Below are 72,089 nucleotides of genomic sequence, written 5' to 3' on the forward strand. Positions count from 1 at the left end.
TCCTTTGGCAGTCTTCAAGTTTTCAAAAAATTTCAGATATATACAATTTAATTTACATAAGTCCCATAAACTATCCCACCATCATTAGAAAAGAAATTATTATTGAAATATAGTTGAACTTAATTATAGATAGATATGTGGAATTGAAATTTATTTGCAGACCTTATATAATTTGGATGAGCAATGAAAAATATTTTGCTTCGGCATGAATAAAGAAAAATGGGTATGTAGTGGTGTATGTCTATCCTTTGTAAAGTATATATTGTTTGTTGTTTTCTTTATACTATATTGTTTATTTATAATTTATTATATTTTTTTAAGGTGGACATTATTGTAATTAGATTTATTTATTTAATCATTCATTTTTTATATTTTTAATAAATAAAATAAAATAATTAATTAAATATACAAATTATTTGAAAAAATATATTTCTAAAAATATTTATTGACTATGTAAATTATTTTCTATTATAATCTTCATGTAGTTGATAATATGCAATAATAATATTTAGACAATTTATTGATAAAAGATTATGTTTTATTTGGATTATGTTCACATAAAGAAAGGTCAATGATCTAGATAGCTTCCTCTTATGTTTAAATAACTTTCTCTTCTCACCGACAATTATAATTAGTTGAGATGTTAATTTTATTGTTGTATTGTACGTACAATATATTATTATGTCATAATGATTTCAAATGATATTCTATGTCATAACATTTGGACTTAGAATTAAAATTGTCACACATGAAATAAAACAATAAAATATTAAGACACCTACTCTCATTTAGCATTTATTTAAAGATTCTTCCTTCATTTTCTGATTAAGATTTATTTTTATAATTTATTATACTATATAACTTTTACTTTTATTTAAGTTTGTTCTAACTAAATTTTTCACTTTTTGTCTTTTATTATTATGATATTATACAATTTTATTAATTGATAATAAAATACCAATAAAATCCTAGAAGGAACAATACAATTCACAACACAAAGATTTTGTCTCAAAGTAACACTAAAACACACAATTTGCAAACAACGTTAACCAAACCAATGTTGCAAGTCAATTGCTATAGTTTTGAACAACTGCAAATCCACTTCATCCTAATAGCAACCCAACTGCAAATCAATTGCAACAACAACTCATGCAAATCACTAAAAGAAAAGAACATAACTAGTTCAAAGAAACAAAGACCTCATTGTCCATACATTATCTTTTATTTGTTCTAACTTAAGTTCATTCTAACTATTTTGCTCTTGATTTGTCTTTTATTTGTAAATATTGTGTTACATTCTAGATTGTCATTCTCAGACATTTTTTTTGTTTTCAAATAGCCTCAACCTTAAGTAACTCTATAACTATCAAAGTTAAAGTTTAGCAAAACGCTGCAATGGCTCCACCACTTAAGGGGCTCAAGAAGATTGTTGGAAAGGTGCTCCACAAGGTACATACTATATACGGTGAAATTTAAAAAATCAAAACTATTGTAAAACCATAAAAGATCCAACCACATAAAACCCTAGTTCTACAATCAAGAATCTACCATACACCAATGAAGAACCTAAAACATGCAAAACATCAACAAAATAAGAAGATTATACCATTCACATGCTTAGTAGGGTTTGATCTCCATTGTTTCCCATCTCCATTGATCTTGTTTGATATGATCTCTTAGATTTTGTATTGTGCACAAGAACTCAACAAAGAATAGATTGTGGTTGTGAAGTTGCTTGATCGCTTGTAGGCTAGATTGCATAAAGTGTTAGGGTTGTGAAAGAATGAAAGGATCCCCTTATATAGAGAACACCTTAAGAAATGGAGGGATAAGATTAAGAGCTAAAAGGATAAATGGTCGGCTAAGATTAAAGGGTAGGTGGGGAAAATAATAAAATATGAAGGGGGTAGTTAGGATAAAATGAAACGATAAATGACAAGTGTCATGGAGGGAAAAATATAATGAATTAATTACATAAATGAAATTCTATTTAATCAATAAATGAAGTGAGACTAATTAAATAAATAAAATATTTATTTAGTTTTAGGGAAAGGATAATTTAAATAAATAAAAATATTTATTTAAATAGGGAAAGGCTAGAAAATGATAAATAAATAAATAAATCTATTTAACTAATAGAAGTCTTAGGATATGGAAAAGCACATGAGGGATCTAGGCTGCAAGGGAATGGCATAGGGCATGGGCCATGACCTTTCAACTGGAAATATGATAAATGCCCCCAGAACTTGGCGTGGTGACCACCACAACGAGCATGGAAAGCTCCGACAAACAATGAGATGAACTCGTGGCTTGAAAGAAAAGCCTTGTCAGACCAATAAGGTGGTTACTCTAAAAATAAATGGGGGTTTGTAGGTTTACTTTTGAATAAGCCGTTTGATTTCAGGAAAATAGAGAAAAAAATTTGGAGACTGAAAAATACAAGGAGATGGCCCTCAGACAGAGAAGGTAAACCCGACTATTAAGAATAGAATGGTGGTCTCTTTAATGATTGGCGGACAAGCTTGGAATAACTTGGTCAATCTATTTAAAGAGAAGGCTTTCTTTATGAAATGGAGCAGACCATGGTCGGCCTCTAGAAGGGTAAGAAACTGGTGTAATGAGCACTAGGGTGAAGCGGTTATATTGAAAACCCTTCCTAATGGCTTTTATCTGGTCATCTATCCGAGTGTGAAAGATAAGGAGTGGATCTTGAATAGTGGACCATTCTTAACGGGGGGTAAGGATTTCTATATTAAAGACTGGATCCCAAATTTTAACCCTAATACTATAGAGATAAAGGAGGTGTTGATTTAGATAAGGTTGTACAATCTGCCTCATGAATATTGGAACCTAGAAACCCTTAAATTGATTGGTAATAGATTAGGGACTTTTGTTAAAGTGGATGAAGCTATAGAAAGTAAAGACTATAACATGTATGCTCGTATTTGTATTCTTTGGTAGACGATTCATCCTCTTCCCAATATGGTAGAGCTAAAATCTGGGAAGGACATTTGGAAGCAAGGGATTGAGGTTCAGAAAATGGTTAAAATGTGCTCCCTTTGCAAAGGTGTTGGTCACCTTGTAGGGGAGTGCACGCGTTTGGAGAAAGGCAAGGGTCTAGCACAAGATTCACTAACAAATTTACTCTTAGCAAAAGAAAATGCTCTTCAGCTAGAGGATACTAGGTTTGTAGAATCCTTATAAAGGAGATGGGAACAACCTATGGAAGCATTGGTGGACTTAGCTTCCACATGTGGTAGATGTGGGTTATGACCTGCAAGGGAGGTTGTTGAAAGCTTGCTTGAATTTATATGGGTTGAAGATATGGTTAAGGACTTGAGTAACCTAGAAGGTTGTGGTTAGTATTGCCTTAAAACAGATAGTGTGGACCAGAGGATGATGGACAAAAGGGAGAAGGTGTGAGTTGATTCTAATCCTAATAAAATCAAGGAGGTGACCATTCTACAATAGGAAACCTTGGGAAACTGCCTAGTTGAAGATATTGTTGGCGATTTTATCAGGGGCATAGGTCTTAAAGATGGGGTAGCTTCGATTGAAGCAGTTCCAACAAATCAAGGAGATGCTCAAGACAAGCTAAATCTTATGGTGAAGGAGAACTTAGGTGTGGATTTGGTGAAGTATATGCTTCGCTCAGTAAAGCCGCTTTCTGACAATCCTTTAGAATTGGGCCATTTGGAAAACCCACAAGAACAATGTGTTGTAGATGACTGTGAGGATGACTTGATCCTCTCTTCAAAGAGATTCAAAATTTGGAAATTTCTTTTGACGAAGCTAGAGATGAGGGGATTTTATTTTAGGATTTGGACTTGGAGACCCCATCCGAGGACGAGGAAGGGGGAGATTAATTAGGCTTAAATGCTGAAATTGGCATTGTGGAAATAAGATCGCTTGAATTGACTATGGAGGAGCAGGTTAAAGTGAAGGTAGGAGAAAAAAAGAAGAGAGGATGAAAGTCTGCAAAAGTGAAACTAGAAATGGCTGGAAGTGCAACTGGACAAAAAAATTAAGATCAGGAAAAGGCTATGCCTTTTTCGGGAGAAATGAGGGTCCTTTCACGGAATGTCAGAGGTGGAAACACCCCTGACAAGATCCGTTTGATCAAATGAGATCGGACATTATCATGTTACAGGAATTAAAACTTAGTGGGAATGATGTGGACTCTTTCTATAGGCAGTTTAGCAGTTGGAAGTGTAGTGTAGTTGAAGTTGTTGGAGCCTCTTAAGGCTTGGGGATTTTATGGAAAGATGTAGTGGTGAAAGTCCAAACCATTAGACTGGAGAAGTCTTGTCAATGGATTAGTGTTGCTTCCAAATAGCTGCATTCAACCTTCTTTATTATTAATGTGTATGGACCGAATAATACAACTAAAATGCAAGAAGTATGGAGAGCCATTTAAGAAGTGCTATCTAGAGAGGAGTAAAGAGGGGAAAATCAAAAGCCTAATGGTTAGTGTATAAACCAAATAAAACACAAAATAATGCATTCAAATACACAAATAAACCATTATACCTTAACTTTTACTCTTCCTCCGATTGAGCTTGATGTAGTAGAGGCGCCCTTGTTGCTCTACTTGATTTGTTCCTTTGATGGTGGATTGTGGATTGCTCTCCACTACAAAAAAAGATTGGATTTAGATTGGACTTGAATGATGATGATGGATGAGAGGGATTTGGCTTAGATGAGGGAATATTTGGGCATTATGATGGCATGATGGAAGATTTTGGATCTCAAATGGACAACATAATATTAGATGAAAAATAGATGATTTGTGAGGAGAGGATACTCCAATTTATATATTGGAAGAGGTCAAAATGAAGGACCAAGATTGATTTGGGATGAAGGGTTGAGATTGATTTGAAATGGAGATGAGGATTGAGAGGACAAGGTGTGGGATTCAAGAGATATGTCATAAAGGCATTTGTTGTCTCCACACCTCTCAAGGTACATGGGGAAGAGCTCCCAAGTACACTGGGAAGAGAAAATAGAATTAAAAATTCCTTGGAAAAAGGGGAGAGGAATTAAAATTTTCAAAATAAAGGATGTGTAGGAAGACTAAACGGATAAAGGAATTAAAAATTCCTTGGGAAGAGGAGGCATGGGGAGATTCAAAGAATTTGAATTTCTTTGAAAGAACAAGGTGATTAGCGATGTACAAATAATTAAGGAGATTGATTAGGTGGCTTAATGAGTGATTAGAGTGCAAGTGGGAAAGTTAGGAGAATGTGACATGAGAAGAGAGAATGAGTGGAAGAAATTTAAAACTGGAGGAATGATGATAATCATGCTTCTAGAAGAATTAATTAGGCTAAGTGAGGATTAAAAGAAACTGATTTGTAGGAATCACTTAATCAAGTTAATTAATTAAAATTAATTAACTAAATGGACTTAGAAGAAATGATGATTGAGATGACTTTAGAAGAATGGGGAATAATTAATTTTGATAAATTAATTATAGTCCACTATAGTGATAAAATTAATTAAATTTGATTTAATTAATTTTAAGAGGAAAAGGATAAACATTATTATATAAATTAACTATGTAGAAAGGCTTAAATTAATTAAATATTAATTTAATTAGTTTTAGGTGTCTACAAGGAGGATAAGTTTTTTCTTCTAGGTGGAGACTTTAACACTATCCTGAGACCATCAGACAAGAAAGGAGGTCTAGATTGGTTGAATCAGAAGCAAGGTGATTTTAGTGACTTTGTGTCTAGTAATGGCTTCTTTGAGGTACAATTTAAGAGTGGTGAATTCACGTGGACAAATAAAAGGAGTAGTTTTTTAAATATTGCTGAAAAATTAGACAAGATTTTTTTGGTTGGGAATTGGGTGGATTATCAATGGGTCTTTCAGTTGGATATCCTCCCTATCACGGGCTTTGATCACTACCCTATTTGTGTGAAACTTTAAGAGGATGCACCTTATCATTGTCCTTTTAAGTTTGAAAAAATGTGCTTAAGAGAGGAAGGTCTCTTGGAAAGGATTGCAGAATGGTGGGCTTGTGCACCACACTGGGAAGGGAATAAAGCTTTTATTTTTTTCAAGAAGTTGCAATTTGTTAAGGAACAAGTGAAGATTTGGAACAGAGAGGTTTTCGAGAATATATTTGCAGAGAAATTCAGACTTGAAGATGAATTGAGCAAGTTGCATTCGAAGGTCATTGTAGGGGGTATGGGTGAAGATGACTTCTTGGAAGAGAAATATTTGCATAAGCAATATGCGAAAATCCTAGCCAGAGAAGAAGTTTTTTGGAGGTAGAAATCTAGGGAGACCTGTCTCAAAGAGGGAGATCCTAACACTAAGTTTTTTCATAACTCAGTTAAAGCTAGAAGGTATAGAATTTATTCAATAAAGAACAAGCACAAAATAATTCTTACAGAGAAAGATGATATCTATAATAAAGTGGTGTGTTTTTTCTCAGAATCCTTTATGTGTAATCAAAATGACTACCCTTAGATGGATGGTATTCTATATGTTATTCCTCCTTGTGTTTCAGAGGCCCAAAATGCTAGTTTAATGAAGGCAATGTCGGTGGAGGAGGTTAAAATTGTACTTTTTAGCATGGGTGGTGACAAAGCTTCTGGACCTGATGGATTCCCGACTCTTTTCTTTTAGAAATTCTGGGACGTTTTTTCTACTGACCTGTGGGAGGTGGTGGAGGAATCTAGAGCTGATGGTTTTGTTTTGAGGGATTTTATTAACACTTTTATAGCTTTAATCCCAAAGAAAGATGAGATCTCTTCTTTAAATGATTTCAGGCCTATTTCACTCTATAATACTATTTATAAAATTATCTCAAAAGTGATGGCTAATATATTGAAAGGTGTTTTAGATGCAGTAATTTCCTCGAAGAAAAGTGGTTTCTCATTGAATTTTTGAAGGTGTTATTGTAGCCCATGAAGCAATACACTCTACTAGATTGGCTCGTACAAATAGAATGTTGGTTAAGTTGGACATCATGAAGGCATATGATGAGGTCAATAGGAGATTTTTGTTGAAAATTCTGAAAAAAATTGGTTTTTGTGATGATTGGATAAACTGGGTGAGTAGTTGTATCAAAACTCCTCGTTTTTCAGTTTTGGTGAATAGAAGCCCGTAGGGTTTTTTTGAGTCCAAGAAAGGGATTAGACAGGGAGATCCATTATCACTGTTCCTATTCATAATCATGGTTGAAGCCCTAGGGAGGTTAATTTAAAAGAGGGGGAGAGATGGGCTTTGGAAAGGCGTTAAAGTGACTGAGGAAGTTGAGTCACTCCCATCTTCAGTTTGCAAATGATACCCTTTTACTAGGGGAAGCCTCATTTAGAGAAGCAAGAGTGATGAAAGAAACACTGGATAAATACAGTAGGGTGTCTAGGCAATGTATCAACTGGAGGAAGTCTGAGATTTTTATTTTTTTTAATACTAACTATAAAAAACAACGGTAAATATGTTCAATTTTGGGTATGAAGGTGGGATCTCTCCCGGGTAAATATTTGGGTATCCCCTTATTTGGGGATCTAATAAGTCTGTTATTTGGAAGGATTTGGTTGATAGTTTCTTAAAGCATATGGATGGTTGGAAAAGTAGGTGGTTGAATTCAACAGGGAGAATTCATATGCTAAAGACTGCTATCTCAGCGATACCAATCTTCTCGATGATGTGTCTCAAGATTCATAAGAAAATTACTAGAGTAATTGGGCAAAGAATGAGAAAGTTCGTCTAGAATGCATGCTTGGTTGAGAAGCTTTTAAATGTATTCTTTTATGTTATACATCCCCCCAAGACATCCTCTTTGGCCATCCCCTTAAGACATCCTCTTTGGACATCCCCTTAAGACATCCCAATAGGTCCTAATTTTAGATCTCCCAATGAACTAAGTATGCTAAATTATATATACATTATTATTTGATTTTTCATGAGTTCACACACATGTAAGTTCCTTTCTTTGTTCCATTAGATTATTAGTAATTATTTATATTACTTGAACTAGATTATTAGTAATTATTTATGTTGCTTGATTAAGAAATTATTGCTAACTTAGGCTATCTAACTTTGTACTAGTTGTGAAAATATGGGGATGGGTTCTGAATGCAATTATGGAATACATCACGGTTGAGGGTCGATTCTCCAGGGCCCACACCTACCACTTCGTTCTCTTAAACCATTTTAGACACGAAAAAAAGGTATCTCTGTCGTACTACCTTTTTAGGTCCCTTTCCAGATCCCTCAATAAACACAGTAAAAATCCTTCTAGCCCGATTCTCCACTGTGGACTTTTGCTACTCATCTATGAGCATTGTAAAACCCTCGCCTTGTTGGAAAACAAGAGGATATTCGCCTCTCTGGGTAAGAGAAAGATGGAGGGAGGAGACTCCAGCAAGGAGAAGGTGTCCTCTAGCAAAAAAAGAAAAAGTGCCCCTGGGATGGAAACAAAGGAAATTGATAAGGAATGTAGCGAAATGGAGACTTTTGACTCCAATGGTGAAGACAACTGGAATGATGAGGAGTTGGGTAATGAGGAAGAAAGTGGTGATAATGAGCCTGGTAATGAAAGCCCTATCCTTAGTGATCGCCCTGGTAAGGACAACAACCATCCTATGGAGGATGTGGATTTCAAGGATAATGAGGAAACTGATGTGAATTCCGAGAAGGAAATGAACAAAGATGCTAAGAAGGACCTAACTAAGGACAGGGTTAGCGAGGATAAGGAAAGTGCGGATAAAGGGTTACTCTTGGATAACCTCAAGAAACTCATTGAGGCGAGAATGTATTATGACAGATGGACCTACGAGCTCCTGAAGAACCTGGAAAAAATGGGGAAAAACACGGATGAGAAGAGGGAGGATGACAACAGAGACCAGATAAATTGGAAGCAGAATATGGAGGATAAGGTTAAATCGTTGGAAGAAGGGAGAGAGGCGATGAAAAATCTGATGGGCGTTATCTCGAGTATCCTATCTGCTGTCACTAAAAACTTGGAGGATATTGCTAAGGTCTTTGATCATACCAGCTCTCCTAAACCGGTAGTGGAACTTGACTTGGATGAAGAGACTATCCAGACTGGTAGTGGTGAAGTTACTCCAATTGGTGGCGCTGCGAAGAGGACCAGGGCTAGTGTCAAGAAAGTTGTGGCTGCTTCTGCAAAGGATCTCCCTAATCTCATGGATAACATCAAAGAGCTGCATGAAATTAGCAACACCCTGGCGAATGCCCTAGAAAAAATCAACTAGTTTCTCTCTTGGAGTCCGACTGGTTTGCTGGCTTTGTGGGGCTTTTTCTGGTTTTCTTTGGTTTTTTATTGGCTTTTCGATGGTCTATTCCTTTTTTTATCTCTTTGCTTTTGTTGTTTAAGTTCTGCTTGTAAAGGGTTTCGGGGCCCCTTCAAAACCTGCTTTTACCTTAATCAAAAACTTAGTACTAGTTGTGAAGAAAAGCAAGCATTTCATACTACTTGTGGTCATCACCATTAAAGTAAGTGTTACAACAAACACAACATGTAATATTGTTAATAATATTTCCACAAACTACTAAAAATGATCCATAAACCTATAAATTAGGTCCCATGGTTCTTGAGGTTAAGTTACAAGCACACAAACTTAACACATTGAATCCCCATTATTTGTCCTTTACTCAAACACAAATGCATAAAATAATACTAATTCTTAAAGATATCAAGGTCTATACACTTCACTCAATTTCTATTTAGAGACTAACTATTTACTAGATAAATATTATCTCATAGTGGTCATATTAAATAATATCAAATTAAATAAACATGTAACTTAGAATTATGAAATTTCTATAAACATGTAACACAACTAAGTAGACAAATTCAATAATAATGAGTTCGAAGAAATTGAATACTAATCTATCATGTATTATGATCCCCTTAAGACAACCTTTTTTGACTAAATTATGCACTAAATAATAAATTATAAATATTAAGGAAAGGTGTTGATGAATTAAGAGAGTGAGAGTGCACCTAATTCAGAGTGAGAGCACATTGTAACACATAAAATAAACATGTACAACACATGAAATGTCTATAAACATGTAACACATGAAATGTCTAGATAAACATGTAACATGTATGAAATGTCCAGGTATAATGTCTAAAATAAGGCTACAAATGCAATTCATGTATAATATCTAAATGTCCACAACATGTATAATAGAAATTGAGTGCATAATAGAAATATAATGTTCACAACATGTATAATAGAAATGTCCACGACATGTATAATAGAAATGTCAGATATACATAATAGAAATGTCAGATACATGCAGAATAAAAGAAGCAAGCATGTATATAACAATAATGAACTATGTTGCACCCTATCATGATCCTCGATCTGATTCGTCGCCTACTCGAGGGGCCTACATTTTGTACAAAATTTCCATGTTAAAAAAATTATATATATAGTGATCTTGATGAATAGGAAAAAAATAAGACACATAAATTTAAATTTAAATTTAAATATAAATTTACCTGTGTATCCTGATGAATAGGATCACCAGGTGCCTGCAAATCTCCATATCTCGCGGTCATCATAATCTCCTATAATATATATTTAAAATTAAAAAAATATGTCAGTTGTAGTGAATACATAGAAACTTTATATATACAACTAAGTTAAAATAAAATTTTGGTTTCTTACCTTATTACTCTCCTCGAATGCATGCCCAATGCCAGATATCTCCGAAGAGTGTAATGACACAGCATCTGGATCAATAAAGTCATCCATAAGAAGAAATGAAAAACCTCATCGCCAAAATCCTGGAGTTTGTGGTGTAGGATGCACTGCAGTATCGAGAGCTATAGGAGGTATTGAAATATCATCATGCCTGGAAATACCAGGCTCCGAATCTCCTCCACCATGGTTGGTACTAGTCAAGGATCTCTGAAGTACTCGTCCAATAAACTCAGGCAATTGTTGATGAGTGATCCCATGTAATGTAGAGAGAGCCTGATAAGCATCCACAAGATCACTCACTAAATAGGAGCTCATATGGCACAGATGATCCTTCAGTAACCGTGTGATCTCTGTAGGCAACGGTAGCTCATAACGAATATATGGGTCATAAAATGGATCTGTCTCATCAACAATAGGGGTAGTACGAGAACGCAACATATATCTCCCCACGCGATCATAATTCATCTCATCAACCTGAGTAGCAATGTTGGCAATGATAGAATACATGTCAACGCATGCCTCCTCAACTGCCATATCACCAGCACCACCTGTGACCAAATCCAAACCTTTCAAAAAAACAGAAAGGTTGTGACCCACCATTGCCCTCTTACTAGGGGGTTGTGTATCATGGTGTCTAAATCTGTCTGCAAATCTGCCCCTACCTTGCCCATCATGTCGTGGAAAGTTTATGTAATCAACATCATATCCTAGATGAAATTCTGCATACAATTGTTTGCAGAAATACTATGGCAGCTCATCCTCCTACGGCTACCTATGATGTGTCGCCAACCATCTAGGATATATGATTGGTGCGACAATAGGATCCTCACATCTAGTGACCCGATATCCTCTAACCACAACCATTTCCATGTAAAATGGGAACATGGATTTCACATTCACTACAGAAACATCTCTATCTATTGTTTTCCATTTAATTGTGCCATAGACAGTGTGAGATAAAGTCCTATAAAAATGCTCAATGTGAGGGTCATCATATGGGTTGTATGATTGAGCAAGCTCAATCATACACATCGGCTCATCTCTAATACGTTCTAATTTATCCCTATTGGCTAGCACAGGAGTGTTATTTAAAGTTCGTTGTAACTGTGCTAGAGAGGACTGCATTCTCAAAATAGTCTGAGTATGAGCAGTCTCTGAATTCTCTGGAGTACTCTCAGGAGTCTAAGACCTACGTGAGGTCTGCTGAAGATTAGGATGCACACTTTGCTCAGAAGAAAAATGTTGTGAACCACTAGAAGCCATATCTAGATGTGATGTGAAATGTATGAATGTGTGTGTGTGTGTGTGTGTGTGTGTGTGTGTGTGTGTGTGTGTGTGTGTGTGTGTGTGTGTGTGAATCTGCATGTATACATTAAATTGAATTAAAAACAAGTTCATATACAATGTATGCCACAAACAAGATGAAACATTGTACAAATATGCTTAAAAAATTTAAACCAAATGAATCAAATGAACTGCGACCTATAGACATTGAAACTTAAAGATTACATTGAAAAACAAATTACATGAACATACACATGAACTTATTTAACATAAAAATTATAATATACATATGCGACTACACCATTATAGATAATGATTATGATCATTTTATTAAACTAGAAAGTTACGCCAAATATCAATAATAATAATCATTCTAGCATAATTGTACTTCAAATATAAAATTCCGTAATAGGTATATAATGTTGGAGTAAAATAGACAATCACCTAATTTATTAATAAATCATTAATTAGGTCTCCTTTTACTTTATCTAGGGTTTTCATTTTGCTTTTATAAGCATTCATTAGTGTACAATGTAATCTAGTTAATCTAGTTTAATTCATATTCATTTCAATATCAAATGTTTTTCTAGATCAAATCTCAAAGTTGGATAGCCTACAATCATAGCTTTTTCTCTCTAGATGTGATTGGTGTTTTTATTGTAAGTGATTCTTGGGAGTTGTGAGGCTCAATATTAACTCCAACATTCAAATAGGGGGTTGTCATGACAACCTCCCACATAGAGGTTGTGTCCTCATGATGCTTGGTAACCAAATAAGGAAACATTACCGAAGAATTAGCTACATCTACTCATGTTGCACTTCACTCAACATACTAGTCCTATTATACCTTATACTAGGAGATCTCACTATTGCACAATGGAATTGATGCATCTCAAGCATGCTCTTGATATTTTTACAAACAAAATAATTTTTGGATCTTAAAATTAAAAATCATGTCATTCAAGAACATATAACTCATGAACATCATGTTTCTTGAAGAGTGATACATGAAATTATATAAAATATAAATTTAAATTAGGGTTAGTGGCGATGTTAACCTATAGGTGACAAGCAAAGTAACTTCTAGATATGATGCTTTCATATCTAACTATATAGTAGTTATTGCACCAAAGGGTTCTAGGATCTCAAAAGGTTCCACAAAGTGAGATGCAAGTTTGGAAGACAAAAAGTAATCAATCTTGTCAGTGGGTAATTTATTAGAAACACTCTCTTCGATACATGACTATTTGACATATTTTTTTGTCATTTATAAATTTTCTAAAAATCCACTACATTTCCTAATTGCTAATCAATCTAAGTTTGGTCTTTCATATTTTCTAGTTCATTTGGATCCACAACTACCATGTCCTATTTGTTAAGCATACAATACTTGCTTACGAACCTCCAATGAAGAAATGAGAAGTGTTTTTATGATTAGTGTTATCATATGAAAACTCAATTAATGGTAAGTAAGTTCCCATCTTTATTATTGAATCCTAGATTCTACATCAATAAAAGGTCCTCAAGAATTTGGTTCACTCTCTTTTTGTTGATCAATCTTAAGGTGATGGATTGATCTATAGTCCAATTTACTTCCCAATTCTGTGTAAGGTTTTCCAAAACCTTGACATTATCCAGGTGTCTCAAATATGATCTTATCAAACTTACCTTTATTAAATATGATATCCTTTGATACTCCATGAAACTAAAAGATCTCCTAAACAAACCACCATTTCAAACCAACAAAGTACTTAAGGTTCTTGAAATAATTTTGTTATGATTAAGGCACCATTGACTATACAAATCTTTATGTACATATGTTATGTATCTCTAAAACTCTTGGAAGGTATACATGGATGCCTAAATGTAATTAGAGAGATTGTTTGTAAAAATTATATTCTCTTATATTATTGGTAATTGCATTCACAAGGGAGATGGATCTCACTATAGTGGTGTTTATATTTAACTTTGGACCCACAAAAGATATATTCTCAATTTTGGCTAGTAGAAAAGAAAATGGAGAATGTTGTCATAAAGGATGAGGGTTACATGATTTGGTTGACTCCAAAACGAAGCATTGTACTTGAGGATCAAATATGCTTTTTTGGTTGTATTTTCCATTTGAGGATACATTGATTGATCCATTTAAAATCATTGATTGTATTTACTATTGTTGAAAGATGCTTTTGAAATCCCTCCAACCTTAATTTTAAAAAATTAAAACAATATATATACATATATTATTAAAACAATTAAAAAATAAAAAATGTATGTATATATATATATATATTATTAAAACAATTAAAAACAAAAAAAAAGAAGAAAAAAAGCCTTTCAGCCCTACCTTGCTCGGTCGAAAGACTTCTTAGCCCCCCTCCCACTCCAGCTATTTCGGACTGTGGAAATGGGGGGCTAAGTGCAGTCGGTGGGTATATGTAGGGCTGAGTCCTACTCGACTGAGTATACCCCGCCACCCATCCTCCACGTAGGCGCCATGTGGCACCAAGCAGACTTGGACGAATAGGATTTTTTTTCCCTCACACTTAGCCTAAAGTGCGACACAACACTATACTTTCACCCACTAGCTCGAAACACCACACAGTAAACATAGAAGAAATCTCCACATTCGTTATGTATTTGTATTATGCTCGCATATATTCTTCACCCAACACTATCTTCTCATGGGTTAGAAAATCCTGGTCTTCAAATAGAAAAACATTCGATAGACGTTCATAAAAAATGGCACCCCAGAAGGCCACCATAGGACGTGACGCCTACAATGAGAAGTTTGGTTCCATGGTTCCACATAACTCTTTGCCACCTTACCGATACAACAAATATGATTTTGTTCGATATTTGTATCATTCATAAAGCTTAACTAGGAAGCCAAGACGACTATCACATTAAAGTTATGATGTGTGCCAAGGTGTAATTGTACATAGATAACTGTGGAAATAAATGTCGGTACTATCCCCATTGGCCACCACCAAGAAGAGTCAAACCTTCTCGCTACCCTGCCCAAGAAAACTTGTTTTGATAACCAAAGATATGGGAAGATATCCTTCCTGCCACTTTGTACTGCTGCCAAAACCAAGCCAACCACCTACCATCAACTCCAATGGGAAAAAGCAACGGTTTTTTGATTTAAATCACTAGATTCATTAATGCATTGATATCCTCATATCTCCAATACTTAAATCCAAAGCTTCATTTGCACACTTGTCTGCTTCCATGTTGCCGCTTTGATAGACATGAGAGATCTTAAAGTCTACGAAGGAAGATATTTTCAACTTGATGTCCTCTATATGCCGATTAACCTTCCAACATTGGGAGACTCCATGAATGATTGCATTTATGATCAATTGGGAATCGCCTTCCAAGTGTAATTTCTCAACACCAATACTCTTCGCCACTTGTATTGCTAGCAAGGATGCCTTCACTTTAGCCTCATTGTTCATCCTGGAAGGAAGGCATTGTCACCTTGCCACACTCGTTGCCCTTGACTATTCTTAGCCACACATCCTACACTTGACGGTCCCAGGTTACCTTTAGATGCCCCATCAAAGTTAACTTTGATCCAACTAGGTTTAGGGGGGCAACCACTCAACATCACGCGAACCTTGATTACTCAGATCAACCTGAACAAGCCCCTTGACGGGTGAGCTTATCTTGTTATTATATATATATTTGCACACCAATCTTTGCACATACAAGATTCAGATCAAATTACATTATTGTAGGACAACTCCCTACCTCTATCTCCATTAGCCTTGGCATGACACTTTGTGAGAAAAAAACATAATCCGCTACACTTTGCTCGTTGTATGTTTGACATGTAATATTCCTTAATCTTAATTATGTTTTCTTTTGTTACATATGATCAAATCATAGAGGCTGCATGCCCCAACAATTCTACTTCATACTATTTGATAGCTTCTTTTTAGTCTTGGCAGACACTGGATCCCATTTTTTATTCCCCATCACCCAGCCATATAGGATTACCTCTCACCCCCTCCTTATTTCTAAGGTAAAGGGCTTGATTATTTTTTAGTTTGTGTCAAAGTCTCCTATTAAAATGATGTCACCTATGGCTCTATAAATTGATATATCATTTTTAAATATTGCATATGGGTCCTTTCTATCTAGGTTCTTATTCTTATATGATTTTGAGCCATGAGGTGCAAATAATATGGGAACATGATAAGTTAAGAATATCTTGTTCATTATATGCATCCATGTGTATAGACTACTTAGGTCTTCCTTTTCTACTTGTATGATTTATCCCCACGATTATTACCAAGACTATCACTACATGCACATTGTCACTTTCTATTGGCTAATTTCAATCCAAAACCTTCTTGTAATCCCTAGAGTTTGGAACTTTCAATCATTGTTCTAATATTGATTGATTCTTTTGTGTCATAAGGATTGTGCTTTGTTTTGATTTTGTTGGGGGCCATTTTGTTGTTGGTTATCTTTTTGCATACATGTTTTACATATACAAGATTATGATCAAATCCCATTTTTGTATAACAACTCCCCACCTCTATCTCAATTACCCTTTTCATAACACTCTGTGAGTAAATAACTTAGTCCACTACACTTTTCCCATCGTATCTTTGACATGTAATGTTCACTAAGCTTGGCTATGTTTTATTTTGTTACATATGATCAAATCATAGAAGTTACATACAACAATCATTTTACTCCATATTGTGTGATATCTTCCTTCAACCATATATGATTGTCTTTCACCCCCTCCCCATTTCCAAGGTAAAGGGCTTGATAATTTTTTATTATTGCATTAAAGTCTCCAATCAAAATGACCTCACGTATGACACTATAAAGTGATATGCACTAAATTAAATGTTGCATATGAGTCCTCTTTATCTAGGTTTCTTTTCTTACATGATTTTGACCATTAAGTTCAAAGTAACATGCAACATGAACAATTAAAAATTCCCCACTCATCATCTTCATCCATTTTTATAGATTACTTGAGGCTTCTTTATTAGTGTAAATAGTGTCATTATCTACCTAGTTAGCTAATCACCCTTCTAGGGTTGAACCTCTTTGATCTCCAATGTTTGGCAGTGTCGATTATATTTCTTTGATATGAGGGATGTATCTTTCCTCCTGACTTGTATCCTTAGAAAGCACCTTCGCCCGTGTGAAATCAAATCTCATTGTACTAAATAATAATAAGTAAATTCACCTTGACCCACCTTCCTGTTTTTCAAAGATCAACATCTGACTGACTGTCAGATTGAAGAGTTGGGTGTGCACTAAATAATGGATTTGGGGGTAGCTATAAACATAAACATAAACAATGATGCAGACACGCATCTGAAAGAAATGAAAGACACCCCTCATTAAGGGTTGCGCGTGTGTTGGGTGGAAGAAAGCGTGCAGTTGGTCAGCATTTTAATGAGCAGACCACAGACCAATGGGTATGCGGTGGCGTACACGTATGTATATTCATTCTTGTTTTCATTCTCCGGATTTGATTTCTTTAATATGTAAATTATTTGAATAGAAATAATTTATTGATATTTTTTTAATTTATTTTTTGATCGGTAAGAGGTCGAGGTTAAGAATTTTATTAATCATTTTTGAAATTATACAATACTCCACTCGTGCGGGCGCTGGTAGGAAAGAGTGGAGGCGAGAAAACCTCCGGCCTTGCCCGGGAACATAGTCCAACAAATCATTTATAATTTATTGATATTTTTATTGATTATAGAAATTCATCTTTAATTATAACCTTCATGTTGTTTAAATTATTCACTAATAAATCATGTATAATTTTGTTTGTATTATGTATATATAAAGAAAGACGAACGTTCAAGATGACTTTTTTCACATGTTTTAATATCTTTCTCTCTCACAAGTAATTGATGTCAATTGAAATGCTAATTTTATCATTGTATTATATGTAAATAAAACATGTCATGATGGTTTGAAATGATATTATTTGTCACAACATTTCAAGTTTGCATTAAGTTGTCATGCATGAAATCAAAAATTAAAATATAAGATACCTACTTTTATTAATATTTCTTTTAGATTCTTTCTTTATTTTCTAATTATTATAGAATGTAATGAAACTTATCATAAACATGCTACATATAGTTCTTTTTAAATCTTTTGTTTAATAATTTATTAAAATTATGTAATTTATTTTATTTTATTGTGACTTAAATGTTGATGTTGTATTGCTCTCCAAAGTAGAAATTTGGCATTTTCTTTGCATTTATTGTGGTGCTTTCTAAGTTGTCATGCTTGTGGGTATTTTTTGCCTCTTTTAAATGGCACCAACCTTCAGTAACTCTAAAATTGCTATTGAAGTTCAAGGTTTAACAATGTAGTATAATGGTTTTGCCACTCAAGCACCTTAAGTTTGTTTGCACGTTGTTTCATGAGGTCTGTCAATTGAAACATCCCTATATATATTCCTTTCCCTTTTTTATTTTGATATTGCATGTCATCGATTACAAAGATTTACTTTCATAAATTATTTTGTGGGAAGGGTCCCCCTTGAAAGCACGCTTAAAGATTGGGTGACCAAGGCTTGGGTTCAACATGAGATTCACATTGATGCCATACAAAACCTTACTATTTTTTTTCTATTTCGCTATGCTAAATCAACCCATGTTGAGGCTATTCACGAGCATGGCCCTTGGTATTTATTTTCTTCCTTGTTAGTATTCTCACTCTAAACTAGAGATTTCATCATCTAAAACAAGCAAGTTCTCTGTATCCCTATTTGGGTAGAACTTCCTAGGTTGCACTTGTTGTACTAGAATTTCACCAAAATAACCTTTCCTTGGGAACTATCATTTGTATTTTACCAAACAAGTTTTTTTTAGCTCAACCCTAAAAAAAGGTTTTTGTTGAATTTGAACTCTCCAAAGATCTTTAGGAGACTATTGATATTTAGCTTGACAAAATGAGGCACACTCAATGTATCCTTTATTCGAACCTATCTAATACTTACTATTGTTACTAATCCTCTAGGAAAATATTTGGGATTACCTTTTAGCCTCTTCCTACACCAAGTTCATTATTCAACCAACTACTAAAACTCCACCTCCAACCAAAAAATAGGATCGATGATCTAATGTGGTCAATCATAAATCTAAATATAATGATAGTAATGGTGTTTCACCTAAGCCTCTAATCATTTTTAGTGGCCATACCTCAAAAAATTAAGGTGCAAGTTTAAAGCCTTAAATCATGGGGAAATATTTTATTTCCTCTCATTGAGAAATATCTCACAAGGTAAATAAGTCAAAATTTACTTATTCACCACTAGCTAGTATAATTTTATCTTCTCACTTGAAGTCATCACTACTTGCCACACTTCCTTACCCCTAATGGTTTAGTGGGGATCCTACAACCCATCTGAGTAGCTAGAAGAAGGAGATTATCTGTTAGAGAAATGATGACATGTCTCATCTTTCATTCAAATGTGTAATTTTAATTCAAACGAGTTTATATAAAATAGCTACTCATCTTTGCATGATTTAGACAACAAGGATATGACCCTTGACAATCATTTGTGATTTTTATGTCCTAGAATGTTCAAGGTCTAATGGACCTCTCCTGAAAGTATGTCATGCATGAACATGATAAATGTTTCTAAGTCTAAACATATTATTTTAAATTGTGCAGCAACCATGAACTAAGTCAAGGTGGTATTGTCATCTTTCTCGATCTCATGTGGCATCAACACTTAGTTGATCAAGGATGTGACCCCACCAATTGTGTTTTGTGGGCTCTTTTCGACATTAATAACCATTTCCTTGGTGTTAGTAATGTTTATGCTTCAAATGATGTGATTGTGAGATCTTCCCTCTCAAAATGGATTTTGAATTCAATATCTACCAACACTTGGGTGTTATGCGATGATTTCAATATGATTGAGAAGGCCTATAATAAATGTGGGGTCTTGCATATATGTTGGATAGTTGTGAAAAGAGAGGCCTAGTATTGCACACATAATAATTTGGGTTTTTTAATTCTAATCTTAGTTGTTTTCATGATCATATGATATGGTACACATGGAGCACCCTCAGGGAAAGGCCTAGCAAAGTTCTTAAGTAGCTTGATTGTGTAATGATATCAAGTAGACCTTTCATCTCCTTTGCTAACTATTTGACCTTACAATTTGAGCCCTTTTAGATGTTGTCCTTGCATACCACCATCTAATATGGGTTTGCATTGAATGGAATATTTTAAAATGAAAAACCACAAAGACTCCTTTTTAATCACATGATTACTTTCTCACAAAGCCACATCAACTCATTCAACATTTTTTAATGTCTATAGTTTCATTTCATGCATGAGACAAGTTAGATTGCTTGGTGGAATGATGTTAAAAAATGAATTTATCATTTCCTAGAATTTATAGGCACTACCTTTCTTTTTTCCAATGCTACTTGCATGATTTTGCCACCTTGAAGCTCTACCAAGTCACCTTCACTTTGGAAACACAAACATTTCATTCATAAACTTAGTTGCACATGTTGTACAGCTTCGTCACTGGAAGAAAATTTCCAATGCACTACACGTGAGGCCCAAATAAAATCTTGGAAAGTCACTAGTTTAAAATTAGAGATTACATCTCCAAGGAATTCTTCTAGACTCCTTGATCTTGTCATACATCTCAAGCCATCAAGAAAATTAAGAACTATTAGCAACTTTTAATAGAGAATCTCGACATCCCGTAAGATTTTTTTTCTAACATTATGAAGATATTTTTACAACTCAAGACCACACTTTTACCCAACACATTGCTATGCAACAACGCCTAAATATGGCGCCTTATTAGATTTTGACATATCAATGCATTATTTCTGATCAACTCCTTATAAAATACATCTTATGCGAGGGTATTTTCTCCATGTTAAACAACAAAACTCTTAGCTTGGATATATTGCCATATGATTTTTATAAATTATTTTGAGATATTGTGGAGGTGGATCTATATAGAGTTTTTTTGGAATATTTCAATGGAATTTCTCTAAGAAACACAATTACCATATTGAATGGCCTTGCATTCTTGACATGCTTTAGGAGTTAGGTTTTTAGCCATATTTTGTGCACTCTAATAATATTATTTTCATGCATTCCTTTTCTTTTTATAACCATTAATGACCAATAATTTAACACTTTTAAGCTATATTAGTCTATCTATTATGGTCGTCCTTTGACCCTTGCACTTCATGGGCTTGCATTTGAAGGTTTTGAATATATCTCGAGTCACGTGCTCTCCTAAAATATAGTTAGGGGAACTACCTTTCCTAATTCATATATAGCTCATTAATGGCCTCCTTGAAGATTGTTATTTTCTTGCTTTGATTAAAGATGAAGATAATCCCAAAAATACCGTTCATGCCAAAGAAACCCTTCATTGCCTTGACACATTCTATCGAGACTCAAGCTCTAATATTCAGTGGAAATAGACTCAATGTTACAAGAAATCATTTCTACTTAAGCTTGGATATTTAGATTCTTTTGTTTGGAAATGGATTCATCATGGGGAGGTATTCAAATTTCTCAGCACTCCTTTTACTTTTACACATCTCATAATTCCTTATGGCAAGTTGTTATTTTTGAAATAAAAAATAAGTTAGGTTACTGGATTACTAAACCTATCTCTTTAGATGAAAAATTTCAAATGTTCTCTAAAATTCTAAGTGTTATTCATGTCCACGACTTCCTTTTGTTGGGCTCCTTCTAAGGCTTCCTACTTAAAGTTGAGAAGTTTCCTAGAGATTTTATTTGGGCCTCTTTTGACGTGCATAGAGGCTTTCATCATGTGGCTTGGGAATTTTGCAATCTCCCTCATGATGTTGGCGGTTTAAGTTTTCTCTCAATATGTTGTCAAGGCATTGCCCTTTGTGCTAAATAGATCCATAGGGACCTAGAAGGTGAGGATGCCTAGATAATTTTTCAATGCTATATCAAGTATTTCTTTTGGAGTACCCTATATGCACCTACCTTAGAAGTATCTTGAGCTTCATACTTTCCTCATTATGAAGGAAATCGGTCAAATCCAAGGAAATTTTGTTATCAAAAGCATTTGGAAGGTTTGAGAGTGAATCACATTGTATATTCTCTAAGCTATGAATGATTGCTTTTCTATTGAGTAGTAGCCTATTTAATGGTCTCTAGTTATATGCTATCAAGATTTTCCTCTAGCCAAAGCCCCTTTGGGTCCATTCTTTAAAGTTTTATAAATGAGGAGTCAAAACTTGTTAGATCTTTCTAATGGAGCTACCAAGAATTTCTTATCCTAGCCCGAGGCTAGGATAAGAAATTCTAAACTAAGATCACGAGACCTATTAGACTATGATTGATGTTATTTCTTCCCACAAGGTTCAAAAAACTGAGGTTAGGACTTTTAATCCCTAAGTGAAAAATTGTAAAAGGTATCTTGAAACACCTTTTCACAATTATAGACCCCATAAGTGATATTTATAACTTACACCTCACATCCCTATGATGCCTCAATTAAATCATCATTAGATCACCAATTCTCTATAGGCATTCAATATTTTAGAATTTAGATTGTTTGGTTGGTAATTCTTAATCTCAAGCTAGCTCATTTTATGTAGTAACATATTTATCAAGATCTTCCACCCTATATGTATCAATTGGGGGTTTGTACTACACGTTATCCATTTCATGGGTAACCTAAGACTCAAGATTTTTTTAATTTTCCACCAAATCTTAGGAGGCTTGGATTTGTATTCATGGTTGTTTTGATCCTTTAGGTCAAGACCCTTTTCATGGCATATGGTTCTTCTAGGAGATTGGTCTTTTCTCCCATTGGATTTTTCCTAGATTTGGCATCACTTTAAGGTGGGAAATTCTCTTTACTATTTAGAAGGACAAAAAAATTGTTCTCTTTATGAGATGTTTTATTGATGTTCAATTTTCATTGTATACAAAAGCTTTGACTTGTTCTAATTTTCTTATGTTTATTTAGGCGCAAGCTAATAAATTTCAACTTGATTTTTTTCATTTCCAAGTGTTCTTATATCACTAGGGTATTACCCTTTATATTGTTGTTAGAGCATCATCACCTTTTTCTTTCCATTAAGATCACTCCTTGGCTTGTGGGTGTAATCATGGTTGTAGACAACTTGCCAAAAGGGATCGTGACTCCCAGTCTCATGGATTTTGTACTAAACAAATGGGGGATCCTACTACTTGTGGTTGGTCTCAACCTTTTTAATTACCTTCTACGTTTTCTTATGGGTGTGGTGCCTTTGAATGAGGTCAAATTATAACAAGCTTCCTTGCTTGTATTTGGCTATTTCTCTTGTTCTTGCTCAAAATCTTATAAATGAATATTAAGAGGAAGAAGGTGTTCTCGTTGGTTGAGAACTAATTGATGAAGGTTCCATCCTCACATATGTTTTTGGTAAAATAGAAGACTATGACCCCTCTCTCAATGGTATTACTTTCACCACTTAATGGCTTTATTATTTTATGATGTCTGCGCTTGGCCTCATTTATATTTTTCTTATTTTTTTGGTTAGACTTGGTCTCATGTAGCATTCAAGGGCATGCCTTCTACCATATACCCTTTTTTTAATGAATAAGTAGACATTATTTTCTTCTTAAATTTTGGAAAGTGATAAAATCTCATTAATTATTGTTGATGTAAATAAAAACTACACAAATTTTATAATTTTTTTTACTCATGATTTCTTTCGATTATTTTTTTGTTGATTTAAAGGTGATTCAATAACTTAAATACAAATAATGTTTATACTATAGCAATAAAAAGTGTATATATTTAGCACTTATACTTCACATTCTTTGTTAAGTATGATTAAGTTTGTATTTAACAATTTAACATGATTATATTTGAATTGATACTTATATCATGGATATCCTTCTTTAGACCTAAAACATCTTTTTGTTCTAGTTTCTACCCTTCTAACACCTTAAACACTAGCACACCGTGCTCTTGTCCTTTTGGCAAGATTGTGCAAAGTCTCATTCCATGCATTTAAATTTAAGTTTTCTCATTTAAGCTCCTATTTTATCTCTCATTCCTTATGCAAACCCTAATCCACCCTCAATGTTAAAATATTCAACTTGATAAATGAGGATTAATAGAAAATTAACCTAGGAAAATAAAAAGAGCACATATGCAATACCCACAAACATAGACTAGTGAAACATGCATAGTAACCATCTCCATGGTTATTGTAACACACACCCATTCTTGTACTTGTGGCTTACAAATATGTTAAGAATACGGAAAAAATTGATTATGAACTATTTAAATTTTATTTTCTTTACTTCACCAAAGTTTAGATTAGATTTTTTTAACAAGAAAATATTGAAAAATTATGTTACTTCAATCTAATTGGCTCATAACTTCTACCCAACATGGGGAAAGAATACAAAAAAAATGATTATGAACTATATGAAATTTATTATTAAGACTGCATTTATTTATAAAATTCAATTGTTTACTATCAAATAACAAAACTATCTCGCTACACAACACAACCTATATGTTCATATTTATTATAAAATTGCACTATTATTTATTTATTTTTTAAATATTGTGGAATGAACTCAACACCATCTAGGTGCCTACCACATGGACTTTGTCATTGAACCAAATATCTTTTGGCACTGTTATTTATTCTTACTTAAATGCTTTTGTTTAAAAATAGATAGGAATAATTCACATTGTCTATGATCAACGATGCACAATTACGAGATAAATTTGCTACTTATGTAATCCAATAAATACTCCAACCTTTACTTAAAATACAATTCAACTTTCATTATGGGTAAAAAAATTAATAATTTTTTTTTAAATATTAAATTTTATATTTACACTAGCAAATACTCAATCTACAAAGATACTCTATCAAAGAAAGAATCACTTGGTCATCCGGAAATAGCTGAGTCATTATCATTTACAATAGCAAATAATAAATCTATAAAGTTGCTCTACTAAAATCCTTGTGTCATTAATAGCTATTCACTTATCTCAATGATACAAATTTACAAGACAAATATTAGCCACTACATGATACTTTTTTTGAAATATAATAATACTCTAAAAAATCAACACTAGAGTCATGATAAATCACTCACTCATATACAAAAATTATTTTTATGGTGTTTTTCTCACACACACATATGTATGTATATATATGTGTGTGTATACATATACACATATATATGTATATACATATATACATACATATATACATATACATATACATATATACATACATATATATACATATACATACATAAATACATATATATACATATACATATATAGATGTGTATATGTATGTGTGTATGTATGTGTGTATATACATGTATATACATATACATATACATATACATATACATATACATATATATGTATATACACACATACATACACACATATACATATATATGTATACACATCTATACATATACATATATATGTATACACACACATATACATACATGTATATATATATATATATATATATACACACACACACACACACATACATACACACATATACATATATGTATACACACACATATACATACATACATATATATATATCTGTGTGTGTGTGTGTGTGTGTGTGTGTGTGTGTGTGTGTGTGTGTGTGTGTGTGTGTGTGTGTGTACGTATGTACATATATGTGTATACACATACATATGTATATATGTACACACATATACATATACATATACATATACACACACACGTGTGTGTACATATATATGTGTATATACATATATATACATATATCATGTACACGTATATTGTATGTATAATATACATATGTGTGTACATATATCTATATAGATATATATGTATATGTATATACATGTATATATGTACATACAGACATACATACACACACACATTTATATACATGTACATGTACACACACATTATTTAACAAAATTTCATTCAATCAAAATAATTCCAAAATAAATGTTACAAGTGTGTACACACACACTTGTAACATTTATTTTGGAATTATTTTGGTTGAATGAATTTATTAAATAATAAATATATAAATGATAAATTTTTAGTTTATAATAAAAAGGGAGTATCTCAGTTTCATTTATTTTTATTCATATTCATATAGAATTTGTAAGTTTTTGTTTGCCTAGGTGAGTATATAATTTGAGTTTTCTATATATTTAATTTTAAAGACGTGACTTAATCTTCATTTAGTTTTATATATTTCTGTATTAAAAAATGACTCTTTAATATTCAAAATTTAAATTCAAATCTCAAGTTAATTTTACTTTTTTTTTTGTATTTAAATGACTAATTTATCTTTCTCGACTCTTGGCTATTAGCCAAAGAGGTTCAGCTTATGGCTCGTGCACCCATATCAAATTACTAAACAAATATGAGTTTTTATAAAACCCTCAAACAAAAAACTGAATTATTTATCATTTGATTACAATTGTCTATATACAATCAAGACATGTTAGACCTCACTCAGATTAAAGTCTTCATTATTGTTTGCACATATGATTAAGGAGCATTTATGAGAGAATGTGTATTATACAACATCTAGAGCATCTTACATTAAGACTATGTAAGGATTTCCTCCTCTCCTACTACCTCCCCTAGTTCTGCCTTCTCACTTGTTAGAGTCTCCTTCACTACTAGAACCCTTACGTTTCCTTTCCTCTCATCCTTTTGAACTATAGGCTTAATCCCTTTTGACTTCTCACTAGAATCCATATGTGCATTTGGCTTCAAAGGTATTTCCCACAATTTTATTTGAATTTACCCTTTAAGGTTCCTTTCAACACCCCTTTCTCACACTTTGTAGCTATGTGGCTGACTTTCTAAAATTTGAAACAATGCACAACAAATTCTTTACCCATGAACCCACTAATAACTTGTGATTTATTGTATGATGATTAGGCTTGGTCAAACAATTCTTGCATAAATTCTAGCATATGAAACCAACTCTTTATTCATTGTAGCCACAAAACTATATAATACCCCCTAAGCAATTGGCAATCACTTTGAATACTTCTTTTGACCACCATTTCATAAATTTTGGATTTGGATCCATAAAATGTCCTTTCACCAACTCCTCAATCAAATCAAAGCTTGGAGAGAATGCATGTAGATATAGACTCAAAATCCTCATAAATCACAATCCTTCCTTCAAATTTTTATCCCTATCATCTTCAGTTTGAAAAGTAGAAATCTTAATGCTAAAAAAAATGGTAAGTAGTTTGAGACAATTTGAGTAATGTTACCCCATCAAGTTTTTAATTTGATTCATCATAGTCCAAATGCCAATGAGCTTCACCATGATTATTGTCCTTTTTGAAACCTTTAACATAGGATTCAAAAGACTAGATTCAAAATATTCACAATTGAAATTTTTTTGTTGATATCTAAATTCACATTGAATACAAAAATCTTACACACTTTTGGAGGTTCACAATCCTCTACAATTTTCTTGCTAAAACTTGACTCTTGTTAGCATTAAACATCAAGTAGTTAATCTTGGTATTTACCTTTTACTTGTCCTTCATTTTCTCGTAGACCTCTTTCCTAATTCTTCTTTTGCATCTCATTACTTTGTGAAATTCTTTCTATCCTTTTGTCTATTGCCACTCTCTCTACTTTTTTGCAAAATGCCATTTTATCATGTCTTTATTAAAATAATAAGCTATTATGTATTATTTTTTACATTGTACTTCTTGATTCATCATCAAAATAAAGAAAATATATATTTTTCAAATATTTCAAATTATAAATATTTTTTACAACATATTTTTGATCACACTTAATTTTCATTTTATTATAAATTCAATAATATACTTCAAACAACTGATTAAAATTTAATTAGAAAAACATTTCTACTTAAAAAATGACTTTGAGAACAATTGAAACTATTAATTAAAAATAAACTAAAAACAAATTCTGCACATCGTCATAACTGTTAAAAAAATGACTCTCAGAATATCACGCCTAATCATATCAACCTGTGGCTATCTTGAACAGTTACTTGTCTATAAAGCGCAAAAAGAGCACCAGGATTTTACTCCACCGCGGATTGCCACCGTGGATTCCCAATTCCTTCACCATACCTACATTTTGGTGAGCTCGCTCTAATTAGATTTGCTGTCGTGTATTATTAATAACCACGCAAGCAGACGCGGAAGTTCGAAAGGCGACAATTACAATCGAAACATTTGGAGAATATAGCACATTTCCTTGTCAGAAAAATTGGACGGGACTGAGTCCATCTTTGGAATAGACATCAAGCTTTTCTGGGTTTAATCTGCACCGTCGGACAATTCGGAAGGCGTTTTTTGTGTGGGACACAGAGAAAATCAGCTCCCAAGATGGTGGATGGGCGACGTTTACACTAAATAAATTCATGTCCTTGCACAAATTCCTGAATGATTGAAGGCCAACGATTACCCGGTTTTCATTTCTTCCTTCGTTTTTTCCGATCACCTTGAAGGTGTCAAGGAGGGCGAATTTCGCAGTTGCAGAGGCCTGCGGGCTGAGTCCAGTTGTAAAGCCCTGATGTTGGCCCAGGTTCGAGCCACAGGGTGGCTTCCCAATGGTGGCCTTCGCTACCAGATTAGCAACGAAAAAACCAGCAAAAAGAAAAGATTTGCATTTGCAGCTTTAGATTTAGTCACTAAAGAGATAACGACGACAAATGGAGAGAATGGCCTTGAAGTAGATAGAAATGCAGAACGGCAGGTTGTGACTCCTTGGAGTCGTTCAGTTGCCAGGTAAAAGCGCCACAATAAACTTCAACCTAAATAACTTTGTTGGTGATTGGTTTAGCATGGAAGATCTTTCTTTAAAAGAAAAAAATTGGTTTTACCTTTTAAAAAAATGGGCTCATTTGGCATCATGTGGGTGTAGGATGGAATTTTTTGATTTAATGTGGGTTTAAGTTGTTTCTGCTGTATATGCAATATGTCTTACTGTCTTGGATTGGTTACAGTGGGTATGAATTGTTAAGAAATCCTCGCTACAACAAAGGATTGGCGTTTTCTGATGAAGAAAGGGATTATCATTATCTCCGGGGCCTTTTGCCCCCTGCTCCTCTGTCACAGGATCTTCAGGTATTGTCAATCGGAGAGTCTTGTTTTTTATGTTCTTTGTGGGCACATGGTTCAACCCACATGAATGCATCCAAAAGAGTATTTATTGTTTTATAGGTTTAATTTGTGTAAAGCCCAGTAAAATTGGGGCAATGTTTAATGTGACATGCGGTTAAAAGATAAGAGACTTAATATAATACGGGTCTCGTTTTTTCTCACGCACAGATGTTCACGATGCCTCACTTTATTCTTCATTCATCACTGCATACTTTTGTCTTTGTCAGATTAAACAATCCTGTAATTAATAGTCATCATGGCGTAGAATATATCTCTCTGCCTCAACGCATGATAGAACTAATATACCTTGAATTCATTGATATTCAAACCCTCTTCCTGTACCCAGAAGTGGCATCACGAAACAAACTACTTTGTGTAACGAGCTGGCTCTCTTGGCTTTGAATCTTGACTTTTAGGGTGCTAGTAGCCCATGCTTCTGCTAGACAATAGCTTACGGCTCAATGGACAATATGTGTACGATTGATTTATTGCTGATACACACTATTTTGTGTATGCTCCTATAATTTCTTGTATTAGTTGACTTGAGAAGCACATCATTAGAACGACTACACATGAGGCTGGTTTTTGAATGTCTTTTGTGCCATTGTGCTTACCATTGTATTGGTATTTTGTTCGATTGATGATCCATTTGTTGCGTTAGTTACATGTTCCCATACCTTGGGCAATACATACATAATCCTCTGTTCGGTCCATACCTGTAGGCTGCAATCCTCTTGGGGTTTCTTTTTCTAATCACTCGTCTTCTATTGTGTGGCTACGTAAAGCTCTTTCTCCACGGAATGCTCTATGGCTGACATGTTCCAAATCTGTAGCCATTCATCATACGTTACTTTTGAGTATCTTTGACTCAATATCATTGGAACAGAGGGTGATTTTAGGAAGTGTGAATGGCTTGCAATTATTTTTGTAATCAATTCCTGTTACTGTTTTTGGTTTCTATATCCTTCCTACTTCAAATTTATAAGGAGAATGTGAATGTGATTCTACGCAAAGAGAATACTCAAAAAATGCCATGCTGGATGTTGAACCTAAGCCAAAGTTGTAATCTTTGGCAAACTACACCCCCATTAGCTTAGCACTATTTTATTGTGAGTTTATGTTGCTAGTACTTGGAAAGAAGACAAAACTCTTTGTTAATGAATGCAGATTCTTAACCAAAAGATCAGACTATGGTCTTTGGCAAGGTACCTGTTCACATATTAGTCTAGTGCTTGTATATTTAATGCCAAGTTTTGCACACACATAGACAAATACAATGGAAAATAATTGTTACGAGGAAATGAGCTTAAGTCTTATTACATGTTTTGCTACGCATAATCATTATAATCAGGGGTCTCCATCACACTCTTGCCTTGGATAATAGCTGTTGAATGTAGGCTTGTCAGATTTGTTGCTGACTTCTTAATCTTATCGATGCAGGTAAAGAAGCTAATGGATATAATTCGTGACTACCATACACCATTGCAGAAATACATGGCTATGATGGACCTCCAGGTATTTCATTTCTTTCGCTCCAAAAAATTCATGAGTATCAATTGATTTGAGAAGTTTGTTATTTCAAGTGATAATTTCCACAGCTGCAGAGTTGTATTTTATTAAATTTATTTCAATATTGAAGAGATCGTGGGTTTGTGGAATTGGACAGATGAATCGTTTAGTGTTATTATCTCTGATATTTCCATGACCTTAATTCTGGACTTTTAAACTTTCCAGTGAATTTATTTCACTTTTTTCCAATATAATTGTTTTGTTATATTATATTAGTTTGTCTGGGACTCCTTGACCATCCCTTGTTGTTGAAAACAATAACAATCTAACTTATGTACAGAATCATTTTTGTAATTAATTTTCACTTGCATTGACATGGATATATATGGGCAGGAGAGGAATGAAAGATTGTTTTACAAGCTCTTAGTTGACCATGTTGAAGAATTGCTTCCTATAGTCTACACACCCACTGTTGGTGAAGCTTGCCAAAAATTCGGTACTATTTTCAGGCGTCCGCAAGGTCTTTACATAAGCTTGAAAGAAAAGTATGTATATATATGCCATACTCAATTTCTTTTCTTAGTATTAGGATCATGTAGTTTCGTTTATCACTAACCAGGATCTTGTAGCTGTATGGTATGTGCATTCAATCCATATCTGAAATTTTCTTTTCAGTTTTTTGTCAACTCTTGTTTTTATACAGCTGTTACCAGGATGTTTTTTGTTTGTTTGAGGAACACTTCTAAGGATTATCCGAGTTGTAGTGCCTAATTTATCTTCATCTATCATTTTGTGGGTAGTAAATAGTAGAGTGCCGTGTAACTTGCTAACAGCAACCCTGTAGGCACTGACATGTTCCTTCATTGAATCATATACTGTCTTTGATAATAATTTCTAAATATATCATATGTCTGTTACAAAGTTGGATAATATTTTCTGGTTTCTTGTTCACATATGAAAGGACTATCACTTCTCTCTAGGATCTAATTTAGAGGTAATTGATATTGGCAGGGGAAAGGTCCTTGACGTTTTGAAGAACTGGCCTGAACAGAACATTAAGGTCATTGTTGTCACTGATGGTGAACGTATTCTGGGACTTGGAGATCTTGGATGCCAGGTAAATCTCACACAAAGAATTTGACTTTTTATGTGTGAATATTTCTACTATCTGGAATATAAGGGTGCATCTGTAATTTCTTTATTCCTATATTTCTTTTCTTTCCAACATGTTATGTTTATTTTCTCTATGTTATGACTATTGGATTTTGTGTTATTTTATCTGACACGTCTGTTATGAACAATTATTATCAGGGAATGGGAATTCCTGTTGGAAAACTTGCCTTGTATACAGCACTAGGGGGAGTTCGTCCTTCAGAGGTATTCAGCCCTTGTAATAATAGATCTTGTTCTAAAGTAGCTGTCTGATTTTAGGATGTTACACTTATTTCACTGGTCAGTGATTACTGATTAATAATATCAAATGATTGTAGCTATTAGTGGTAACTTATTTCTGGTTGATTCTGGAACAGAATAAAACTTGAATTAGCATTTTATTAAGTTGCATAGACCACCTTGTTTTATTGATTATTAGAGTACTGTCTGTATTGCTTCTCATGCACAAACTTGTTATTCATTTCGTGTTAAATGGATTTTAGCTAGTAAGATACCCTGTAAAAGGTATCAATGTTTTCCCTTTTTCTTGTGTGTGCTTTGAAAGGTTCACAGTAAGTTCTGAAATAAAATGCATTTTGGGTCATGGGGATCTGAATTATGTTAAATGATAGCCATATATGACATGAGCCTGGTCTGACAACTTGTATGTGAGCAGTGTCTTCCAGTAACTATTGATGTTGGGACCAACAATGAAACATTGCTGAATGATGAATTCTACATAGGGCTTAGACAGAGACGTGCTACAGGCCAGGTTTTGTTCTTGACTAGGAAATCTTTCATCTTTACTTTTCTAATTATTTTGTGAGGCCCAATTCTACACAGTACAAGTTTCTAACTATATTATGTGCTTAAGGAATATGGTGACCTCCTTCACGAGTTCATGTCTGCTGTCAAACAAGCTTATGGAGAGAAAGTTCTTATCCAGGTCTGGAGGAGCCCCTGCTTTTAATTGAAATGTATCTTTAACTTGATATTCTTTTTTCAAATTAGGTTAAGGACATGGTTTAAGTTTTACCTTTCCTAGCAGTAACTGATAGTGAATACCTAACACAATTTTTCTGTAACAACTGTGTCTTCAATTAATACCTAATTTGCCATGTTTAGATTTTTGAAAAAATGATGCATGCAGAATATCTGCTAATACATTCTTTGTGAACCTCAGAGCATTAATTCATATTATTCTATTTATAGATTTAGTGAACAAAATCTTGAGGAAACTGAGGAAAAGTGTGCTCTTATGGCAGTTTGAAGACTTTGCTAATCACAACGCCTTTACCTTGCTGGAGAAATATTCTTCAACTCACCTTGTCTTCAATGATGATATCCAGGTATGTCCAGAGTTCACCATGTTCTAATTGTCAAAATGCAAGAATGATTTGCCAATTTTTTTTATCTCAAGTTTGTTTTATGAAGATTATGTAAACTTTGTGTCAAGTGAATATGACTCTGGGATGTGTTATGCCTAGAAGATGACCCAGACATTTTTGGCTCTCTCCAGATATCTCACTGGAATGCCTCTTAACTTTCAGGAGGCATATCCCAATAAGATATGCAGGCACACTTAAAAGACAGATTGAAAAACAAACAAAAACAGCCAAATTGTCTACCCATTTTTTAAAAACATCATGTGCTCCACCAAGAACCTTTCATAGCATAAAAGAGTGCAGGTCCTTCAAAAAAAAAAACAAAAAAAACAAAAAAAACAAAACAAAAACAAAACAGAAAAATTGAAGGTTTTCAGGGATAATTTGTACAAAAATTGAGAAGAATTTGCTAATTTTCTTTCTCTTTTTCAAATGGTTTACCCATCCCCGCATCTTCACTCATACCCAAGATTCCCAGAGATCATTCGTTTCATCTTAGCTATTATTTGCATGCCTCCAGAACATGATTAGCAATGATGTAAATGTTTTATAGTCTCAAGATTTGATAATGTTGTTGCATACAACATTGCAGGTTAGCTTTTTCGACCTAATTAATCTGTCTAATAGCAACAATGCATTTGGCATTTTGTAGGGGACAGCTGCAGTGGTACTTTCAGGCCTTGTTGCATCATTAAAACTGACTGGTGGGAGGTTGGCTGATCATAAGTTCCTGTTTCTTGGAGCCGGAGAGGTAAGGAAAAGACACAGTTAACAATTCCTGTGTAACACCGTAAATTCATTGCCAAATTTCAAAATATTTCTGGCAATGGATGAAGAACCTATAGACACTATGTTGGGGCAATGAAAGATTGATTGTTCGTCATACACTTCAAAATGAAAAGATGCTGTAACTATTAATCAAATGCTAGATTGTTATGGGATGCTATCATATAGTAGTTATCACAGAGTGTGGGATGAACACCTAAATATTTATTGTTAGCAAAGTTTGGCAAGAAGAAACCTTTAGTTTCACTAATAGATGCTCCATGGTTTGGTATGTTTCTGATTCTAGTAGTTTTTCTCAGCCATGGTCAATGAAAGTAGTGAACTAAATTCAAAACAAAAAATTAAAATATCAGAATCTGCAATTCATGACCTCTAGAATCTGGCCTCAGCAGACTGTACCGTTAAAGACTATCCCAATGGATTATAGAGTAAAAGACCAATTTGCATGGAAATTTGCTTCCAATGAATTCACAACATGGTTATGGTATAGGGAGCATATGAAAGCTTTATTTTTCATTGTGCTAAGTTTCTCGATGCTGTCTTTTTGAAGAATAAAAAATTATGATGAATTTACATTCTCTTGCAACCAAAAGAATTGGTCGTCTGTCATATTTTAGTATTTGTTTGATTTACACATTGTTGTCATTTTCTTGTTTGGAATTGAAGACTTTTCTTCTGGAGCTTTAGAGATATTGCATTCTTTTCTAGCCTTTTTTGAAAATAAATTAGTAATTACTGTGAAAATGTGTAGGCAGGGACAGGTATTGCAGAGCTTATTGCACTGGAAATTGCCAAAGAGGTGTTGCAGGATAGCTACTTTTAATAAATTTTCTTGCTATGCCACTTCATTGTCACACTGGTGGTTGAGTAACCATTTTCTGTTGTCTCTACACGTTTAACACATAAGTGCTTCTTTTCAGGAAAAAATTTCATTGAATGAAGCTCGCAAGAGGATATGGCTGGTGGACTCTAAGGTCTGTCTCAGTCTATCCGCATACCCTCCTCTTATTTGCCTTTGGATGCATGCACACAAAAATTTGAATTGTCCATGATCTTAATTAGTTTACTGCACAAGTTCTGTAGATATCATATTAAACAATCAAATTGAAGGAATCGATTAGTTTGTCTTCTTATGTTGAAACTGTTAAATATCTGCCAACATAGAAGAATAATATTGATTTTACACAGTCTTATTGGCATTGCAGGGGCTCATTGTGAAGTCCAGAATGGAGTCCCTTCAACACTTCAAAAAGCCATGGGCACATGAGCATGAATACTGTAAAAGATTACTGGATGCCGTGGAGGTTGAACATTTTTCCTTCTCTGTGCATCAATTATCTTTTTTAACATACAGAGGATTTTTATAATCACTCTTGGTGTTCTTAAAAAAATAGCTTATTGAGATTCCATACTGTATTTAAATTTTAGGTTGGTCATAATAACTCTCTTATACTATTGTAATTGAAATACAAAGTATCTAAACTTTTATCTTTTGAACAGTCCATCAGGCCTACGGTTTTGATTGGAACTTCAGGAGTTGGAAAAACTTTCACAAAAGAAGTGATTGAGACTTTTTCCTCTTATAATGAGGTAATTTATTTGTCGTAGCTTCATTTATTGATAACAAAGATAAAGACGTAGATGTATATATGATCAATTTCTATTTAAGTTTTTATTCACTTATTTAGCTTACAAGCAAGTATAGATTATCATCACAAAGGGTTTATACTCAGTATTTAAATAATATTTGTTGATTATTTGTAGAAACCATTTATTTTAGCTCTTTCAAATCCAACTTCTCAGTCTGAATGTACGGCGGAAGAAGCGTATACATGGAGTAAGGTATACTTTTTTCACTTTACATAAATTGCAATAAGGAAATTGCTGAGTTTTTATCATTTTATTGCAAAGCAAATTTTTGGATATCCGAGTACCACCACTGACCTTAGAATTTATCTATTTTTAATACTCGAACAATTGCAGTAGTTTCTTGTCAACTTCAGATGCAAATGAATGGAGGAATTTGATTGTTAGAAGTTGAATAAAGGTGCTTGAATTAGTGATATGATATAGGATCCTGTTTAAATATGACTTATACATGAACAATTTATAGTACTCTGATATATTATTATATTTACACAGGGACGTGCAATATTTGCCAGTGGGAGTCCTTTTGGTCCTGTTACTTATGATGGAAAGACTTTTACTCCTGGCCAGGTTTCTTTTATCACTTCTACTTGAAGTTCCTGTAAAAAGCTAGCAAAATCTATTTTATGTATACTGTATTATGTATTGATGAAGCACTTGTAACATCTTTTTAAGTATTTTGCAATTTCAATTTTGTTAGGGAAAGGTGCACTGTCAATTTAGCTTATATTTGTTATTTAATTATTTGCAGGCTAATAATGCATACATCTTCCCTGGATTTGGTTTAGGCTTGGTCATGTCAGGAACAATTCATGTTCATAATGATATGCTATTGGCAGCTTGTAAGTCTTTTTCAATTTTATATAAATCCAATGCATGAAACCTTTTGGATTATGCTCAGTATAAATGACATAAACCCTGCCTTTTTATTGTGTAACAGCTCAGGCTTTAGCTCAACAGGTTACTAAAGAGCATCTAGAGCAGGGTCTCATTTATCCACCATTTCGAAATATCAGAAAAATATCAGCTCACATAGCTGCAGAAGTTGCTGCAAAGTCCTATGAACTAGGTAAGCCCTAAACTTATTAAGGAGGAGCTAAGAGTTAAAATAGAGATAATGGACATTTTGAAAGTAGATACGAAAGTAATCTGCATTGATAGCAATTGGAAGGAAAAGAAAACAGCAGCAGCTAGATAGCTTTATGTTATGACCATGTTTTATCCTGAATTTCATGTTTTAGGATGCAGTTTATAAATTGCATAGTGCTTTGTAAATTAATTATTAATGCTGCCATGCTTCAACATTGGATGTTTCTGGTACAGTGCTGGATATGGATTTAATGGGGTAACATTTTCCGTAGGCTTGCTATGCCAGGTTGTCCTTGAAAATGTCTGGAAAATGAAGTGTTTCCTAGACATTTCTGGGGGCTGCGTTCCTTTAATTATTTAATACTAAATAACCTAATGATATTTTGTTTCTGGGGGTTACTTCATTTCCTATACCTGTATATGCATCCTCTTCTGTTTCCTGCGTGTGTATATACATGTCCATAAATATATAACAAGATTGTTAAATTTTTACTCTGTAATCCACATTGTGTTAAAACTATCAGGGTATGATGGTAGCCTCTAGCAGATAAATATGGAAGTTATCCAGGTACAATGACTTTAGAATTCAGGGTTGCAGTGGTCTCTCTCAATGTCAGCCCTGATTTTCTGGGTGCTAGAAGCATAATGATTCTAATGGTCCCTGTTCTTTTTTTTCCCTAGTTTGATGATATTTTGTCTACCTGATGAGAATTTCTTATGAGATGCACAACATGATCAGAACTATGAAATTGTCCCCAATGATTTCATTTTGGGTTTCTATATAAATCCTCTATTGACCTTATGCGTCTATGTTTCTTGGTTTCCTTGGCTATGCTCGCTCAAGTTTCGGGGATGGGGATGGCAGGGGATGGCCGGACGTGTTTCTGGTATGGGGGTACTTTTTGGCCATTTTTTAGGGAAAGCAGATGATGGCTATTAAAAGTTAAGGAAATTTTTAAAAAATATAGAGAAATTTGAAATATTCATATCATAACATTGATAAAGCATTCATCATAGACATTATAGAAGCTTAATAGACAATATTAGACTTGAATGGAGATTTCACATGTGAATTGACAAACAAATTAACAAAATTTATATGCTTTCATTGTCATTATGCATAATATTATATAAGAATTATAACAAAATGCCCAAAGACTGAAAGTTAAAATGACAAAAACCATTAAAATATATGATTGCCCTTAATCAACAGATGCAATTGTTAGGTTTGTATCAAAGTCAGATTGTGAGTTGGAGTCATTGCTAGTGTAAGGGGCTTCCTCAAGCAATGGGACCCCAACCAATCCCTCTTGTTTCTCCACCTCATCAATTTGTATAGCATCTTCGGGATCAACATCCCAACATATGGGTGGAGTTTGACGATACTTAGGGGTTTGTCGATCTTATAGTCGCAAGTACTATGTATTGCCACCAACTTATCTAATTGTCTAGAGGTAAAGTTGTTCCTCTTGATTGATTGGATGAAGCTATATGTGGACCATTTCTTCTCTGTAGTAGAGAAGCTGGTAACTTGTGAAAGAATGGCAAGTACCCTCAACTCTTTGGTGCATCCTTGCCATGCCATGTTCACCATCCAATAGGCTCTGTTTGATCTCATCCAGCTCTATTCAATCTTGACTTTGTTTTGCTGAAGGTTGGACCACAAAAATTGATTAATGTAAGACATTGTGTGCAAAGTAAAGCAGATTCCTCTTTGGTACACATTTTTCAAAGGGCCTTCATGAGCCCTTCTTTCACCTCTTCATAATGAGATGGATGCACTCCTCTAGGCTTAGCTACATACCATTTAGGATTTAGAGCATAGGCTGACATATGAAGTGAGGTGTTCATAGTGTTCCATTGTTGCATCACAATGAGCCTAAGATGCTCATCGCAAAATCTCAAAGGTCCGTGCTAGGAATTGCTTGCTTCATTTTCCCAAGCATGTATCAAAGGTTTGACAAATCTCTTCAAGGCTAGGAGAGTTAGTATTAGCATATCTTGTTACTCACACAATAGGTTCAATGAAGGAGCAAACATATTTGCAAAGAATGAAAATAGAAATAGTAATAAATCAACATTTAAAAAATTAAATAATAAAATCAGCATTTTAAAATTTTTTATAATTCTTGATTGATAGCTCATAAATTTTTAGCCTGACCCAAGGCAGGAACAGTCACAAACGGGGGATCTCATCCACGACATGAATGCACAACATTAACACAGATGGTCCAAACCTGCGAACACAACAGCCTAGCAAGGGCACAAGGTCCATGAGCACACTAGCCCAATGAGGGTGTGGAGCACAAGGTCACTTGGCATGAATGCCAATTGCATCAACATGAGGGTTTAAACTCACAAGCGCAATGGATTAGTGAGGGCACAATGACCGCAATCACAATGGCCTAGCAGGGGTTTGAACCTTGGTGGCAACAATACCACGATTTGACCATTCACACTATGCCATGAATGACAATATAATTAGCAATTTTCTTACCTAATTGTGGACCACCAATCATCAGCAAGGATTTTTTGTTTCACACTTTAGTGTGCTTGCCTTTGACCATCCACCCCTCCTTGAATTAACCACCATTATTTGTAAAGCCTCTTGGACCTCAAGCATCCTCTCTAACAAAATTAAGTAGTTGGCATATCTAATATCCAAGAGCTTGAGGAATTCCTTCCTCGAAAAAGTCTTGAACAAAGCAAGTTAAGTGTGATGATTTGCAAATGAACATTTACATATCTCTAGCCTCCAGCACCACTAGTTTGACCCAATCTATCTTCCCAATGTCCTTCAAGGTATTGGTCAATGCATGAACACAACATGGGGTCCAAAAATGTGCTTATAGGCACCCTTCACCACCAAGCCGACTAACTTACACACGGGCTAAATCGGTCACTACCTGTATAACATTAAATGTTCCAACCACTTCTATAGCACCTTTCAAAATTTGAATTTGGAAGTTTGCATCCTTCCTTTTTCTTGAACAATCAATAGCTCTAAATAAGAGCTAGCTGAACTTGTGACAATAATATTAATGAGTAGCTGATGTTTGATATCAGTCCAACCATCCATGATGATAGAGCATCCATCCCTTATCCAAGTTTGTCTCACCTCTTCTATCAACACACACTTTGAAATATTCTCTATCAAGGAGGTTGGTGCGTAGTTTGTGTTCTCTAAGTGGGGCAAATGAGGGACTGGTAGCTATCACACCTTTGAACATTTTTATCAAAATATGGTGAATGTGCCATATGAAATGGTATGCCATGAGCATAAAAAACTTAGCAATAAAAGAATCAACTACGGCTCGTGAAAACTCTCTCCCTTGAATTCTAACATCTAGGGATCTTGTAGGCAATGAGACACTAGGCTGCAAAGTTTCCTTTCTTTCTTGCCTCCCCCTCCATATGCAATCTAGTTACCTCAATTTTCTCACCTAGAGTGTTATTATTTCACAACCTCTCACCCCTTGACCATGTGTCCACAAAAGATGACAATACTTCTCGTGGGCTTGTCCACCTTTTTTTAATTCAGTGTCCACAAAAGATGACAATACTTTCTCATGGGCTTGTCCTCCTTTTTTTAATTCAAAAATGTTTTTTTATTTTAAAATTCAAGTTAAAACGTGTTGGGCTGTAGGGGACGGTAGCCATCCCTGGAACGGTCGGGGAATGCGTAGATGTCTGTTGGCCATCCCATGGACAGCTAGCTGTCATTTGACATCCTCTGCACATCCAGGGATATTTCCAAAATGTTTCCCAGGTTTTGCATAAAAAGGGGATGGGGAGGGAACGTTTCCTTAGGTGTCCCTGCATCCTCGAAATGTCCCTTGTAGGAAACAGGAGTTCCAAGGCAGGGGACACATCCCTCAGGAAGCATTGGTCTCTAGGTGGTTGTTTGATGTTGTGTTCCTTGATTGTAAGGTTTTAATGTTGCTTGGTGTTTCTTTATTGCCTTTTAATGTTTGTGTTTTAATATGGCTTCACGAGATTTTATGATTTTATTGAATCTCATTCATTTTCTTTTGTGTAATTTTGAAATGAGAAACTATGAAGATTCATCTATAAAAAAACTGATTCCAGGTTAAGGATAACTATTATATCTATTACGAAATCATCTCTGATATCATTGACTGAATGAAACTTATGTTTCTTTGTTCAGGTTTGGCAACATCCCTTCCTCGTCCTGCAGATTTGGTCAAATATGCTGAAAGATGTATGTATAACCCATTGTATCGAGACTACAAATGAGATTAATATGGAATTTATCTCAGGATACCTTGAGAGTTTTTTCACGAAGCTGAGATTAAGCGAAAGGGTCCTTTGAGATCATGAATTGCTAATATATTAGCAATAGCACATGGTAAGAAATGGAAATTTATAAGGACTCTATAATTCAACCCATTGGGTTTACAAGTATAGATGGTGCCTTAAGGTAATTATTAAAATCTAGCAGGGGTCAATTATTTACCAATTTAATTCATGGAATCATTCCATGCAATTGATTGTGATTTTTTTTTTGAATATTGTTTCTCCATTTCTCAGTTGCGCAGAATAAATGCAACAGACCTTTATTGTACTTGAACATCTATTAAATAATTAATATTTTTTTTTGACATTTTTACAATCAATTTAATCTATCAAATGAAGATTATCGTGTACTAACATGCGAGCTTGGTAAAAGTATGCTATTCGTATAGTTTAATTTATTTATTGGCTTCATACCTCTTAAATCCTAGTGCCCAATTTTTCCATTTCCCCCATGCTGCTAAAAACCTAAAGGCCTCATTTGTGATATTACTGTGAGGATGCTGGAAAAAAACATAAAATTTGAGATGTATTTTCAATTTTTTTAATAACTTCATACTATGAAAGGATGCTAGATTTAGTTGACATTTTATAGTAGAGCACTAAAAGAAAAACTTTGTCAATTTAAGGATGCTAGATTTAGTTGATATTATATTGTAGAACTGTAAAAGAAAAACTGATCAATTAAATTAACTGATAGAGAATTATTAGGCATTACAAATGATAATAATAGAGCACCGAAAGGAAAAGTAGTCAATTAAATTAACTGATAGAGAAGTATGAGGCATCACTCATGATTCGAGTCACATTTCTAATGACACCTCCAATTGCATAATTTTTAAAGTCCAAGATGAGTTTCATCAATAGGGATTAGCAATAACATTTTTAGGTACAATGCGTATGCTAATAATTTGAAAGCATAAATCTATGGTGAGGGATTTCATAGGGGGTATCCAAAGCAAAATAATAGATGATAAGAAATTGTGACAGAGCGATTGAAAGCAAGTACTAATGATAGAATCATTTTGTTGGTACAGGGAACACTTAAATGGGTATCATTTCAGGGCCTCTTTGTGAAACAGTTCCTTGCATGACAAATATTTTAGAAATCAGATGAAGTTAAGAGTTCCCTGCTTTACATTGCAATCTAAGAGTTTGTTTAAAATTTCAAGTGAGGGTAGCCCAAATGTGCTTGGATGATGTGTTAATTAAGTTGACTAGAGAGCCTGGAATAAGATCATAGTGAAGTGCATGTGTTCAAATCCAAATACACGGTTGACTTGTATGATGATCAGATATCTAGCTTAGAATAGAGCACAGCAAAATGCATGTCTCTAAATGCTCAAATTGCAGGTCTGTTGGATCATCTCTGAGGATCCAGGTATACCAAAGTTGATCTCTTGTAGACCTACCATTAGGTGTTAAGCCTTAGGGTGTTTTCAGAACTGTTTTCTAGTCAAGAAAGATCTGCATAAATAGTTGGCCGAGAACCTACACAACATTCACAAGATTGAGAATGCTAGTTTGTGCCCTTTAATTGGTTCTTTGGTTGTCTATTCAGGTCAGATATTGATTTTAAGTAAAATGTGAGAATATCATGTTAAATGACTGTTTAGGATATCCAATGAACTTGAGTCTCATATGGAGATGCCGAGAAAGGTTAGTGCCACATAGCATTAATTAGTTTGTTGAAGCTTGACATTGGTTGTAGAATCTATAAATCCATCATGGAATTATTTGAGTGTAAACTTGATATGGGAATTCATGCAACCCATACACTCTTCTACAATTGAAATGTAGATCAATATTCTATTGGTTAATTTAAAAAAAAACGTGACAGTTAACTAACACATGTATGTACGTAATTCGATCTAGTATGCAGTGCATGATTTTTTAGTGTAGAATGTTGAAACACTGTCCAATAAGCCCCTAAATTTAGATCAATGTTAATCCTTTAAGATGAACAGTACACACGTAGGTGTATTATTTATTAGGATCTGAGAAAATGAGGTCAAAATGACTTAGACATTCAAAAGTAGTTTAATTTTGAACTTGATATGGGGTTTTTTTTAACTAAATTTCAGTTTTTTCTAAATTCCAAACATGTGATCTACAAAAATGAGGAATTAGTTGATATAAATTTGTTCTTAATTAATTCAACAAAAATAAACGATGTGCGAGTGTTCCCTTGTAAATTTAATTTAATTTGCAACTTGATATGGATCTTCTTGAAAACCTTAGACACTTGTATATTTTGAAATTTATACAATAATTTGATAGAAATAATTGCGAGGAATCAATTGATTGAAGCGTACAAAATTTGGTCATTTAAAGGTGAGAGTTATTGAATTAAAACATTAATCCACATAAGCCCTAAAAATATATATATATATATATCAGAAGCAATGTTTGATCCTCAAGAATAAAATACAAGTTTATTTATTTTTATCAATGAGGTTTAGATGATTCAAAATTTGAAACTTGATGTAGTGTTTCTTGAACTACAACTTAAATTTTTGATACATACTATTTGATCTAAAATTTTTGGTGAATTATTTGATGGAAAATAAATTGTAACTTATTCACATGAACTTGAAATCACTTATATTTTAATTGGAGCATGGGGTGTGTAGTCTCACAAACTAACTCAAAATAAAATGACTAAAAATAGGTGGCATTTTTGCAACTTTGAGGAATGATGTCCAAATGACTAAATAAGTAGATTGAAAAATCCAAAAAATTAGGGAAGTTAATTATTTGGCACCCCAAAATATTAAAGAACAATATATGTCTATAGATGTTTAAGAAACAAAAGAAATCTTGGTACATGAATGGATGGAAACCATCCATTGCTAAGAAACAATAAAAAACAAACGACAAATGGATAGTAGACATGTTAAAACATACCACTCTTGGAGTTTATCCTTTGGTTTCTTTATTTTTAATCTATCTTATCCTACTTTGTTTTTCAAATTGTTCTTGTTTCATATTGGCACTATCTTCACCTCCATGGTGAAGAGCCATAAGTGACTAATGAAAAGGCCATACAATATCTTGAACATAAGAATCTTAAGGCAGGGTCAATAAGAATTGAGCATCACACCAATGAAATGTATGCCTACAATAATTTTCAAAGTTATCTATCTTCTCATCCTAGCTAAGTTACTTTTGATGAATTGTTTATCTAGTGGATTCAACACTTCCCTTGAGCACTTCCCCTTTTTATTCATGCTATCATGAATGGGATAATCATGTCTCACTAAAGATATCTATTCCTTCACCATCAAGGTCACAATCCCCTATAAAGGAAGAGGTAAATATCTTGATTAAATAAAATCTCAAGAATTCTTAGCTCTTATGGATGAAACCTTACTTCAACTCAATCATCAATTTTTCTAGACATAGTATGAAAGAGCATAATCCTTCTCCTCTGATTGAGAAGTATATCGCACATTCATTCTAAAGAGTGTCTAACTTAGATTATATTCATCACATAATGTATCATGAGGCTTATTTTTTTTATTTAGTATATGCATCCTTACCTTTCTCCTAAGAACCAAAGTAAATCCTCACCTAGATGGAGCATTCTATATCTTTATGATTCAAGAGAAGACCTTCCAACAGGTCATGATTCTTAAGTTTCTCCTATTATTTAGGTTAGAATGCTTTGACACCACTTGTTAGGATTAACATAATAATGCCAAATAATATTGATAATATGCAAAATATATAATAGATCATATAACATAAGATGTTTGTGGACTTGAGAGAGTAAAGGTCTTCTCTTTTATTTGATAGATTTACAAAACATTTGATAGGTTCCCCAAAAAGCATAATACCAAATACAACTAGCCCACAATTTTTTTAAAGATTGGTATTGTTTATATTGGAACAACCAATCTCTAACATCACTATCATCCTTCCCATCAAGCTATGGTTTTAAAAATCTAGCTTTCAATTGATCACCGTTTCTAAAATAGAGCTCAAAATAACAAAAAAAACTAGTGAGGTAGATTTGAGCATTTCTTTTTAATTACAAAAAATATAGTTTAATTTTCCAACCAAGTTATAAGATACACATTTTTTACTAGGGTTGTAGCTTGAAAAACTAATTTCTTACCACCCCCTTAATACTACTCAAAAACTTTATCATGACCACTTTTTGGAAAGAAATGGAAAATATCTTTCTTCCACTTTGCTAAAATCAACACTTTGATACTACTTGTTAGGATTATACAATGCCACTTTTTGGGATTCATAGCTATAACAATAGAATAATATCATATTATAATAATGATAATACGTAGAGTATAGAATAGATGAAACACCGAATGGGATGTTTGTGGGTCTAGATGCCCTAACATCCAATACATTTAAAAACAAAAGAAATCCTTGAGGTAGGGCAATATTCTATAAAAATACTTATGAGTTACACCATATTATATTTCCAACATGGGCTCTAAACTCAATACAATTATCTTCATACCCATTTACGATAGCATTACTGTCTTATATATAGACCTCCTAATAACACAATGATGCTGTAACCATTAATCCCAACATAAGTGAATTAATACCGAGTCTAATTAATAAAACACATTATCCATATGACCCAATATAATTAACTAAATGATATGGAATCTCCACCATCCACTAGATGTCATGTCTAGTGTTAGCCTCATTTTGACACCACAAAGTTTAAACCTTTTGTGTCAAAACGATAAGTGTTGTAAAACATCAAACTTTTGTTAAGTCAATTTTAACTGTGAAATGATAGTGCCACATGTCTATATGCTCACATTGTATTTATACATCTTCAGTGTGTCATAGTGATTTAAATTCATGTTGAAAGGTATGCTAATTTGAGGAAGAACCATTCTTCATTTTAGTTAAAATCTTGGGAGCAACCAATATTATAGAAACAATTAAATTTAAAAACACATAAGATATAATTGACCAACTCTTAGATGCCATCAAGAACAGGAAATTGTTTTTCAGAAATGACCAAGACTCTCTGATTTGGACTCCTTCCAAGTCAAGCCAATACAATGCCAAGGAAGGCTATAATCTTCTTGTTAATCAATATGAGCACAATGACCTTGGAATTCCACAAAAAACATTTTTAGAGCAGCAAACTCATACCTAAAGCCGAGGTTTTTGCCTAGTTAGCAACTCGAAAGAAAATATTAACTGCAAAAAAGTTCAAGAAGATGGGTTATGAAGGCCCCACAAGATGCATCCTTTGCAAAGCACAAGAGGAAACAATAGACCACCTCCTTCTTAACTGTCATTTCTCAACTAAGTGTTGGAGATGGCTTTGCGCTAAGTTAGGATGGATCACCGCCCTTCCCAATGACATTGTCTCCCTATTCCAAGGTTGGCCAATCAAATTAAAAGATGGTCTTCTCAGCTCTTTATGGGAAATTAGTCCTTCTACTCTTATATGGGAGATTTTGAAAGAGCGAAATAAGAGGATTTTTGATAATAAAGCAAGGAAGGTAGAATCAATCCTTAACTTCATGGAAAGCTCAACTGTGAAGACCATCAATTGCAAGCTAGCTCTTAACCCCTCCATCAACAAAGATTTTATAGACTGGGACGACATGATCAAATTCAGATGGAATGGCATTAAAGTTCCTTCATTTATAAGGAAGAAGAATTGTGAAAGAAGCTTTGTTGTTTGGACTCCGCCGAAGCAAAGTTGGTTGAAACTAAATTTTGATGGGGCCTCAAAAGACAATTTGAGACCATCTTCAATTGACTGTGTCATTCCCACCTCCCCTGACACTAATAATGTGGCTGAATTCAATGCCCTTTTATTGGGCCTTACTAAATGCTCAAAGAAAGGTATTAAGCATATTGAAATTGAAGGGGATTCTGCTATTGTTATCAATGCAATCAGAACTGCAAGAACCCTTAACTGGCGGCTGCAAGCTATATTGGAAAAGATTTTATTGTCTTTGGTCCTATTTGAAAATTTCTCTTGCAAGCATATTTATAGGGAAGCCAATTCAGCACCCGCTTTCTAAATCAGCGACAGAAGGGATGGATCTTAGCTGGTGGACGGATGAATACACGATTCAAAAGAATCTCTATTTATCTTCTTTTCATGATAATAGCAGAACTCAATGAATTTATCTACAGATTAACTTCCACTCTTTCTTCCTTTTCGCATAATTAGCCATTGCAAGGTACAGATTCTCCCGCCATTGCAGTTTTGAATTCAATTTATCAATGGCTACTAAGGCTGCCTCTCCAAAACTTGAAGGAGGTAAACTCAACTGAAATTTGAATTTGAACTTTAGAATGTTAAGCAGCGTCAATGGTAGCCTATGAAAACTTACTTTGCAGGCAGCTCATCGAATACATGGATGTGGTCCTGAAGCTTGATGAGTTGGCAACTGGGTTTAATTTTGATCTGGGACACATCAAATATGTTAGGCATATCTTGCAAGCTGATCCAAGATTTACCAATTTGAGTAATTCTGACATCATGTCACCACCAAATTTAAAGCGTCTTAAACTTGGCCAGAGTGATGTTTAAAATGGCGGGGTTTCCATCAACTTTGAAGACTTGATTTCCACACGTAGTCTTAATGGCAAGTACGGGTGGCATCTATTGATCTAACCATTATCTCCAAAAATCCAAGATAATGCCTCTAGAAATGCGAAGAGAATTATGCATCCATTTGTCCATCTCGCAGACATTTATTCCAAATTCTCTCTAAACCGATGGATTTCTCTTCTCAAGGCAATAGGCAATTAATGAGGTTAGTTGTCATCGGGTATGATGGCTGTCTCTTTATGAGAGCTATCACATCAATCTTGGTTTTTCAAGTTGGCCACTCCCTCCACTTTCTTTTCCCTCTTGCCTTGGTTGGGCTTTCATTCTAAAAACTAGGGGAAGGGTATCAGTGGTGGACATAGTTCTAATAGTGGACACCTTTTTGTCAACTCAACTCTTTAGTACTGATTGCTCAACTCTTTAGTACTGATTGCAAAGGAGCCCAACAAATTGATAATGGAAAGTTCATTAATGAATATCACATGTATCAATAATGGATAATTTTGCACAAATGTATCAATAGTGGTGCACAAACGAGCCAATATTGGTGCACAAATGGGTTAATTATAGTAAAAAAATGTCAAAAAAAGTGATCTTTTACTGAGACATTTGTCCACTACTATTGCAAATTTTGAGTTATCTACTTTTGGTGCAAAGGAGTTCATGTATGGGTAGTCACTTTGAAATGATCACTTTTTGACCTTTCGACACAACGATTTTCACAGCGTGTATCGTCACTACCCAGAAGCCGGATCCTTAGTTATAAACAGTTAAGTTGCATACAGAGACAACCAAAAAAAATAAATTGAAATCCGACATACGGTTTGAGAGTTCTATGTGCGGGAAGTTAGCTATGTCCACTATTGGTACCCTTCCCCAAACCAATTTGATTGCAAACACTGCAAATGTTTGATAGACAGTAACACCGGTCTGAAACAGAGTGCAACCGGTAAAGTTAAGAATGACTGTGACAAGCATTAACCGGTTAATCACTCAGCTTTCCACTCAACTTAATACTACACTTCCATTTCACCCTTGTGCACGAATAGGTAATCTATCATCAGAAATATAATAACAACTAGCTCAACATGATTTACCTTTAGACACAAATCACTTAAATCATCACATGAAAAATACTACACATGACACACATATTTTTCACATGGAAACCCAACAGGGAAAAACCACGGTGGGGATGAATACCCACAAGCTGCTTTTGAACTCTTTAGACGTCTGTTTTGTTAGGAGCCTAGTCCGATTAGAGACTGTTACAACAGGTTCTGCTAAGAACCGATCCTGTTAGGGATCACCCGGTTAAGGGATGGCTAAATACCCGATTAAGGGATAAACCCTGTTAGAGGTTACCTTGTTAGAGGATTTCAAGAACTCAATTAGTTTGAGTCAACCTGTTAAAGGATTTACAACAAGCTGATTAAAGCTACTCGGTTAAGGGATTTTCCAACTGTTGAAGTGGTTAAAGATCAACAGGTATTACAATGATCTGATAATAGCACTCAATGCCTAATGCAGATCCGCTTAAGTTCCTTCCTTTTGCACACACACACACTGCAGGAATCAATCCTCTTATCTCATTTGGTCTGACAAGAATCACGTATCTCTGCACTTAGATACACACACACCATTTGCCAACAACCTCAGAAAGAAACACAACATCGACCTTATAGGAAACAGATAGGTCGGTAGCATAAACCCTAAACCCTAAAACATTTAGGTTAAGTAATTCAAATGGTTCAATCCTGACCGTTGAACACATTGCAATGAATACAAAAGTCTTGAACATATCTCAAGACATTCTCCATCGTTCATTCTTCACCGCTTTCATGGCGGCTTGTAACCCATCACGCGTCCCCCACCGTTTACAGAGACTTCGCACATTCCCGAGGTAGATAGGATTGAGCTCCTCCATGCAAGATCCTTCACGCGCTCAAGCTGACGTGGTAACATGATCTGATTTTCATTACAATGCTAACTCATCACACAATGTCACCGGTTGAGTCAGACAGGCTTGGAACACTTCAACCGGAAACCCTAAGGTTGAGACTACCAACTGATAGTCATTCAAAACTTTCATATACCGGTTCTCATACCTATATGCCGGTTCACCTTTTCACATATACCGGTTCACAATGTTATACCGGTTCTGTCTTCAGCATATTGACATCAATGACAACATACAATGTCATCATGTATTCATACCGGTTCACATATGCCAACATTGGTTGGCTTAGGTAAAGTCTTGGGGTACGTTGTGCTTCGCCAGGAGATCTTGCTTCAGTTACAGACGTAGAAAAAGCAGTGACCTTTTACCCATTTTTCTTAGACCTTAAGGGCCCAACTCTCATGAAGCATAGAGCTTTTGTTGCTATGGCACATGTTTTCTTCAAATTGAAGTGCTTAACAGACCAAGGTGAAGGAGGAGTTTAGAGATTTTGCTATTCTTAATAGTTTCCTCACTTTGAAAAATGAAGAAGATGCCGATTTGGCTCATTTGCAGAATGGTCGAGTGTAGGGCAACCAAGGTGGCGGTTGTGGAAGGGGCCGCGACAGAGATGGGGGTTGTGGGCGTAGAGGTCGTGGGAGTCGTGGTTCACCTCCACCTACTTTCCATCCTAGGTCCTCGACCTAGGAGTGCCTTCAATCAAGATAGAGATATGAATTTGCTTGCAGTTTTTAGCTCTTTTTTTGATAAATTTTCTGTAGTTAAGTATAAAGATGTATCGTGGAAAAAACTTGTCTATTGGTGTTCTTGATGAATTTTTGAATTTTTGTGGTCTGGAAAATTTCCCCTACCATGGTAGGCCAACTTTATTCTAATATCATTTTTTTTGCTGATTAAAAAAGAAACACATAAGATACGGTGCAAAATTCTTTAACCAAAATGTTTCTGGTTGTATTTTTTCCTAAAATGACCAGTCTTCAAAGTCAAAATACCTTTCGTTTTGGGAGAGTTTAAAACTTCAATTTTCCACCAGGTGATTTACAAAAATATTCTAGAAACTTTCAAACAAACTGGATCAAAGAAACGGGACTCGGACTTGGCTTAGACTCGGCAAGGCCGAATCGGACTCGGAATGGCTAAAGAAAATAACAAATTTGATTACATACACAAGTATACATCAATCACATAAGCATAAACACAAATTATAGCTAAAGAAAATAACAAACATAGATATATAAATATTGTCAAATGTATATAATATTACAAAACTCATGGAATAAAAAATCCATGTCATCATATGATCATCATCAAATGTTTCATACAAATACCAAAGGTAAATACAACTACAAGCCTATGGTTCATAGGAGCGTGCACCCTCTCACCCTAGCCCCCTGCGAAGGCGTTTAAGGTAGGTCCTGGATGATTCAACAACCATAGTTGCTCCCCGTGACACCATGCCATGCTCACCAACATCAGGAACAGCTGTGTCACTCTCAGTATTTCCTGTCTCTGCTCCTCCTTTGCCATGGCTACAACCTTAGCCTCTATATCTACCTGGTCGATCCAATCAGTGTCATCATCACTAAAGACAACTACAGGAATCTCAAGATCTGTCTTACTCTCATTGGCCCACTCCGCTTCAAGATCAACCTCATCTAGAATGATAGGAGAGATGTCAACTAATGCATTCTTTCTCATTCTCAGGTGGAGGTTGTAGTGAACAAAGACGAGATCATTCATCTTCTCCACAAACAATCTATTGCACCTCTTGGAGTGTATGTGCTCAAACATACTCCAATTGCGCTCACAACCTGATGCGCTGCATGGTTGGCTCAAGATGCGAATGGCCAACTTTTGAATATTTGGTGTCGTTGGGCCAAAAAAGCTCCACCAATGATCTGAGTTTGAAATGAGAAAAATAAATAAAATCAGTCTCACTCATGAACTCATTTAACAAGGTACAATATACAATAAAACTAAAATTAAGCCTTACAATTTATTTTTACCTGGCATCATAGTTGTCCTACCATCTTTGGCGACAGGACGAGAGAAGGTCTCCCCTTGTGCATCTGAGAACAACTATAGCTCTCGAATAAGCTCTATCTGAGAAGTACTAGCAGGTCCCATCTTCTCCATGATTGAGTATAGCCCATTAACGACCTCCACATTAGCCTTAAAAGAAGGGATAAAACAGAATGCCAGATTCAGATAATAGGCCAGATTCAGATAATAGGTTGCTGCATGGATGGGCCTATGAAGTTGATGATGCCATCTCCTATCAATGATCTGCCAAATGGGACCATACTCGCTCTCATCTCCTCCATAGACGAATTTGATGCCCTCCTTCGCCCTATCCATGCCCTCATATATATAGCCCATTGTGGGCTTATCTCCATCCGCAACTCACAACAAAACAACCAAGGGCTTAACAAACTGCAAAATTGAAAATATTGTGTAATTTAGAAAAATGAGCAAATAAGAGAATACATATAATAAGTTATAAAATATGAAGTTAAATTATAGAATTTATAAAAAAATTACCTTTACTATCTCATCACAAGGGACCTAAAAGTCTTGCTCATAAAAAATGCAGTCTGCCATATCTTTCCTTGCAGGGGTGGTAGCATAGGATGAGGAAGACCACTCCTCACCAACAATCATATGTCTCAAGGCAGACATAGACCTAAGCATGGACTGCAATGTGAGGAAGTTTGTGGCAAATCTTGTGATTCCTGGACGATGCAACTCCTTCTGCTCTGTGTATTGTCTCATAAGAGCCAACACCCATGAATGATTATATATAAATTTGTACACATTTCTTGCCCTTTCTACACATCTCTTGACCCATGGGATTTTTCCAATATCCTCCAACATGAGGTCAATGCAATGAGCAACACATGGAGTCCAAACTATAGATGGGTGCCTCTCCATCAATAGTCTACTTGCAACAACATAATTTGTTGCATTGTAAATTATAATTAATGGAGGTACAAACTACAAGATAGTAATTAATTTGCAAACAAAATTAGTTTGTAATCAAAAGTTTACCTGCAACAACATAATTTGCTGCATTGTCGGTCACCACCTGTACCATGTTCTCCTCACCCACCTCATCAATCACCTCCTCTATATGCTCACATAGGTAGGTGGCATTCTTGCAATGGGCAGAGGCATCAATGGACTTGATGAAAACGGTGCCCCCTGAAATAAAAAAATAAAGCTAGGTCAATGATCATTCAATAAACCATTAGATAAAAAATTTTAAAATTAAAGACTATATGAAACTAAAATTAATCAATCACCTACGGAAGAAACAATAAAATTAAGGAGAGTTCTATTTCTCCTATCCGTCCAACCATCAGTCATGATGGTGCAACCTTTAGTGCTCCATATTTGGCATTGTTCATCTAAATCCTTCTTCACATCATCCACCATTTGAGACAAAATGGGTCCCCTCAAATCACTCTCACTAGGGGCTTTGAATCCCGCCCCACATATGGTAAGGGCATCAACCATTTCTTGCCAATAAGGAGACCTGTCGCAAATAAACTCAATGAGATAAGTTAAGTATAAAAATTCAATGAGATAAGTTAAGTATAAAAATTAAAACAATCAAACATAAAAGTTATTAAACATTCACCTGGCTGCAAAGAATGAAATACCGCTGTAGGTCCAAAACCTGCCAACTGCCATTTTAGTAGCATCATGGACCTCCTTGTTCCAACCCATGCCCTCAAGCGACTGTTGGGACCCAGGAGTTGTGCGAGGCACAAAGAAGGAATCCAACTTAGATTTACGAATCCTAGGTCCAATGCTAACACTCCCACTACAACTACTAGTGCTAGGAGCATGAGAAGTGGCGATGACACTGCCACTTATAGAAGTAGAAGCGGAAGCACCAGTGGTAGCAAACTGAGTGGGACGATATGAAGGTAAGGAAGAAGGGCCTCCAACACAACCTAACTGTGTCCCTCTTCCTAAATTTGCCTCTCTCCCAATGGCCGCTCGATCCTCCTTTTGTTTCTTTTTCCTTTCAATTTCCTCAACCTTTACATAACATTCACATACGGCCTCAGGGAGTGCTTTTAGGCATGGTTCGACATCATGTCCATGCACACCAACAATATGGTATTTCAATCTATATATACCTCCATGGAATATTGTTTTGCAAAATGTACATTTTGTTTGCCCCTTTCCTTGCCCTGGAAAATCCTCATGATATTTCCAAGCAGGGTCCTTTCTAATGGGGGGTCTAGAAGCTGAAGTAGACATTTTAGGATAGTTTTGTGAAACTTGAAGTTGAGGCAAATAATAAAGTGAAGTTTGCTGCAATAAAACATTACAAGTACAAAATAAAATTAATACATACATTCAAAAAAACTAAAGTAGGGTTTGTCAAACCCTATTTAAAAAAAAAAGAAATTTACAAACCCTACATACAACCCTACATAGTACAACTACATACTACATGCTACATACAAACATACAAAAGATTTTGGAAGAAAATGTAAAACTTTCAAAATAAATGAATAGAAAATGGAATTTTCGCATACAAGAAACAAAATAATCTTCAAAAAAAAAATCTTACCTCTTACAACAATCTTGAAATGAGCTGAAAACTCTTCCTATCCGACTCTTGATGCACCAAATCCAAATACAATGCAACTCCAATGTGACAAATTGAAGAAAACTTGAGCTTCCTCCTTGCTGGTTTTTCTTCTATGCACCCTTGTTTTTCTTCCCAACTCACTTTACTCCTCCTATTTTTACAAGTGAATGAAATGAAGTACACTTTTAGGGATAGGAGATAATTAACAAAAAAAAAAATGGATTTGAAAAAGCATTTAAAACTAATTTTTTTGGGTCTTTTATGAAGGTAGACACCGACCGAGTTTGGGGCTCAGGACTCGCTGAGTTTTACGAGTTTGAGCCAAACTTGCCAACTCGGCAAGTTTGGTGAGTTTGCTCGCCAGACTCGGACGAGTTCGAGTCCGAGTCCGAGTCCCAGAGACTCGGCAAGCATGGCTCGGACTCGGACTCGCCGAGTTTAGGCGATTCATGGCGATTTTCGTTTCTCTGAACTGGATAGGCAATATAAATTTCTCTTGACAGCATGGTAACGTTGGAAAAGAATACGAGCCTGCAATAAAACATAATAAAAGGTCTTTACCTATTGGAAGTCCATTTATGGAAGAATGACGTCAAAAGAATATGGGCATTCGTCAAAGCATGAAGGAAAACGTGGTAGGCAAAGTGTGGAAGCATAGATGAGGGACATGGATTTCTTTAATAGCATAGATAAGGCTCAAGGAAAAGTGGTTATGGGTATTGAATTAGACTCGAAGTGGTTGAGTCAATGTGTAAGGATTTGGAGGAGACTGTAAATCCATATTATAACTCTTACGTAGTTAAGAGGTTAAATTATTTGAATATGCGATCTGATGGATGCAAGGTATTGAACTCTCATTTAGATGGTTCTTAGTTGCATTTACAAAATGAGGAAAAAACAATATTTCTTTCTATTTCAATAATGAAATTGCCATGTTGCTATTAGAATCGTTTGCTGTTGCACCAAAAGTTCAAACTATCAATGCTCGATATAAACACCGGATTTAACTCGACCCACGGGAGGCGGTTAAGCCATGTCACGAGTCCCCAAGGAGGTGCTGACCGTCAAGTCAATAGTTACTAGAAAATGGGCTTGAAAGTAATGATGATGATATACAAAATAAGGAGTAGTCGAAGTGTAAGGAGTAGTTGAAATACAATTACTCCTTTTGGGAATTGATCAAATAAACGTGGTGCAATTTGAATTGAATAAGGATATTTTTGATAGATTGATAGAGGAAAAATCAATTGAGCCACAATCCAAGGTTGATATGATTTTAAAGGATGCCGCCAATGCAAAGAAAAGTACATTTGTGATGAAAAATATATCCAAAGATAGTTTATTATTTTTAAAACTATTATATTTTAAAAAGATAATTAGGAGGTAGTTATAAAGAAATTACCAAATAGTTATAAAAGAAAGCCTACAAATACAATGCTTTTACTATTGTAAAAGGGAGACTCTTATAGAGGGGTGAAACTCTCGAGAAGAAGTTCTCAAAGATAAGTTATTTGAAGACTTTTGATTTGATACATTATACTTGAGGTTTTTTTGGAGTTGTACAATTTTAAAAAGATAATAAAGAAAGCATTTAGATTGTATGTTTTGAATGCCCTTTTGAGTTATTATAACTATTTTTTCATGTCAAATTGGTAATGACTTTTGTAATTGTGAAAATTATTAGTTATCTATTCAAGAAATCTATGCAATTGATGAAACACAATTATATCCTGGTATCTTGGTTCGAATGTGGTTAGACAACATATTTCTTCATATTTTGTGAAATTTCAGTTGGTTTTGTGTGTCTATCATTAGGGTTTTTGTGATTCATTTTCTTTTAGTTTTCTCTTTTCTCCTTTTTGTACTTTCAATCCAAAAGTACACAAAACTATAAAAATATCCATCATGAGGAAGCTTCCTCTCTCAACATAGAGGAAAGTTATTACTCCCTATACAACTCATCTAACTGTTGAGACAATTGTCTTTACCTATTGGATGAGTCACTTTGAAATCTATTTGTCCTATTTATCAACATCTACCTACATAATACCTCATTCTATTATCAACATCTACCTACATAATACCTCATTCTATGAATTCCTTTATTTATTAAAGAAGATGATTATTGTTAAGAGGCATATGAATTATAAAGATTCTTATTACATAGACAAATCTCTTTCAAAGAGCATATATATGATTTATAGGAGATCACATTTGAGACACTCTAAATAAAACTTCAAATATCATATAGACTATAAAAATAAGACACCTTAATATCACTAAAGATAGATACTATTGTAATAGAAACCATCTTGTGAATGATCAACTTGAACTGATTGCACAACCCCTCGACTTCAAGGTTTTATTAAAAATAATTATTTTAAGGGAGTGGTGGGGGATATGTACATTACATGTACAAATCACCTTATGTTGCGCTAACACTTAAAATATATATCTATTCAAATGAGAGCTTGTATCATGACATAAATTCTTGAATTCTTAAGATTATTGACATGATCTATTCAATGAGAATATATGTGAATGTACTCTATAGCAATTATTTATCAATTTGAGACACGTGGTTTGAGATGGATAGTTGAGGATTGAATTGAGAAATAAAATCAATTTCAAAGTGGCTAAATCTTCCAATGCAAGTGGTACAAAGATTCTTATAAATCTATAAAACATTCAAGATTTTTTTTGATTTCATTCTTTGCAATAACATTACCTTTACATTCCACAATAGTAGGTAGTAAGTCCTTTATAAGGTTGAAAATCAACACAATGTTTTTTTTTTTTTGAGTTGAAGTAAAACATGAACAATGCATCAGTTTCAACACTATCTAATGTATAACTATTAGTTGAAATTGAAATGAAGGTAATTGGTTATCCTATGGGGGTTTTTATTTGCAAGGATGAAAGATCTTTTATCAACCAAATATATTTCATGGGAAAACTTTGAATCATTACACGTATGCCAAAGAATTGAATGCTTGCTCTTTTTTAAATAATTATTGAATGGAAGTGCTATCTAATTGAAAGACAAATAATTATACAATTATTGAATGGAAGTGCTATCTAATTGAAAGACAAATAATTATCCACATGAATTAAAAACTAGGTTCTCACAAAATTTTCATTTAGTCACAAGTATAATGAAGGCATGCTTAACAAGTTGGCAAACATGTTGTCTAAGCATCTTTTAATCTCATCTCATTGATGAGTCCTACAATTGCCACTATTTTACCTACTTTATTACTACTTTTATCAGACTTTTATATGCTTTAAACCATATCCCAAACCATACTTTTACCTAGTTAATGATGTAGTGCCCCTCCCTCTTTTGGCTTGTTAGACCTTACGATTTGTGTTATGTGTGGTTCAACCCTTATTTTGGTGTTAGTCGATTTTGGTTTCGGTTGTGATGTTGTTTATGACTTTTGGATTCTTATGTGATATTCATGCTTTGTGCCTTTTTGTTTCGTTGCCATAGTGGTGAAATTCATGATGTTGCTATGTGGTTGTGATTGTTGATTATATGTTAATGACTATGATGAAATCATATGATGTAGTTTAAGATGTGATTATTAGATGCTATTCATATTCAGTAGTTATTATTGTTGTAGATTATTTATGAGTTCTTAACATTATCGATGCATACTGACTTGATGTACACTGCTTCTATGTTTGATGTGCTTGGGTGAAAGGGAAAAGCGTCGCACCGCTCTTTACGGGCAAGCTACGTCGCTTCCATTCGCTATTCACGGTATGATATCATGCATTTTATTTATGTACATGCTCGACAATTTGTTTATGCAGCTGCAGGTACCGAGCATCGACTCCACCTGAATCTTCAGGTCTGAGCGTTCTCTCCAACCCAATGGTAAAGTGGACAAGGGAGATATCAGTCAGACCCCATTAGACACCCTTGTTCTTATTGTTAGTCATGTTGATGTTGGTCATGTCAGTTTTTTGTGTTGTCTATCGCAATCCCTTTCCCTTGTGCTAGTATAATATTTTATTAGCAAAAATATTTATATTAATATTTTATAGGAAATTAAATATATTGGTTAATTGATTAATATTGTTAAATTTATGCATTATTATTTTCAGTTAATTACTTTAGTAAATGATTTTTGGATCTAATTTATTGATTAGAAAATAATCTTTTAAAAAGAAAAATTAAATATTAATTTTGGATGTTATCGTAATTGTGGAACTTAGAAATTGAAATTATCCAAATTAATTAACTACTTCGAAAGGAGTAATTTATTAAGGGAATTTAAAATATTTTCCTTGTTATTTAAAAAGGGGGAAATTAGTTATTTGTATTTTGTTGTATTTTTGGAAATTAAATTCAAAAGACAAATTAATATTTAGTTAATTTAATTTTAATTTACTTGTGTGTTGTGGGAGTTACAAAATAATAAACTTATAATTAATGATTTTACAACGAGAATCTTGCATGCATTGGGAGTTACATTTTGTGGGAAAAGCTTATCTTTGAAAATATTTTGGGGGGGGAGAAAGGATGTTTTTTTTTTTTTTTTGGCTGTGATGTTTTGGGGGCTCTCTTCTCTGCATATGATTTCTTCTCTGGTTATGGGATTTGGGTAGAAGATGTAATGCCCCGGTAGGAAACCTCGAAGGGATTAAGCTAAAACACAAGAATAGAGTGCAAATAATTAAAAAAAAAAAGAATAAACACAACACAATGGTACAACGAGTTATCATAAGTTCAGATACTACAACAAAAGACTAAATAACACCTAAAGAGTTTCCCAACGTGATTACTTAATTCAACATTTAACTCAACTCACGTTAATTAATCCAATTAAGCTGACTAACTTAATGACAAGATAATACTTAAACAAGGATAATTTTTTTGGTAAGATAAAAATATAGATCACATGATAAGGTTCATCCATTGAGGTTAAAAGTATAGGTGACATGATTAAGTTCATCCAATAAAATTTAACCAAGCATTACGTACAATCTTACATTAAACATATGCCATGCATCTAATTTCATAACGTACTTTAATTTTATCATAAACTAATGAATACTTTCCATGCATATTTAATTGCATAATCAATAACTGAATACATTCCATTATTCAAATCTACATTCTTCATGATCCAATTTATTGCATTTAATAAGATGACTACATACATGCATTTAAGATTAACTTTATCTAATCCACATTATACATACTAACATAATGCCATCCATACATGCTAAATTAAAAGGAAACATAAGAATGTAAAACACCACATAACACCGAAATGACCTTGGAGTTCACCCCTAGTGGGCAACATCTCCGGGTCTGCTCAACTGCAAGAACCCTCTGATAATCAAATAATAGAGAAGAATACATAAGGTTCACATCATTTACAATCCTTCCATCAAGGCGAACATAACCAATAATACATACGACCCCATCGGTCAAATAAATACATAAATGATCCCTGAATAGGAAAGGATCCAACTGAACATAATAGAAGCAAATACAAAGATCTACTGGAGCATCCACAAAACAGTCTTCGCAACCCATCAGAAGCAACTCAAGGTCTAACATGATATCGGGTTTTCACAAGGGCATAAGCAAGAGAACGAATCCACAACAGTGCTCCTATCAAGACAACACAACAACACACTAGCGAACATAGGGGACAAGTGTCATCACACAACCTGGTATGGTTACCATGGCAGGTATTCATAGGTTTTGGCCCCATCCACTGGGTTACCCTAGCAACCTATTCCAAACCTCCGGCCCATCCAAGCCTCATGTGGACCCACACATCCTTTCGTGAAGACAAGGATGATGGTTTGCCATTTCAGGCCTTCTCACAACATGTTGAGTTTGTGTTAGCACTCGTCCCATGTGTGAGGCACAATTATCTTACTTAGTGATTCATTAAATAACTCTCTAATATGCTATTAGGTTATCACTTATTAGACACACTTCCGATGGGTTACCCATCAACCACTTTGGGCACGACCCCAATTGAAAGCCACTTCCCCATACGACACTAGACCATACTCAACAAACTCCTAAACCCAGATATACACAAAGTCAAGCAACCAGATTTCAAAATGGAGGAAACAACCATTTGGTCAAACACGACTTCATATGAGGTGCACTAACTGATGATACTCTATCTAGAGACCTGACCAACTATGGTGAACCACGAATCATCGTTCGACACCCGCATACTGAACATGACCAATTATAACACCATCACTAGACAACAGTCAAACTCGAGATCGAGGACAGGAACAGGTATCCCAAATCAACCAAACGACAGGGTCCAATCAAACAAATCAAGGTCTTGCCATTACTTAAGCAAAAGCGAATACATAAATTTAAACTTGCATAGGCAATAACTGGTAGAGACAATCTTTTTTCCATATTGATTTAAACATTAAAAGTCGATCAAGTTTTCTAATGATCTAAATTTGATTGCAATTATCTACCTCATCTAGGTACAGGTCGTTCTTGGTTTTCTAACTCACTAAGTTCGTTTGCATCAAAACATAACATAAATACATCATTACGAGTTTTCAAACCAAGTTCACATGAATATAATTAAATAAACATTAACCATCTAAATATGATATTTAATCTTCAAATAAAACACCATTGTCATACTGGTTTGAAAATAATTTCTCCAAGTTCATCTTTCCAAAACCAAGTTACACTTTCTCGATTAAAGAAATGTACATTTAAAAGAACCAAAAATAGGCAAACATTTCCCAAATCCACAAATTACTTCCTTATGCACATATAGAAAAATACCAAAATTAACTATTAATTAATATATATTTATTAATTCGCGAATAATAAAATATAGTAAATTAATAATTAATAACAAAATTAACAAATCAAGTACTTAATTAGAAAAATATGCATTAATAATAAAATAGAATTTGAATATTAATTAATGTATACTTTCCATTATACAAATAATTAATAACAAATTAATCATAAATTATTACTTAATGACCAAATTAATCATAATTAAAACTTTATTAAAATTAACATTTATTATAATATTAAATTATTATATATATATTTTTTATAAAAAAAATATACAATTTCCAAAAATTAAAAAGGGGGGGGGGGGGGGAGGGGTGGTACCCACGTAGGCCCCCTTGGCAGCTCACGCTACCATTAGTAGCGTTGCTACCAAATGGTAATAGGCTACCTCCCGCGTGGTGGGGGGTTTTTCCCCGCCACGTGGGTTAATTGATATTTTTTTATTTTTTTAATTATTTACTGTTAAAACAATAAACTCACAGTCTCAACAGAGACTTAAAATAACTTACATTATCAGAATACCCAGATCCAAGAAAGGGAAAAATTCCTTTAAAACAAACACCATTGGCAAAATAAGATTGATTAACATCCATTTAAACAACAGATTTGCCAAACCCCAACTAAAATTTCCAATTTAAAACTTATTTATGAGAAGATTCAATGGAGTTTTAAACAAAATTTCATCTTGAACAACCAAACCCCAATATTTGGTTTTAATTTTTGAAAACCAATTTATACAAGCAAAAATGACATCTGGAGGTTTGGAAAGGAAGCAAGGAGGGTTTGAGTTTGTGATTTCATTACAACTCTTCCATTTTCCACACAAAATAAGGAATTATCTACAAACACAACCATATTTTTACAAAACAAAATGAAAACAATTTCTTTAAAACAAAAAAGCCAATGAAATAAACCAGAGGCCTACCTGGTTCAACAATCCTGGCAAGATTGAAGGAGAGCCCAACCTGCAAGCTCCAAAATCCTTTCTTTTGCAAAAATTCCCAAAATTCCATTCTCCAAAAAAAATTATTTTCCCCCAAATTTTTTTTCCAAAAATAATCCTCCCAAAAATATTTTCAAACCCTAGGTTAAATGCAAAGTTTTTTTTTTGACCAAAAATCTCCTTTTTTAAAATAAAAATACTTTTACACAATTTATTTCTAATTTCAAAAAATCAAAATGCCTCTTCCTCATTTAATTTCTAATTTTCCAAATTAACACAACTTAACATTTAAATTTCAAAAATATTATGAAGGCAATATATATTTTTTATTTAAAATAAAATCCCCAAATTAATCTTTCACACTTTATCAAATATATATTAACTTGCTTTTCTAATTAAAATTGATTTTCTTTAAATAATTAAAATTAACCTTTCTATTTTTTTAAAGGCAAAGAGATTAAATTAATTCTATTTCAAATTAATTTAAATCTTTCCTTTCCAAAAGCATAACTAAATAAATTAATCCATTAAAATTTACCATTTAAATTAAACTAGCTACCAATTTGAATTGAGCAATTCTAAATAATGATTAATCACATAAAGGGAACCTATTTAATTTAGTCCCTTAATTTTTAATGCATAAACACAACTTAATCAAATAAAATAAAAAAGATTAATTACTCAATTTAACCACACACACAAAACACGCAATCCAAGAAAGCCAACCAGACAGAAGACTTGCATACCCAACCGAAGGAGTATTGACAGACGACTGACGACGCTCTCTTGAGCACGACTAGGGTCAAATGAGGGTCTCCCGACCACCTAATCCAATTTCTAAGGGTTAATGAGGAGCACTCAAACTTGTGAACCCGGATGGAGTCGAACCTCGCACCCATGCGGTATTGTACCTGCAGTCTCCTGCAACCATGAATCACACATGCATATATATATATATATTTAATAAGAGTGTTAGCCTGAGATTAATAGCACAATTCAGGAGAATAATAAACTTACATATGAATTGATGTGACCACCACATTAACAGGTACACACATTAATTAAAACATCTGACTATAACATGATTACATGATAACTAACAAAGGTCAAACCGAGATTAGAATCTGATTAGGGCAAGGGTACTATAGAAGATATTGGGGAAATTTTTTGGCATTTTTGTATCTTCTTGTTACATGGAGGTTTGAAAAGAAAATTTGGGGGGTTTCAAAATTGATTGGGGAAAAATTGATAGAAGAAAACAGAGAAAGGAAATTGGGAGACTTGGTTGAAGTTTCTGGTTTGGAGCTTTTCGGATTTAAGCCTGGCGATTGTCTACCTCTGTGTTGTTTTTCTAGATAGCATAAAAGGTAGATTTCTGGTTCCTTGTCTCTTGCATGCTAAATTCTCTCATTGATTTGGATGAAAATATGTTTGTTTGATTGATCTTATTAGGAAAATTTAAAGGGAATGATCTGTTAATGGGGAGTCTGGGTTTATAGCATTTTGGATTTAATTCTGGGTCTGAAATTTATATCTGTAATAGATTTTATCTGAAACTTTGTTTTGTAATTTCAAATGGGTTGAATATTTGAAAAAAATTGGGGATTGAATCCATTTTAATGGGGAATCTGTGTATTTTAATTCTCGAATTTGGAAATTGTTTATGTATATCATATCTAAGTAGATTTTGTATATCATATCTAAGTAGATTCATGTGATTTATGCCTGTTATTTACAATATTTTAATTATATATATGTATATATATACACATATCTATATATATATGTATGTATGTATGTATATGTGTGTGTGTGTGTGTGTGTGTACACACACACACACACACACACACACACATATATGTATGTATGTATGTATATGTACATATATATGTATATATACATATATACATATGTATATATGTATATATATACATATGTATATATGCACACACACACACACACACACACACACACACACACACACACACACACACACACACACATATATATATATATATATATATGCTAAATTTTGTGAATGAAATTATTTGGGGAGGGTGGGGTGGAAACCCCACCCTTACCCACGATGGTGGGGAGCCTCCCACTGTGGGCTCTCCCACGGTGCCGAGTTCTCTATCACCACCGCGGGGGAGGAACCCACGGTGGCAAGTCCTCCCACCCCTCTCGGCTTTCTGTGTAGTCAACAAAAATAAAATTTAATTAAAATTAATTTTGTGTGTTTTTAGTTGTTTATACTTTTATTAGGTGTGTCTATATATATATATATATATTCAGATCTATTCTTTATTTTATAAATTTAATACTTTTGTATTCGTAGATGTGCAAAAAGATTTGATAAATATATTTATGCTTATCTTTTGGAAAATGTATTGTATGGTACATTAGATATATTTTGGGATAAATATAGTTAAAATTTTGCTTAAAATAGTTCAATGGGTAAATAGTTGTATTTTGGATAAATATATGTATACTTATCGTTGAGCTCTGGTAGTCTTTCTTTAACTTTGGTTATTGGTTTTATCATAATGGCAATGGTAGTAATGTATAATGTTGTCTTAAAAGTTTGTATATAAGAGGTTAGTTATTATCCTACTAATGGGAATGAAATAATAATGTCTTGGATCAATTGTTGTATAGACAAGACTATGTTTATTAAGATTGCATTCCTTCATGCTTGGCAACATGAGATTTGTTATTTCTTAGACTCTAGTCGTTCATTGTGGATTCTTGGTCATGATATTTTAATGCTTTTAGTCACCAGAGGCTAGGGCAGAACTAGTGTTCCTTTGTGCATGTATTCTTCATCCTTGAATGCAAATAGTTTTGCATGGTTTCTTTGATCCTTGTTGTTTGAAACCACCTAGATTAGCATTTTCTAGCAAGTGGGCTAAGCCTTGCTATGGTAGGAATCTTGTCACCTTGTTTTTTGCATGTCATGGCATAGTGTGTTATTTTGATTCCTAGGTGCAAGTAAGGGGAAGTGACTTTCATTGGGGGCTGGGAGCCAAAGTGGTCGCTTGGGTAGCTCAATGGAAGTTTTGTAATCAAGTGATAACCTAATTAATGAACTTGGGTGGGTAGTTAGTTCACATTAATTAAGATAATTCTCTGATCCCTCTTTTGCCCACAAACACTCATATAGGTTTGGGGTAAGTAGAGAAGGGCCTGAAATGGCTTCCACCAATCTTGTCTTCACGAAAGGTTGGTGTGGTACACTAGTGTATGTGTGGGGACTGGGGGTTGGGAGAGGTCATCAAGCTAACCCAAGATGGGGGCCGGGACCTAGTGAAGACCTACTAGGGTAACTCATGACAACCTAGTGATGACACTTTTCCCTATCGCTACCTAGTGGTAACTTGCATCTTTTTTTCCTTCCGTAGATTGTTGAGCCTCCATAAGTGGTTGATTATCTTATGTTTGTTAGCCTTATGTGGTTTTATTTGGACCTCTAGAAGTTAGTGGTTTTACGTTTGTGACTATTGTGAAGTTTCTGTTGTGAGCCTTGTGAGTAATCCATCTTGTTGATTCTTTTGTGTGTCTCAAGTGTATTTTGTGTTGTGGATTATCATGCGAGTTTCTTGCAAGTATAACCTTGTTGATTCTCCTGTGATCCGAGTTTCTACCCTTGTATGTTTTTCTTCTGCCTTGTGAGTTTGATTGATACCTCCTAGCACAGGGGGTGGACCTTTTGGCATCACATGGTTGGGTGGAGTGCTATTCACACCCATTGGGTTTGGCTCCTTCAACTTCATGTTTGTGATGGCTCATGAGAAGATTGAAGACTGTTATTGTTGTACCAGATTCATGTATTCTTCCCTTCTTGGGACTCTTGGAGCTTTGTATATTGAGGATCCATTGTAATGTATTTGAAGTTCATGTGTAAATTCTGAAGCATTGTAATGAGGATCTTGTACCCATGTAATGATCTATATTGTAATTTGAATAGCAGTTCTTTGTAGGATATTTGAGATGATGTTCAACCTTGTGTTGCATTGTTCTGGGGCCTTGAGGACAGTTGCTAGTTGTTAAAATTATGTCATCATTCATCTTGTTGTATGTATCTTTATTCATGTGTAACGTATTCAAAAAAAAAATTATTCACTTTTTCATTGTTTATTTTGCTTTGTCCTCTGGGCCTCATGGCGGGGCACGACAAATGATGTGTTTGACATGTGACTACATGAATATGCTATGCATATTTCTATGGTTGATATGATGTCAATGTGTTGTAAATGATGTTAATGTGGATAAATGCTTGCTTTGAGAAACTAACTTGAAGCTTAAGGATTAGCAGTCAACACGTAGCCAAACTAGATCATGCTTGGCTAGTGGAAGAAGTTAGAATGATATCGACCAAAACAAGACTATAATAAAGATGTGCTAACTTTGTCATGCATAATGAATGATGAAGAAATTCTAGGAGCTTGTGGGATGACGAAATTATGTTATCATTAATCCACATGCATGAATTATTGCACATTCTTGTCTTGTCATTTACCATTCAAATAAGAGTCCAACTTGGAATGGAGCTCCTATTAAGATAGTTGTTATTTCAATTTATTATTGGAATAAGATGTCCTCAATTTTAGGGAGGGTTGGCACATGCTCTCAATAGGTTAGAGAAGCAATTATTCCACTTCCACAAACTATTCATAAAAGTCTAGTTCTACTTGAATTGGAGAATCTTCTCCCTTGCACACATATGTAATAGAGATTAGATTTTCACCTTAATCTTTGGGTAATTAGTGAAGTGTTGTAATTGTTGTTATGTTTTGATCAATATGAATAAAGTGAGTGATTGAAAATGCACTGAGTTAAGATTATCTTTTGATTTGAGGTTACACCCCCCTTCTTGAGGTAGTGTAATACTCTCATAGTTAGCTTCATTTATTTAAGAATTAGATAGATTGTTTATTACTTTCATAGATTATTTGTTATGCTCAATTAGTTTATGCAATATGCTAATGAAGTTGATAGTTAAGATTGAAGGTTAGAGTGTAAGTTAGTACTATAGCCTAGTCATAACATTGTTTACCTGCAACCACTACCGAGTCAACTTATTAGTTACCCCCAACAACTACTGTGTTGACAAATTTCCCAATTTAGTATGTTTTGTGCTTGAGTTAATTGTTATTTCCCTTTATGCAATTGATAGGTGGCTTAGAGAGTCCTTGGATGCACATATGGTGCCAACATCATCCAAGTATATATGTTCCTAGTTGATAATTAAATGTTACTCCATGTGGGATTAGCTGTCTAGTTGAGAGAGTGCATTGAGTTGTCTGCACCCATCATACATAATAGAGACTTGTCATTCTTGGTGTGGTTGTCAGGGATGGTGCTAAGGTTTAGAATACCTAAGTTTAGATTTGTTTGATGTTATTTTGTTTGTTATTTAGTTTCTGTTATTAGATTTTTGTTAGATTAGATGTTTTGTTTTCAACATTAGGAACAATAGACTTCAAGATCAACTTCAAACTATTCACCAACAAGTGTAGGAAAACCTCTTGTAAGATCCACATTTTCATTGTATGCAGTGACAAAGGGATGCTTTAGGAAGGTTTCTTCCCTCTACATAGAGTTCATAGGACATCTTGGCTTCAATAAGGGGGATAAAAGACTCATCAAAAACAACAAGAGTGCCAAAAGATCCTTTCAGTGGACTAAGAATTTCAACATCTTTTGATGATACACAAACACAAGAGGAACCTAGTGAAGAGCTTGCACAAGAAACACCCACAACAATGTCTAATATAGAAGTAGAAAAACCTTCAGAACCGGTTGCTTTTATGTCTCCCATCTTTGATAAAGAGAGTAGAAACACTCAAGAATATACTTCCATCTGCTCTCCCTAATTTCTATGGCTTAAATAGAGATGACACTGATACTTTTCTATTTGAATTTGATCTACCATGTTGTAGCTATGAACATACCATTGATGCCTATAGACTAATACTATTCCCATAAACCCTTAAGGATATTGCATTGAGATGGTTTATGGGATTGGGTAGAAATGCCATAACTAGTTGGGACGAAATGGAAGAAAAATTTCTGCACAAGTATCAAGATTATTGCAAAGTTCGAGACTTGAAGAAGGAAGACATCTTTAGGATGTACCAAAGAGAAGATGAACCTCTTGAAGATTCTATATAGAGATTCCCTTAAGATGGTCTATTGAAGGGGAATTAATGAGGATTGTGTAGAAGAATTGAACTTGATGGGGGGAGGTGAAATCTCTCAAGAATAATTTGAAGACATCTAAAAGCTTTTTAGGAACTACTCTAGGTCTACTTTGAGAAAGATAAAAAGCTCTAGCCTCATGCCTACGACCAAGACATCTAAAAGTGTCTCTAGAGTGGAGCTAAATAACCTTCTTTCCAATATGAAGGAGGATACAATTAGTCATCTAGATAGTCAATTGAACACTCTTCATAAAAAAAAGAAGCAAGAGGAGGCCGAAGTTTCTCTCACATAGTACTGCTCCCACCATAGGCAGAAGAAGTCAAATTTCAAATGTAGAAAGATTGCTACCATTTTTAGGAGAAGTTGACCCACCTGAGTTTCAAGCCTTGGAAGATGAAGAGGGACTTGCATTATATATTTCCTATCATAACACATGGAATTAAAATCAAGGTATGCCTCCAAACCCATTGTTTTATAATGTTTCATTTCTTGGGTTCAATCCAAATGCTACAAACTACAATGACCAACATTGAAATTTAATGCTTAATCAACAATGACAAGGTAATACAACATAAAACTAGATGCCACAACAAGGGGCATGACCACAAAAATCTTAGTATCAATCTCCAAGCTATAATCAGTAGCATAATACATGGTTGCAACCATGGAGAGGAAACCAACAATGACAACATTCTAATATGTCCTATGGGTAGCAACAACAAAACCTAGCCTGATGCGTTTATGTCTAATGCATTACCCCAGTAGCTATCCATTATTTCCAACCAAAACATGCTACCCTCCACACAAGAAAGAACACCATAATTTCTTTGTCAATTCACACCCAATCCTAACAACATTCTTGTTTAGCAGGCTTAATCTAATGAAGCCACAAAATATTTAAATTAAATAATTAAAATTAGTGATGTCCACCTTTGTTTAGGAAGGAATCTTGTTGGTCTTACATCTCCACAAATCGTAGAGCTATTTGATGAAGAAATAGTAGTATACATCAGTAACAATGAACAATCTGAATAGACCCAACCAAATGTAGAAGTTTCAAATTAGGATCTCCTCATTCTAGAGAGGTTGGCTACTAAAAAATATCACCATTAACTTGAATTTAACATTCTAGGACAATTGAAAAATGTTTGTGTCAAGGTTTCTCTGATTCAAGCTATTAAGGATGTGGCGATATATACCAATACTTTTAGGGAACTATTTCTAAATCAAATGAGGAGAAAGATAAAGGATCCAAATACTGTACATGTTATAGGACAACTTTCTAACATCATGCTAGGTGCTTTGGAAGTACCTAAGTATTCAAACCCAAGTAATTCTTTTGTAGAGTCTAAATTAATGGGACTCTTATCAAAAGCACCTTGATTGATCTTGGTGTAGCAATAAATATGACTAAGGAAACAATGAATTACCTACAAATTGTAAACATAAGGCCAACACCAACTATCCTGCAACTATCAGATAGATCCACTGTTAAACCAGAGGGAGTAATTGAAGACTTGGTGATAACTTTAGATTCATGGTAATACCTTGTTGATTTTGTGGTTTTACAACCCAAAGCTAGTCTAGGAGGTTATCCATTAATCTTGGGGTGTCCATGGTTGGATAATGTTGATGCTTTCATTGGCTATAGGTTTGAAAAATGATATTGTCCAATGGGAATTCGACCAAGAAATTGGTCCTCTATCCTCCAACTCAGCCCCTTGCTAATATAGAACAATCCATATGAACTAATCTAGAGGATGAAGATCAATATTCCCTTCAAACTCTCATTACAATAGAGAGGAGTCCTATGATGAACATCCAAGATGATGATGCACTTCTTTCTTACATTATGCAAAACTTATGGTTTGAACTTGTAAAAAGAGAAGCTCTTATCTTGTCTAACTTATCCACTTCAGTCTCTTGTCTAGTGATGATGCATATACATCACATGCATTTTTTGATGTCTAGCTGCACAACTGTAGTCTCAACATATCCAATATAGACATTGCCTCAGTCATGATAGAAACCAACCCTATAGAAGTGTCTCTAGATAAGACACTCAACATAAGCAATAAATTAACTACATCTCAACATGTCGACTTACTGCAAATGCCTCAAGCTCACACTTCAACATTTACCTAGGATTATCATGATATTACAGGTATTGATCCCAACTTATGCATGCATAGGATATATATATATATATATCAATGAGCGTTATGGACCAGTGAGAAAACCACAAAGAAGGATAAACTGGGCAATAGTTAGGGTTATAGCCAAAGATGAACTACAAAAGCTTCTAGATGAAAGATTTAATACCCTATTTCAAACAATGAATGGGTGTCACCCCTTGCAATTGTGTCTATAAAGGGAGGTAAATGGCAAGTGTGTGTAGATTATATAGATTGGAATTAAACAACTAGAAAAGATAATTTCCCTTTGCCTTTTATTGATTAATTTTTGGATTCATTGGCTGGTAAAAGGTATTCCTCCTTCCTAGATGGGGTATTCCTCCTTCCTAGATGGGTTCTGTGGCTACAATTAGATTAAGATAGCCCCTGAGGATCAAGATAAGGCCACTTCACATTCCCATGGGGACATACACCTATTTATTACTACCTTGGATTGTGCAATGTACCAACTACCTTTCAAAGAGTTATCTTAAGCATCTTTCCAAAGTTTTCTCATTATACAACAAAGATTAATACTAATGATTTCATTACTTATTATGATGAGACATTAGAAAACTTGGAAAAGTTACTTTATATGTGTCAAGACAATAACCTCTCCCTTAGTCATGAAAAATGATTTACTTTATACGTGTCAAGATAATAACCATATCCTATACATTCATGTCACATGCCTTTTGTAGATAAATCATAAGCTTCACCTACAACCACTCCATCCCAATAAATTATCCTATAACTCACATGCACACTCTACACTAATTATCATTCACTTTTTTTCTTCTTTTAGCTACATTGAGTAGCATGTAGCCATACACATCAGTTAAGACCTGCAACATCATACCATAGATGAGACCTAACTTTGTGCACATGCAACCACTATAGCTCCCCATTCAGTTTTTAGTTTTTGTTATGTCACTTGTAGCCAAAGGAAACACAAATTTACATTCAACTATTCACATTTAAAATCAACCGATGTGACACCTTTCCAATCTTCAACATGAAGTAGTCTTTTCACTACCAATTGCAAATCTCTTCCATATGGTACACTTATAAGGTAAGCATACCATTCCATTCCATATTTTTTGGCACATCAATCAATTTTTTTTTATTCTACATACCATCTACTCCACTTTTGCCAACTATCAACATGCCAAATATCATCTTGTAGATCATAAGTAGGTATTTTTAACTTTAACTCATTTATTGCGTAATTGATATAGTATTAACTTTGCAATTTGCATATTGATTTATTTATTCACTTGTGAATTATCATTATGAAATCCCAATATCAAATATTTCTTACCCCTTTGCCACCTCTAATTAATTTATGGATAATTTAGAGCCTTAAGTTTTTTTTTTTTTTTGGGGGGGGGTAGTTTCATAATTACTTGGTGCGTCTGGTAAGTCTAGAACCTTGGCTAAGTTGTATCACATTTGTAACCAGCTATAGACATTATAAGCATTTGATTACCTTATGGTATAAAAGAAGACAATAAATGTGAATGGTAAGGAAGTTGATAAATATTTAGTTGCAAAATTTATAAATTTAGAAAATTGAGCTAAGAGGATACGAGAGTGAAGTATTAGTGAAGTAAAGTTTGTGGGAAGTGGAAGTAGTCCAATTGTAATCACATGAATAATAGAGAAAACAAGTAGTGACCCTATTAGACGAGAGCCTATAGACCACACCTTGATACTCTGAGATGGAGAAAGTCTACCAATCTTTGAAAGGTTTGAGTGGATGCATTATTGTCTATGATTAATAGA

General features: G+C 34.3%; 1 protein-coding gene across 1 annotated transcript; it reads left to right on the forward strand.

The window, feature by feature from the left end:
• Window positions 1-28,149: 28,149 nt before the first annotated feature.
• Window positions 28,150-41,352, forward strand: LOC131039442 (NADP-dependent malic enzyme). The gene is made up of 19 exons (XM_057972220.2): window positions 28,150-28,772; window positions 28,991-29,111; window positions 30,588-30,662; window positions 31,050-31,201; window positions 31,668-31,773; window positions 31,968-32,033; window positions 32,485-32,580; window positions 32,683-32,754; window positions 33,074-33,157; window positions 33,846-33,944; window positions 34,731-34,778; window positions 34,900-34,953; window positions 35,185-35,283; window positions 35,480-35,569; window positions 35,744-35,821; window positions 36,122-36,196; window positions 36,378-36,468; window positions 36,567-36,695; window positions 40,884-41,352. Exons 1-19 carry the CDS (start codon window positions 28,558-28,560, stop codon window positions 40,970-40,972), a joined length of 1,839 nt encoding a protein of 612 aa, XP_057828203.1. The 5' UTR covers window positions 28,150-28,557; the 3' UTR covers window positions 40,973-41,352.
• Window positions 41,353-72,089: the final 30,737 nt, after the last annotated feature.

Source organism: Cryptomeria japonica, chromosome 10 (genome assembly GCF_030272615.1).
Source record: "Cryptomeria japonica chromosome 10, Sugi_1.0, whole genome shotgun sequence".
Classification (NCBI taxonomy): domain Eukaryota; kingdom Viridiplantae; phylum Streptophyta; class Pinopsida; order Cupressales; family Cupressaceae; genus Cryptomeria; species Cryptomeria japonica.

Coding starts and splice junctions, on each gene's coding strand:
- LOC131039442 (XM_057972220.2), top strand. CDS start 28,558: ATGTTGGCCCAGGTTCGAGCCACAGGGTGGCTTCCCAATGGTGGCCTT. Junction 33,945..34,730: donor TGTTTCTTGGAGCCGGAGAG/GTAAGGAAAAGA, acceptor GAAAATGTGTAG/GCAGGGACAGGTATTGCAGA. Junction 35,822..36,121: donor AAGCGTATACATGGAGTAAG/GTATACTTTTTT, acceptor ATATTTACACAG/GGACGTGCAATATTTGCCAG.